The sequence below is a fragment of the Lagenorhynchus albirostris genome, chromosome 4 (assembly GCF_949774975.1).
Source record: "Lagenorhynchus albirostris chromosome 4, mLagAlb1.1, whole genome shotgun sequence".
Classification (NCBI taxonomy): Eukaryota; Metazoa; Chordata; class Mammalia; order Artiodactyla; family Delphinidae; genus Lagenorhynchus; species Lagenorhynchus albirostris.
The window spans coordinates 88,323,643-88,395,731 of NC_083098.1; the positions used below are offsets into that span (position 1 = coordinate 88,323,643).

A 72,089-nucleotide genomic window follows, 5' to 3' on the forward strand; every position below is an offset into this window, starting at 1 on the left:
TCTCTGTCTCTCAATTTTTCTTTCTCTTTTCAGTTACTGGGCCAGTTCTGCTTGAGAGTGTCTTAGTCTTCCCTAATGTCCTTTTCTATGTACAAATGAGCATTATTATCTTAAACTAGGGTTTCTCTAATGTCTTTATGAAGGTATGCAGTTAGAAATATGTTTCATGCTACAAAATGCACTACAAAATGCACTACAATTTTCCCTTAACTAGATAATTATTGAATTTAATTTTTAAATAAAATTAATTCATTGTGGCTTTAGGTGGTAAATCTAGTAATGGTATATAAATTTAAAGTTGTATGAGAAACATCCTATTTATATTCAATAGTCTGTGACTACATATGTAAAACTCATTTATATATAACTTGATAAGTCTAAATTTGAGATCTTTATTGGATGTGCAGTATGGGTTGAATGATTCAACTGGCCCCAAGCTCTGATTGGCCCTGAGTTAAACTGATAATGTGGTAGCTCATCTCTTGTCCCTATAATCAGGGGTGACACCATCACCACCTTCAGGATAAACTTACATCTTGTGTGGGACAGTTCTTCCAAAGATAAAAGTGGTTAACACTTGTTCTCCGAAATGAGTCATCTGTGTTTGAAGTGTCACAGATTTTACTTTAATTCCATTTGGAATTTACTTGTTTCTTGGTCTAAATTAAGTGACATAACCATTTAGGTTAAATATGTTTGAGGCAGAGTAATAAGGTAAACAATGGGTATTTTGAGAAATGGGTTTTCTCCAACACCACACAGCTAGAAGTAGTGTTACTTCTGCGGGCATGTGAGCAAAGCAATTCTGAGGAACAAGAACAAAGCCTGGAGGCATAGCACTTCCAGACTTTAGATAATACTATAAAGCGACAGTAATCAAAACAGCATGGTATTGGCACAAAAAACTGATATATAGATCAATGAAACAGAATATAGAGGCCAGAAATAAAACCACACTTATGGTCAATTCATCTACAACAAAGGAGGGAAGAATATACAATGACGAAAAGACAGTCTCTTTAGCAAGTGGTGTTGGGAATGCTGAACAGCTACAATGTAAATCAATGAAATTAGAATACTCCCTCATACCATGTACAAAAATAAACTCAAAATTATTTAAAGACCTAAATATGAGACATGACACTATATAACTCCTAGAGAGAACATACAAAACATTCTCAGACATAAATTATAACAATATTTTCTTATATCAGTCTCCCAATGCAAAAGAAACAAAAGCAAAATTAAACAAATGGAACCTATCAAACTTAAAAGCTTTTGCACAGAAAAGTAAACCATCAACAAAACAAAAAGACAATCTAGGGGATAGGAGAAAATATTTGCAAACAATGTGATTGACAATGGGTTAATATCCAAAATACAGAAACCGCTAATACAACTCAATAACAAAAAACCAAACAACCCAATCAAAAAATAGGCAGAAGACCTAAATAGAAACATCTATAAAGAAGACATACAGAAGGCCAACAGGCACATGAAAAGATGCTCAACATCATTAATTATTAGAGAAACACAAATGAAAAACACAATGAGGTATCACCTCACAACGATCAGAATGGCTATCATACAAAAGTCTACAAACAATAAATGCTATAGAGGGTGCGGAGAAAAGGGAGCCCTCCTACATGTTGGTAAGAATGTAAACTGGTGCAGCCGCTATGCAAAACAGTATGGAGATTCCTTAAAAAAAAAAAAAAACCTAAAAATAGAGCTACCATGATCCAGCAATCCCACTCTAGGGCATATATCCAGAAAAGATGAAAACTGTAATTTGAAAAGATACATGCACCATGATATTCATAGCAATACTATTTACAATAGTCAAGACATGTAAACAACCCAAGTGCCTGTCAAAAGATGATAGGTTTAAGAAGATGTGGAATACACACACACACACACACACACACACACACACACACACACAATTGGAATACCACTCAGCCATAAAAAAGAATGAAAATATTGTCATCTACAGCAACATGGATGGACCTAGAGATTATAATACTGAGTGAAGTAAGTCAGACAGAGAAAGACAAATATTATATAACTTATATGTGGAATCTGAAAAGTAATGCAAATTTATCTGTATACAAAACAGAAAGAGACTTACACACATAGAAAACAAACTTATGGTTACTAAAGGGGAAAGGCAGTGGGGGGAAGGATAAATTAGGAGGTTGGGATTAACAGATAAAAACTACTATACATGAAACAGATAAGCAACAAGGATTTATTGTATAGTACAGGGAACTATATTCAATATCTTGTAATAATCCATAATGGAAAGTGATCTGAAAAAAAAAATAGGACTGAATCACTTTGCTGTATACCTGAAACTAACACATTATTGTAAATAAACTACACTTCAATAAAAAAAGGAAAGAGTAGCTTCTGTCTCTATACTATACATAGTTTGTTTCTAGTTCTCTACCTACATACCAGTACTACCTACATGCCAGTGCTGATTGTCAAGGGACGTATTTTTATTGTCATACAACTTCTGGCCATGAACCTTCATGTAATAACGTGGTAGTATCAGTAGAATTGGTCAGGAGTATCCCTGGAAGTCATTCCTACATCAGACATCTGGTAGTGATGTAAATGTTGACAAAGGCAACTATAAGTCATACAAATATATCCAGGAAAAGCAAATGAATTGAAATCCCAACTCAACTTCCTGTTAACTGGTTCCCCCAAAATGTTCTCAGCAATTCTAATGTAACTAGCACAAGGGTAAATAAGAAAAAATAATAAAGATTAAGTTGGAGTGTTGTTTTAACCAACTGCAATAAAAAACAATCTTGATTTTGCCTATTTTATACAAAAGTATGACCATATGGACACTTTGCTAAGGTCCCTGCAAGGTGCCTGGAAGACATCCAAAAAGTGAGGAGCTCTGATCTGATATTTAAGTTTATTTAGCTTCACGGTGAATTTGCCTCTGGCTCTGAGTATAGACCTGTATTAAGTATTTGTTGTTTTTCTCACACACAGCAGAATTCTACCTTGCAAATAGACCCACCAGGGTATCTTTTTCGACCTTACTTTCAATAGATTTTTAAAAACTAATTTATTTAGGAACTGATGAAAATTGTGTGTGTGTGCGTATGTTTCTGATTTATAGAGTTCCTGAAATGCCACAGCCTTTAATTAGCGACTTTATCGACTGACCTGTCTATTTCCTTAGTATTCTCTTAAGAGTGTGGTCTTGCCTTTGTTTTATCAGTAATTATTGGGACACTGAAACTCTGATTTAAAATGCACCCTTTTATCCTAGGAATTTAGGACCTATCTGTCATTCTGCCTGTAATTCCATATTCTACCTGGCTGTACCCAACACTGACACTCCCAAGTTCAGTCCCCAGAAACAGTATAGTTTTGAATATTTGATCAAATTGTGTCTAAAAACTACCAACTAGTATTCCTATATGTATTACCCCCCCAGAAGAACTTCTAAGAATTTTCCTAAAGCTAGAATAACTCCTGAAATTTCTAGTCCATACTTACTGGTAAGTCAACTTTCAGTTTCACTTTTTCAGTACTGTTGGCCTTATTTGAATCTAAGAGAGTTGTGTTAATGCTGGAAAATTAGAAGACAGGATAGAAAATGGCAATATAGTAGCTTATGTTTGTGAATGCCAACCACCTCCTCATCCTTCTTCTGGTAACAGATTCAATGCACCTGACTACATACGTGGACATGTGACTTACGATGAGCCAATCATAATGCTACATCTCTGTGTCTAAGCTGATAAGATCAAATATTAAGGGAACATTAACTGGAAAAATTCATTTGTTCACCAAAAGTCTAGGTTTGGGAAGGATACAAGTAAATGAAGATTGATAGAACATATTAGGGAGTTTTCATCTAAAAAATGAGTTCTGAGACACTTTCCATAGAAAGAAATGATGTTAGTGAAGTAGACAGAATAATGCTCTCCCAAAGATGACCATTTCCTAATCTCCAGCAGTTATCAATATGGTACCTTATATGGCAAAAAGGACTTTACAGATGTCATTAAATTAAGAATTTTGAGATGGGGAGATTATCTTGGATAATCTGGGTATGCCCAATATAACTGCAAAAGTTGCCAAAAAAAGTGGCAGAAGAATCAAATTCATAGGAGACAATGGGATGACAGAAGCAGAGGGTCAGAGTCAGAGAGAGAGATTTGAGGATGCTACACTGTAGGCTTTGAAGATGGAGAAGGGGCCATGAACCCAGGAAGCCGGGCTATGTCTAGAAACTGGAAAAGCCAACAAAATGGATCCTTCCCAAGCCTCCAGCAGGAACATCTTAATATTAACCCCATGAGATTGATATGGATCTCTGCCCTGCAGAATTGTAAGGTAATATATCTATGTTGTTTTAAACCACTATGTTTGTGGTAATGTTAAGTAGCAACAGGAAACAAATACATTTATCTAAGATCTAAGAAAATTGGAATCAATTTTTCAAATAATAAGGAAAAGTCTATGCAGAGGGAGAAGATCCTTTAGCAAGTGTGTCCACTTAAGAAGAACAGAAAAAGAAAAGTCACTGGGAAGATAAGGGATGCATTCTGAAAGAAGAAATTGGAGTGGGAAGGGGTAGCCATTTACCAAAGGGCAGTTCAGGCCCAGGTCAGGATTCTGGGAGACCATGGATGCATTTTAATATAAGACTATGTGAATAGTCTTATATTAAAGACATGATTAGACATGATTAGACTTTCAACTTGAAAATATTTCTCTAACTTCATTCTGGAGAATGGTTATGTGTCCTGGGGGGAAATCTTGGGAAGCTACTTCAAGTCTGGAGAATTATTTAGCAGTGTGTGATGGGGGGAGGGGCATGCAGGAGGTTGAACATTTAGAAACTACTGCAGAAATCCAGGCAAGGGACGACATCAGCTGGCCTAAGTGGACATGCTAGAAGTACACAGAGATTGACATGTTCAGGAGTTGATTGGAAGATAAAATTCACATGTGGGATGTGTGAGGCTGTGGATATGTAAAGTACATTCTCCCCAGACATTTTATATGGTACACATCAAAGCTGAGAGAAAGGTTTTGAAAGGATCCTATGGATGTGGTGAAATTTTACTAACATTTGGAGAAAACTAAATAGCACCAACCAGAAATAGGGGGAAGTAGGAAGGGAAAAATTGGAGAAAAAGGGAGATAGACAGATTGACAGAGAAACAGAGATTGGTCATTTTAGATGTGAATCCACAGGTTCCTGAAACAAGTTCTGCCTAGGCACTTCCCATGTTTTGACCAGATGAACCAAAAATTTCCCTTTCACTTTTTAGTTAGGGCTCCACAACCAGCTCTTGACAAATACTAATGCAGTATCACTTCAAAATAAAATTTCCAAATATAAATGATTTTATAGTTAACAAGTCAATAGACAGAAACCAACTTCTAGTGGCTACTGGAATCTGTACCTAGGCTCCTGGCGAAACCGTACTACTGTAAAGAGAAGGTTTTGACCCATCTTAGCAATTGCATGTGTGGGGTAAGGGGGAGATAGTACGGGCCCTCTGGAGGGGCTGATGAGCCTGCACAGCCTCCAGTGATGAAGTAGCATCATGCTGGCTCCTGCCACTAGACATGCTTTTCAGGCTCAGCTGATTCACAATAATTGATGTAATTCCATCAGAACTTTTTGAATAGAAGTATTTTCAGGTGTTACCTCTATTAGTATAGTCAAGACTACTGAAGGCCAATTACCTAGGATTTTCCTGTCAGCAGTTAGATACTTTTGTGGCAGAAACAGCCTTCTCTTAGGCTCTCATGGTCAAGTATAGGAACAGATGGTAAGAACTAGAAGGAACATGCAATGGACTTATATTTTTTATTCTAGCCAAAACTCTGTAAAAGTCATACATCTTGACAATGATAAAATAATGCTTAATAATATGGCTACATCTAAAAATATACAGTATTAATTTTATTATAAAAATCATCTACGAGTCTTAATCACAACACTGACCACAGATAATGTCTGCTGTACATACTACTGATTTATCATAATGCATATTACATTATTTTTACTAAAGAGGGTTCACACATGCATATTAGTATATAATCTGCCTTTCACCTAAGTAAATATCTCAAATATTTTCTACTTCATTAAAATTATACTACTGATTATATCTTATGCTTTTTGTAATAATTTTCAGATAATACATGATATGTGTTGAAAAATAGAAAATATTACTATCTTTTTAGCACAGCAGGCAGCATGTCAGTCTCACAATTTGAAAAAAATACAAAATTTTGATTATCAAAATTCCACTACATAGAGCTAACTGCTGTCAACATTTGATTTATTTTTTCTAGACATGTTAATGCATGTGAATCCATATTATATTATACACATGTATTGCAAATCTGGATCATATTACATATAATGTTTTGTACTTTTTTCATTCACACAGTATTATAGCCTAAATATATTTCTATACCAATGGATATACATTAACAACTTCATTTTAATGGTTAATATTCTATTTTCAGATGAACTATAATTTATTCAATCAGTTGACTGTTATTGATCCTTTAAGTTACTGTAAACGTTTTGGTACTATAAAGTGCTATAGGGGTATGGTGGTGACTCTGCCTTGGTGCTTACATTCATGTGAGTGTAACTTCTGGATAAAATTTTTGTGAAAAAATATTTTTGGCTTTAATCTCAATTTTTATTGAGAAAACAATAATGGTCTCTTCTCTCCTAATATTCTTCATTGAGTATTTAGAGGATTTTATAGAGCTTTACTTAATTGTCTTTTTCTCATTATAATACCCAAATGACTCTTAAAAGTTATATCTTCATCTGAAGCTATGTCAACATTGAAAGTGACATTGAAACAGTGTTAGACTCTGGAGTGTCATTTAAATGTCGCTAATTTTTCCCTTTTAAGGTTGGCTTTAAAGGATTAATGGTGCTTTAAAAAAATTTTTCTTAGTGTTACTTTTGCCCCAAGTGCATTCATAAAAATACATTTCTAATATAATCAATTGAAGCATCAGTCTTCTAATTCAATAACTTCAACAACAGAACAATGCTTATTTTCTACTTTGGGTGATATATAATATATATATTTTTCACATGCTCCTAGTATAATATCATACTAAAATATATATAGATACATCTGCCAACATCACCACTGTTGATAGCAGGTGGTGAACACAGACTGCAAAATGTTCCTCAATGACCCTCTTTCATATTAATAGCACACTTACCTGTACCTATGGCCACTCAGAACAAAGACTGTATTTTCAGTCTCTTCTTTAGGACACAATCATAAGTTTAAATTGTGACAAGAAGAATGGCAGTAGAAACTGTGAGTGCTAACTTTAAGAACTCTCTTAGCAAGCATGTGCCTTCCTTCTATTTTATCTTCTTGTCAACATCAAGAGGAATTTTAGTAACTGGAACTGGAAAAGCCATTTTGAATCACATGGGGATGGAGGCTGCACACAAAGGCAAAATGACATTGAAAGAGCGTGAGTCCCTGACAGTGTAGAGCAAACACCAGCTCTGGACTATTTATCTCAACTTTTACGTTGGACAGAAGTAAATATCTATCTTGGGGTTCTGTCATAGCTTAAATTAAAACCTATCTATACACAAGGAAAATATAAAACATTGCTTTTTAATATCTAAAGTAACCAAGGATTATCTTTTTTGAAAATATTGTGAGAAATACAAATATATACATACACACATGTATACTTACTGTGTTTGTATACATAAATGCATATATATCTCTTATTGAAATAAAAAATAGGGATAAGTAACTGCAAAATTCCCAAATACTTTTTTTAATTATATTTTTAATCTATACAGTTGTCATTTAGCATTATAAACTGGTATATAAATGTGACTATTTGCCATGAATGGCATGATTTTCTGTAGGCATTAGGTTTTCAAAAAATTTTTAGACAATTAAAATACTCAGTTGTCATTATATTCTTTATGCAAAGGTAATATTCAAAGGATTTTAAAATCTATCTATATCTATAGATTTAAACCCTCTACACTTTAAAATTCTCCTTGAGTTTTTTTTTTTTTTTTTGCGGTATGTGGGCCTCTCACTGCCGTGGCCTCTCCCGCCGTGGAGCACAAGCTCCGGACGCGCGGGCCCAGCGGCCTTGGCCCACGGACCCAGCCGCTCCGCGGCATGCGGGATCCTCCCGAACCGGGGCACGAACCCATGCCCCCTGCGTCGGCAGGCGGACTCCCAACCACCGCGCCACCAAGGAAGCACTCTCCTTGAGTTTTTGAAGAGGGCTTTTAAGAACTGACTTGTGAGATGCTGTAGAAACCTTTTGAAACATAAACATTCAGTTTAGTTCTATTATCTGAAGCAGGAATCTTGCTATAAAAGAATTTCAAATTTACCCCACTGGACATGTTAGTGAAAGTAGAATAAAGCCTTTTCCTACCTGCCACTGTTTACTTTGTTACTGCCTATTAAAAATCATTCACTGCTATAATTCCCATGAATTAGACACTATTTTTATGTTAGTAGAAAACTTTCAAGGGCAACTCAATATAGTTAAAATGGAACTTTGCTAAGGTTTTGGCTTTCTGCGAAGTTAAACCTTCAAATTGACTCATTAACTTGAAGGAGGGCAATAATGAGCCTGCTGGAAATTAGAATTCTATAAATTTGCAGAAGAAATGGAGTTCTACCCTTGATGATTAAGTCATCGCTTATTTCTAAAGTGGTATGTATCCACAACATTGCTATTCATGCCTGTATTTTGATTAGTGCCTGAGTACACCTGTTGTCAGACTCCTTCCCTAGCACCCTCAACTCAAATAAGATGAATACACTTGCCAACATTTGCACCTTCACACCTAGAGGTTAACCAGGTTCAGTGGTAGTTCAGGGTCAAAGTTTTAAGTGTCATTTTTATGGTTACTCTGACCCTTGGATACCAAAATTCTGTCTTAGGTTCTAGGCCTTTTGTTTGTTAGCATTCTTTTCTTAGTCGTTTCCATCTTTGCTTAGTTTCCTCAAATAAACCCTTGCTTACTTACATATGTTTGTTTGCTTGTTTTTCCTGACCACCTCTTCTTTCCTTAGGTGGATTCTCTGGTCTTTCATTCTGACTTGCCCGAATTACTGTGACCTTCAGTTCTTTGACAGCCATTCCCCAGTTCTGACCAGTTTTTTTCCTTACTGGGCATTTAGTACTCAGGCTTTGAGATTGAACACAAGAATACTTTAGCTATTCTTCTTATTTTTCTTTTTAAGTGGGGAATATTTTAGAAATATCAATTCTGACTCTTACTTCTAATAGCCTCTACATTTTCTTAGAAATGTTTTAGCATATTCTTAAAAATAACTCAGAAATGGTCTTTAATCTATGAACTACAAGAATGAATTAACCCATATGACCAGAACTCTTAAACTTGATGAAAGTCAAAAACGTGTAGATAATTCCAGTAAAAAGATTAGTGCTTATAAATTTTGGAGATTAATCCTTTGTCAGTTGCTTCATTTGCAAATATTTTCTCCCATTCTGAGGAGTGTCTTTTCGTCTTGTTTATGTTTTCCTTTGCTGTGCAAAAGCTTTTAAGTCTCATTAGGTTCCATTTGTTTATTTTTGTTTTTATTTCCATTTCTCTAGGAGGTGGGTCAAAAAGGATCTTGCTGTGATTTATGTCATAGAGTGTTCTGCCTATGTTTTCCTCTAAGAGTTTGATAGTACCTTGGTTTACATTTAGGTCTTTAATCCATTTTGAGTTTATTTTTGTGTGTGTGGAAGCAACCTAAGTTTCCATTGACAGATGAATGGATAAAGAAGATGTGGCACATATATACAATGGAATATTACTCAGTCATAAAAAGAAACGAAATTGAGTTATTTGTAGTGAGGTGGATGGATGTAGAGTCTGTCATACAGAGTAAAGTAAGTCAGAAAGAGAAAAATAAATACCATATGCTAACACATATATATGGAATCTAAAAAAAAAAAATGGTCCTGAAGAACCTAGGGGCAGGACAGGAATAAAGATGCAGATGTAGAGAATGGACTTGAGGACATGGGGAGGGGAAAGGGTAAGCTGGGATGAAGTGAGAGAGTGGCATGGACATATATACACTACCAAATATAAAACAGATAGCTAATGGGAAGCAGCTGCATAGCACAGGGAGATCAGCTTGGGGCTTTGTTACCACCTAGAGGGGTGGGGTAGGGAGGGTGGGAAGGAGATGCAAGAGGGAGGAAGATATGGGGATATATGTATGTGTGTGGCTGATTCACTTTGTTATACAGCAGAAACTATCACACTATTGTAAAGCAATTACTCCAATAAAGAAGTTAAAAATAAATAAATAAATAAAAGTCATCTTATCCAAAAAAATATTAGTGCTTATAAAACATATCACTACACAGATGATAAAATGGTTAAATGTTTAAAGGATTGATCACACTACATTTTACTAATGATGTGGAACAATTAGAACTTTCATACAATTATTTTGGGAGTGTCAGTTGACAACATAGATTTAGAGAATTTGGCACAGTGGATACTAAAGTTGGCACTAGGCATAGCATATGTCCCAGAAAATCCACTCCTGGTATGTACCCAATAAGTACGTGCAGATATGTTCACCACAATACTTGTTCAAGAATGTTCACAGCAGAAATACTGGTAATGTCCAAAAAATAAGAAACATCCAAATATCAAACAATAGCATAATTAAAATGACTTCTGGTATATTTAAACAATGGGATAGTATACACAGGGATAGAAAATGAATGAAATGCAGCTACAACACAATGCCATAATGGATCTCATGAACATGATATTGAGAGAAAGCAGCCGGACACAAAAGATTGAATTTATATAAAGTTCAAAGAAGCAAACAAGAAGCTAGTGGCTGGGAAAGTGGCAAAAAGCAAAAGACAACCCTCAGAATGTGAGAAAATATTTGCAAATGAAGCAACTGACAAAGGATTAATCTCCAAAATTTACAAGCAGCTCATGCAGCTCAATAACAAAAAAAAACAAACAACCCAATCCAAAAATGGGCAGAAGACCTAAATAGACATTTCTCCAAAGAAGATATACAGACTGCCAACAAACACATGAAAGAATGCTCAACATCATTAATCATTGGAGAAATGCAAATCAAAACTACAATGAGATATCATCTCACACCAGTCAGAATGGCCATCATCAAAAAATCTAGAAACAATAAATGCTGGAGAGGGTGTGGAGAAAAGGGAACACTCTTGCACTGCTGGTGGCAATGTGAATTGGTACAGCCACTATGGAGAACAGTATGGAGGTTCCTTAAAAAACTACAAATAGAACTACCATATGACCCAGCAATCCCACTACTGGGCACATACCCTGAGAAAACCATAATTCAAAAAGAGTCATGTACCAAAATGTTCATTGCAGCTCTATTTACAATAGCCAGGACATGGAAGCAATCTAAGTGTCCATCATTGGATGAATGGATAAAGAAGATGTGGCACATATATACAATGGAATATTACTCAGCCATAAAAAGAAACAAAATTGAGCTTTTTGTAATGAGGTGGATGGACCTAGAGTCTGTCATCCAGAGTGAAGTAAGTCAGAAAGAGAAAGACAAATGCCATATGCTAACTCATATATATGGAATTTAAGAAAAAAAAAATGTCATGAAGAACCTAGGGGTAAGACAGGAATAAAGACACAGACCTACTAGAGAAAGGACTTGAGGATATGGGGAGGGGGAAGGGTAAGCTGTGACAAAGCGATAGAGTGGCATGGACATATATACACTACCGAACATAAAATAGATAGCTAGTGGGAAGCAGCTGCATAGCAAGGGAGATCAACTCGGTGCTTTGTGACCACCTAGAGGGGTGGGGTAGGGAGGGTGTGAGGGAGGGAGATGCAAGAGGGAAGAGAGATGGGAACATATGTATATGTATAACTGATTCACTTTGTTATAAAGCAGAAACTAGCACACCATTGTAAAGCAATTATACTCCAATAAAGATGTAAAAACTTTTAAAAAAGCAGCTTATAGGGTAATGGTAATGCTTGATTTCCAGATCTAGGTGATGGTTCACGGTTGTGCTCACTTTGTAGTAATTCATCAACATGTACACTTATGACTATGAATTTCTCTGTCTTATATTTTTACTTCCAAACAGTTTATGAAAGAAAATTAAACCAGTATTGGATGATTTACTCTTATTTCCCTGTGTTCTAATATATAAAATATTTGCCACAAATCTTCAGATATAATTATCATTAACCATTGCATAAGGCATGAGATTATTTCAGAAACATTTTCTTCATAAGTTTTAATACTCAGATTACTGTATGTTTGCTAAGCCAAAGAAGTTGTGTAGGAACCAGGGAGATAATGTAAATGAAATTTTGGATGAGTGGATTAAAAAATACACATTGCTGGGCACTCTAAGGACACAAGAATCTAAAGTGGGCAGTCACTCTTGCTTTACAGTGTTCCTGAGAAGGACTGTGAGCCCTATGATGATGATTGGACGTATTTTCAAGACAAATCATAAATCTGTATTTAACATGCAGTATTCTGATTAAAAAGTAGGCTAATAATTAAAAGGAGTCATAATAAGAACCATAAATCCAAACCCATTATGACTCAAACAAAATGCACCTATGAAAAATGTCATTATATCAGAATTAATGTAAACTTCTGAAATAACTCTATATATTTCTTTAAAAAAATCTTAAAGAAAATAACAAAATAATTAGGCAGTGAACATTTTCTAAGATGGTCAGTTGTAGGATTCAAACTTGAATATAAAACCTACAATTTAGATAGAGTAGAATTTTCAACTAATATTCATAGGAATTTTGGACGTCTTTTGGACATAGCTTTTGGTGAAGAAAAGTCCAACTGGCACAATTTAGGGACCTTAGTTGGAGTTTAGTATAATGGTTGAATGAAAGAGAGTAAATCAAACTAAAGAGTCTTCTATCCTAGAAGTACTATGACAATGAAGCAGATGAAGAGTATAAGAACATGGTTCAGAACAGAATGGCACACAAAGGAGACCAGCTAAGAAGAGAGAGCCTAACGTAAGAAAATAATTAGTAAAAAGGAAAAGAAGGTGACAAATACGATTTACAATTTCTTGCTTGCACAAACCTCTGTCTTTCTTTCTCCCTCATAACTTGTTATTCTAATGTTATTAAATACCCTTCTTACTGTAACAGCAGCAAACCCTCAGTTCAGCATTTTCCACTCTGCTTAAAGTACTGCAAATATATTATTATTATTTTAAAATCAGGTGTTCTCTGACCTTTGTGATCTGCCAGTATATGTACACAGGTCATGCCAGTCAGGGTCTAAGGTGAAAGAAGCAACACACTACAGTGTGATAAGTAATGTCAGAGCACTGACACTACATAGAAAGCAGGTCAGAGGAGAGTCCAAAAAGACAATGGGAAGCCAGATATCTGTTTTCAGTGAACATGAGAGTTGGAGATGCTGAGTGGCCGAAGGGTCAAAAATCTATCAGCACGTTGACAAAGGTCCAAGAAGGGGTAATCCAGTGTCAGAGGTAACCACTGGAGATGAAAGAACAGGTATTGCTTCTCAGGAGGGAAGCAGTGTCATTCAATCTGGCTGCATCAAAGAAATTCTGTGTTTTTCTATTTGGAAATAAATATGATTTTTGGAAATTTGTTCATTTTTTTCTGTTTTCTGGACACTTTCTTTTAACAAATGAGCAATTTTTCTATTCAAATTTCTGATCAATTCTATATTGAGCCTATAAAGAAGTTATTTAAAGCTGACAGATATTACGTATTGAATTAGTTTCCTCAAAAAATGAGGCTGGAAGATGAGGATCATTTCAAATATGCACACAACTAGGTAAAACAAATATATTTTTTACCCTAATGAACCACACTAATAAATACTCAGCTTTAAAACAATAAAGAAATCAATGGAAAAAATCTGCCAGATATTTATGGTGGAAATGACCTTACAAGACATGAGGGAAAACCTACACCTTCACTGAGGCATGCATGGGTTTCCTTCCCTTTATTGTTTTAAGTCTATCTGCTGCTGATATTTCTCCTTTAAAAACCTGGTCTCTGTGGACTCCTCTAGAGTGTTTTTTCTTTCCTTTTTGTCATTAATTCTCTCTGTATCATTTCAATTTATTCCTTTCACTTCCTCCTTTTTTCGACCCATAAACATGATACCTTGTCCTTTAAAAACAATTAACAAAAGCAAAAAAAAATCCCTGGACCTTGTATCATCCCTACTTAGTATCAAATTTCTTTTCCCACAGCAAAGTAATCTTCCAGAAAGAATAGTCTATACTAGGGGTCAGCACACGTTTTTAAGTAAAGAGCCAGAGAGTAAGTATTTAGGCATTAGAGTCTATACAGTCTCTACCACAACTACGCAAGTCTTCCCTTATTATGTGAAAGCAGCAAAAGACAATATGTAAATGTACAGACTTGGCTTTGTTCCAATAATATTTTATTTATAAAACTAGGTGGAGGGCTGGTTTGACACACAGGATGTAGTTTGGCAAGCCCTGGTCTATGTACTTACTGAACTCACTTCCTTCTATCAGCGTAAAGTATTTTATTCCTCATACTTTATGTCACCTTCCCAGCATTTAAACTATGTCCACTATGTAAACCAAATGAAGTATACATAGTCCTTTTAAAACGAGACTCTCTACTTGTTCACTGGATTCCTTCCTCTGGCTTTCTCAGAGACATTCATCCAATAATTCTCTGTCACATGGCATTTTTTCAATTATTATTTCTCTTAGATCATTGATGTCAACAGACAAAATGCTGCTATTTCTCTCATGTTTAAAACCACATAAAAATATTATCGACTCCACCTCCCCGATGATTACTATCTCATGACTCTGACATTTTTCTAAATTTGCTGTCTCTAGTTCCTTTTGTACCATTCTCTCTTAAATTCACTCCAGGAAAGATTTTGCCCCCATCACCCCACTGAAACTTCTCCCATCAAGATCATCAGTGACTTCTGTGCAGCAGAATCTAAAGCTCAACTTTTGGTCCTCATCCTCCTAGACTTACAAGCAGCATTTGACAAAGTGTTATCTCCTCCTCCTAGATATACTTTCTTTTGGCTTTCTGTTGCTATTTTTATTATTTCCCTCACCTCAATAGTTGCTTGGTTTCAGTTAACTGTCAATGGTCTCTTAGGTGTTGGGGATACCCTAGGTTCCACCCCAAGTTTTCTTCTCTTTTCTAGCCAAACATTCTCCCTAGAAGATCTCATCCTGCTCCATCCATTTAAGTGGCATCTCTTTGTTTACCATAACCAAATTTATATTTCTAGCCTACATCTTTTTCAAGCTCAAGTCTCATATATAAAAGATCATGTTTAATAGATATCTTAAGGCTAACATGTTTAAACCTGAATTCTAATTCTTCATCCCTTGTTTCACTTAATGGCGACTACATTCTTCTAATTGCTCAGGTCTAAAAGCTTGGAATTATTTTTAATTCTTCTCTTTCTCAAATCCTCTATATCAGAAAATTTTGTTGAACCTGTCTTCAAAATGTATGAAGACTATGATCACTTCTCACCATCTCCTCTACTATTGTTCTAGTATAAGTTATTAACCATTTTTTACCTAGCTTCCTAAAAGGTCTTCTCCCTTCTACCCTTTCCCTCTACAGCCTATCCCCAAAATAGCAGCCAAGATGCTCTTCCTCACTGTAAATCAGATTATTCCACTTTGCTCAAAACCTGCAAAGACTTCTCATTTCCTCAAAGTAAAATCCAAGGTCCTTATAATGATTTATAAAGCACTGACTTATTTCCCACTCCTCCTTGAATCACTGCCTCTTTGACCTTATCTCCTCACTATCTATGCTCTAGCTGTATTCACCTCCATGGGGTTCTTCCAACATATGCTTTGATAGCTTTAGTTGAAAATAGTCCCCTTGTCTAGAAATTCTTCCTCCAAGAATCCTTAACATACCAGATCACATTTACCAAGTTTCACTTTTCTTCTCTTTTCACTGTTCTTTAAATTGAATTGAATTCTCATGTAACATTAATTTTTCAACCCACTGCAATCTGAGTATTACCCTAAGTTTCCTTGAAAATATAATCCCTAGGGTCACCTTTAAGCTGCCATCTTTCAGATCTCAATTTAAATGTCACTTACTCAGAGAAGCCTGTCTTAACTTTCAAATATAAATTAGGGAACTCCTTATTCTCTGTTCCCACTCTTCTTTTTCTAATAAGTACTCATCATGATTTAGGGTAACAATTTTTCTTTTATGATTTTCTTCCCCACTAGACTGTAATCTCCATGATGAAAAAGGGTGTGTCTATTTTTTTCACCTCTGTGTTGGTAATGCATAGCACACAGTAGATCTTCAGTGTGTATCTACCAAAGAAGTGAATGTCAAATACCAAGGATATTTTTAGGCCTTAATTTTCTGCTTCATTTGACATCTTTGCTCACTATTCCTTTCTGAGACCCTCTACTTCCCTTGCTTATAACATATTGTAAATTTTTTTCTAACTAACTCTTCTTTGCTGCATGTACTACATTTTGGCCCACCATCTATATTTTTGTTTTATAGAATGCCATCCAAAGTCAAATGATTTTTCATTCTACCAGCTCCCTAGGTGATCTCAACTAAGTCTATGCCAAAATCTAATAACTAAGTGCTAATAATTCTTAAATTTATATCTCCCTCCTAGATGACCTCCATGATTATGGAAACATCTCACTGACTCCGGAATCCCAAATTTAAACTATGAAAATCCAAGTTTTCCCCATAGGCTTTTGTTTTTGTTTCATACTTTATATATTGTCAGCACTACCATCCACTCAGTTTCACATCTAATAAGGACTGATAATGTTAACCCCTGTGACACCTTCCTGCTGCCTCACCAACAGCCAGTCAGAGAATTGTGCACAAGCTGATCACGTACCCTGAGACCCACACCCCTCACTCCGGCCTTTAAAAATGCTTTGCTGAAACCGTTCGGGGAGCTTGAGGCCTTTCAGGGCATGAGTCTCCTTGCATGGCCTTGCAATAAACCTTCCTCTGCTCCAAATGCTTATGTTTCAGTTTGTTTGGCTTCAGTGTGCATTGGGCACACAAACTTGCATTAACAATAATCTGGAGACATTTACTGGCTTAGATTTTGGTTTGCTTACATAAGGCTACTGGACTTTAAAGCCACTTCAGTCTAATGGCCTCCTTGATTAATTGATTTAACAGAGCTTATATTATTTTCATGTCTTAATTGTTTGCAAGTATGTTATAAGTTGGCTAGAGGTTTTGACTTTGTTTTGTGAAAAACAGCACAGGGGAAAAATGATTGACATTGACAATGTAAAACTGTTAGCCTGAGTTCTATGCTCCTGGAATCAGCCAAGGTTAAGGAATCCCCTCCTTTTCTGTTCAGGAAACAGCTTACTGCAAAGAACCATTCTTTCTCCATGAGTCTCCATAAGACTCATGAATATCCCCCTCATTTACATATGACAAGGCCAGACTCGGATTGTCCAAATAACCATTATTTGCCTCATAAAAGATTAGCTGAACAGCTGGCGGCCACTGCTCGAAAAAAAATGTGCTTGTTAACTAATTTGACTAAACTTTAGTTAAGCTTTTTTCCTTTTTCCAGGTCCTGAATTTTGACCGACCCTTAGTATGTAATCACTCCTTAATGTCCTCTCCTGAGAACCTGCTGAACACAAGGAAAAACAGTCCATGATGAACTGTCCTCTAGTCATGCCACCCACACCCTATGCCTATTCTTTCTAGACTTACTTCCTTTCCCTATAATATACAATCTTCTGCATGCCCATGAGATTGTTTTCTATATCCATATTGCAATAGTCTCTTTTCCCTTATTGCAATAGTCCTTTTAAAAAAGTCTCTCTTTCCTAAGTTCACATGTGATTTAACAACATCTAAATTTTTAATCATTGAATTATATTAACCTATATATTTTGCTTGAGAGAAACGAGATGCTTCTCTGCATCTATAACATAAAGTACATAATTATCTGAGGTCTAAGAAGGAACACTGCTTTTAAACACAAATTGATACAGTTACATTTGCTTTCTCTTTCTTTAAATTGCCTTTAAAACACTTTTGTTAAACTTTTAAAAAAATCTTAAAAAAAAAACAAACTTGAATTTCCTAAAGACCACTTAAGCACAAATCAATGCATTTTTCTGTAAGGCTAAATTTCCATACCTTGAAAATACCTATTAATTATGCTATAAATATTATATTACATGTATGAGTACAGAATCTAGAAGGATGAATGCCCTAGAGAATAATTTTCCACTTTCAACAATCATTTTCTTCCAAATCAAGTTTAAAATTGTCCTTTCCTTCAAGGCCACCCCATTGTTCCACAAGAGGTTACATTACTTGAGAGTTCCTCCTGCTCTCTTTCTCCTACACTTGATACCATTAATTTCTACATGTTATATAAATGGCTGTGTGGCAGAGCAGAAAGGGCTGTTGATGTGGAATCCTGTAGCATGGGTTCAACTGCAGGCTCTACCATACATTTTCAGTTTGAACTCACGCAGATAATATAGCCTGTCTATTCATAAAGTGGGGAATATAAATTTACCTTGCAAGAAAGATCAGTTAGAAGATTAACTAAGATAAAGATGCAGCACTTTGCAAAAAGCTATTCATACTTAATAAACAATGATCTCTGTTTCTTCTCTCGTATGACCTGCCAACAACTTTATAGAATCACTCAGGAAGTGCTTGGTTCAAGAATTCTGGATAGAAAGTCATAGATGTTGTTAAAATGTAGAATAATGAATAAAATTGTTACTGTGCTCTGTGGAAGAGAGCATTTAGTTAATTCCCCATTTTCCTCTAAGAGCGGACATAGAATTATTAATATAAATTAGGAAATTATTCCAAATCATTTTCTATATAATCCTTCCTACCATCGTTATTTCATCCCTGTGCATTCTTTAAAAATATGGGATGTAAGGAATTCATTTAATTTTCCACTGTCTACATCATGCACATTTCTACTATTTATTAAAATAAGTGAATTTAACACTACTTTGAAAAAGTAAAAAAATAAAAGCAATGGGCATTACAAGTTATCTGCTGTACGATTCCCCTCTTCTCTTTCATTTAGGGCTCTTCTTATTTTGTTTTATTTCTGTTCTTTCAGATTATGTGTGTCTATAGGAATTAAAAGTACATGGCCATTAAATTATATGGGATAGTAACAGATATCATGCATTAGGCATTTATAACAAACCATGAAATGTGAAGTGACTTTCATTCATTCATTCAACATCTGTCTTCTAAACAGTATTTCTTCTTTTTTTCCTTTTTTTAACTAAAATTTACAAACGAAAATTATCTTTTAGGTGTACAACATGATGAATATATATTTCACCATACATATAGTGAAACAATTACTACAAACTAATCAACATATCTATCTCCTCACATAGCTACCATTTTTGTATGTGAAGTGAGAGCACCTGAAATTTACCCTTTCAGCAAATTTCCAGTATTCAATATAGTATTATTAACTGTAGTCATCATGCTTTATGTTAGATTTATAGAATTATTCATCCTACGTAATGGTAATTTTGTGCACTTTGATCAATCTCTCTGCTCCTGGTAACCTCCATTCTACTGTCTGATTCTATGTATTTTACTTTTTTAGATTCTGTATGTAAGTAGGATCATGCAGTATTTTTCTTTCTGACTTATCGTACTCAGCATAATGTCCTCCAGGTTCATCAGCTTGTTGCAAATGGTAGAATCTCCTTTTTTAAGGCTGAATAACATTCTATTTGTGTGTATGTATGAGTGTATATGTACATATATATACACATATATATATGTGTATGTACATATATGTGTGTGTGTATCTCACAATCTCTTTATCCATTCATCCACCAATGGTCACAGGTTTTTTCTGTATCTTGACTATTTTGAATAATGCTACAATGAACATGTAGTTCATGCAGAGTGTAGATAGATATCTCTTTGAGGTACAGTTTCATTTCATTTGGGTATATACTCAGTAGTAAAATTGCTGGTCCATATGGTAGCTCTATTTTTAATTTTTTGAGGGACTTTCATACCATTTTCCATAATGGCTATACCAATTTACATTCCCATTAAAAGTGCACAAGAGTTCCTTTTGTCCACATCCCCACCAATATTCTAACCCAACTCAGGTTTAGCTGCTCACTGCTTGAAAGCCAATACTGGAGAGACAAATGTTGGTAGGAAAGGAAAAGTTGCTTTATTCAGGAGGCTGGCAACCTAGGGGGAAGGTGGACTCATGTCCAAAAACCAATTCCCAACTGCTGACCAGGGCACAAAAAGCATAATGCCTATGCTCTCTTGTAGGAGTTTCATGGTTTTAGGTCTTACATTCAAGTCTTTAATCCATTTTTAGTTTATTTTCCTGTATTGTGTGAGAGAATGATCTATTTTCCTTTCCTTTTTTTTTTTTTCAGGTGGCTGTTCCAGCACCATTTATTGAAGAGACTATTTTTTTCTATTGTATGTTCAAATTTACATATATATATATATATAGGACCTGGAATTTATTTGTATATGGTGTGAAATAACTGTCAGATACCATTTTTTTCTATATGTAATTTATTGAAATTTATTAGGTTTCCTCAGCACTCTACTATATTATTGTTGTCAAAAATCAATTGTCCACCCATGTGTTGATCTGTTTCTAAACATTACTCTTTGCCATTGATCTATTTTTCTATCTTACTACCCATAAAATGGATGGAGAGATGTACCATGTTCTTACATTGAAAAAATCAATATTTTGAAAATGACTATACTACCCAAAGCAATCTACAGACTAAGTGCAATCGCTATCAAATTACCAATGGCATTTTTCACAGAACTAGAATTAAAAAATTTACAATTTTTATGGAAACACAAAAGACCCCGCATAGCCAAAGCAATCTAGAGAAAGAAAAACAGAGCTGGAGGAATCAGACTCCCTGACTTCAGTAATCAAGACAGTATGATACTGGCACAAAAACAGAAATATAACTCAGTGGAACAGGACAGAAAGCCCAGAGATAAACCCATGCACCTACAGACACCTAATTCATGACAAAGGAGGCAAGAATATTCAATGGAGAAAAGACAGCCTCCTCAATAAGTGGTGCTGGGAAAACTGGACAGCTACATGTAAAAGAATGAAATGAGAATACTCCCTAACACCATACACAAAAATAAAATGGATTAAAAACCTAAATGTAAGGCCAGACACTATAAAACTCTTAGAGGAAAACATAGGAAGAACACTCTTTGACATAAGCCACAGAAAGATCCTTCTTGACCCACCGCCGAGAGTAATGGAAATAAAAACAAAACTAAGGAGACCTAATGAAGCTTAAAAGCTTTTGCACAGCAAAGGAAACCATAAACAAGATGAAAAGACAATCCTCAGAATGCGAGAAAATATTTGCAAATGAAGCAAAAGGCAAAGGATTAATCTCCAAAATATACAAACAGCTCATGGAGCTCAATATCAAAAAAACAAAAACCCAATCAAAAAATGGGCAGAAGACCTAAATAGACATTGCTCCAAAGAAGACATTCAGATGGCCAACAAACATGAAAAGATGCTCAACAACACTAATTATTAGAGAAATGCAAATCAAAACTACAATGAGGTATTACCTCACACGGGTCAGAATGGCCATCATCAAAAAAGCTACAAATAATAAATGCTGGAGAGGGTGTGGAGAAAAGGGAACCCTCTTGCACTACTGGTGGGAATGTAAATTGATACAGCCACTATGGAGAACAGTATGGAGGTTCCTTGGAAAACTAAAAATAGAACTACCATATGCCCCAGCAATCCCATTACTGGGCATATATGCAGAGAAAAACCGTAATTCAAAAATACACATGCACCCAAATGTTCATTGCAGCACTATTTACAATAGCCAGGATATGGAAGCAACCTAAATGTCCATTAATAGAGGAATGGATAAAGAAGATGTGGTACATATATACAATGAAATATTACTCAGCCATAGAAAGGAACAAAATTGGGTCATTTATAGAGACATGGATGGACCTAGAAACTGTCATACAGAGTTAAGTAAGTCAGAAAGAGAAAAACAAATATCGTATATTAACACATATATGAGGAATCTAGAAAAATGGTATAGATGACCTTATTTGCAAAGCAGAAGCAGAGACACAGACATAGAGAACAAATGTATAGATACCAAGGGGGAAGGGGGTGGTGGTGGGAGGAATTGGAAGATTTGGATTGACATATAAACACTATTGATACTATGTATAAAATAGATAACTAATGAGAACGTACTGTAAAGCACAGGGAACTCTACTCGATGCTCTGTGGTGACCTAAATGGGAAGGAAATCCAAAAAAGAGGGAATATATGATGCACTTTACTGTACAGTAGAAACTTATGCAACATTGTAAAGCAACTATACTCCAATGAAAATTTTTTTAAAAGCCCAGTATTTTAATTAATATGACTTTATACTAAATACTTATATTTAAGAGAGTAAAACAGTGCCACCCTCTTGTTATTTGCCTTCAAGATTGTCTTTGCTATTCTTTGCTCTTTGAATCACCATACAAATTTCAAAATGAGTTTGTCAGTATCCTAACAGAAATTAAAAAAAAAACCTTAGATTGCATTAAACAATTTAATTTATTTGAGGATGATGCTATCTTTATACCGTTAAACTTATCAATAGATAAATATGGTATAGCTTTACATTTATTTAGGTTTTTATATCGCTTAATGGCACTGTATGTTTTTCTGGGTAGATTTATTCCTATGTATCTGATGCTTTTCGATGTTACTTTAAATGGTTTTATTTTCCTATTTTATTTTCTAATTGTTTATTTAGCATGTGTAACATGCAAATTTTTGTTCTTTAACCTTGTATCCAGCCATTCTCATAAATTCACTAACTTATAAACATTCTAGGGGCTTCCCTGGTGGTTCAGTGGTTAAGAATCTGCCTGCCAATGCAGGGGACACGGGTTTGAGCTGTGGACTGGGAAGATCCCACATGCCATGGAGCAACTAAGCCCGTGCGCCACAACTACTGAGCCTGCACTCTAGAGCCCACGTGCCACAACTACTAAGCCTGAGTGCCACAACTACTGAAACCCATGCGCCTAGAGCCTGTGCTCCACAACAAGAGAATCCACTGCAATGAGAAGCCCATGCACCACAACGAAGAGTAGCCCCTGCTCACTGCAACTAGAGAGAGCCTGTGCACATTAACAAAGACTCAACACAGCCAAAAATAAATAAATAAAATAAATAAATTTAAAAAATAAATGTTCTAATAATTTATTTGTAGATTTTTTAAAGATTTCCTGCTTTTATAATCATGTCACTTGAGGATGTAGTTTTATTTCTTCAATTTCTCTTATTTTCTTTTTCCTTTACCTGAGGCTAGAACTTCCAGTAAACTGTTGAATAGAAGCATTTATAAATAAGCATTATTATCTAATTTCCAATATCAAAGAGTAAGGTCTAGCATATCACCTTTAAATATGTTGTTTTATGATATTTTTTTCTTTTCTGAAGATAACCTTTATTAAATATGGCAAATTCCTGTCTATTCCTAATTTGATAAATACTTCTATCAAAAACAGGGACTAAATTTTATTGTTTCATAGTATTTTTTTGCACCTTCTTCATTTTTAGAAAGTGGTTAGATATTGTAGAGTATTAAAATGTAATTATTTTAACAATACCTCTTTAGAATCCTAGTTTAATGCTGGCAAATGCCTACATCTATAATCCACAGGGGAAAATATTAGGATTTTTTTTGTGAATGACATTGTCAATTAAAAAAAAATTAGTCTATGAATTAGCTATTTTTTTAGTATTTTTATAATACATTTCTCAAGAAAACTTTTGGTATTGTGGTGGAATAAAGTGGTAATATGAACTCTCCTGTACATATGAGTTATAAAAATTGCCTATAATATTTTTCATGGTCCTTCTGACTATATCCAACAGGCATCCACTTTGTTCTTACATCTGACTCTGTCCTCAGCAAATCTGATACTCTTTCTATATTTCTCTCCTTTATATTTCTCTTTAGCAATGATCACTTTCTACCTATTATATTGTTTCTTAATTATTTTGTTCATTTTCTTCTCTTTTCCCCACTAAAATAAAAGTTTCATTCAGAAAAAAATGTTTACTATAATGAAAAGAAAAATTCTAGGATGGCCTCAAGATTTCCTGCATAGGTAGCAAAGGATTACTAGGATAACTATACTTTTTATTACAGGATATAAGTCACATTTGTGACTTGTTTTTGTTAGTGTAACAGTGAGATAATTTGGAAGTATTTAAGTTGAGAATTGATCATATGGTGTTTTAGACTGATTCTGTTATTCAATAATTTTATTATTATAATGAAATCATTTTTATAATCATTAGCTTATCTAATCATAATTAATCATTAGTAATTAAACAGTAACTTTGTAATCTACTTTGTTACTAATCTGTTAGATAGTATTATAATTCTATTTGAATATGAGGAAAATAATGTTTAGAGAGATTAAGAAACTTTCACAAGTTACATAGTGGATGAACCAGGATTCAAATCCATATTATTATTATTAAAATAACAAATTTAATTATAATTCTATATCATTGTAGTTTGTAAACACAGCTGATATTTTAACCTCAATGATGAGCCTTTTAAAATACAGTTTCCTGGGATCTACATCAAATAATTCTGATTTTAAAGGTCTGGAATAGGGTCCAAGTATCTGTATTTTTCAGAAAGTTGTCCAAGTGATTTAAATGAATAGCTTGATTTGGAAAGCAGAGATATGCTTGATGTTTTTTTTCCCAAAACTAGGCTTAGCTAATTAGAAAGAAAATTATTTTCATAGTGCAACTCAATTAAAACAGAAAATGGTGAAAGGGTAGTTATGATAGAATAAGAAGCTGTATGTGACAGAACTTAGAATATGATGCTTACTTGTGTTAGTCAGAGTTCAGTTAGCGAAGCCTGAGCACTGTGGGTATAAAGAAATAAGAAATTCCTCTTTACACAATTTTGGAGGAGCAAGGAAATTAAAGATCTAAAAAGGGGGCTAGAAAGATCAAAGATAGGTCAGTAACCCATCCCTGTGTAGGTGATATAGTTGGGGTTTCCAGGAAATTCTAGAGGCTAGGTTCATCCAGCTTCTAGAGAAGGAGCATGATAGAGACATGGTGTACAAGCCTATGGCAGGATGTTGTCTCTTTGTGGCAACTGCCATCCTCAGTTTAATGAGATCCAGCCCCTTGCTTCACATAAATTCTCTGTCTAAATGTGCTTACAAATAAAATTAAAAAAATAAAAAAAAGAAGTACTAGAAAGGCAGTCAAAATAATGACAAAAAAGAGAGAGACAAATTTACTCCTTGTGAAATAAGTCAATACTACAATCTGTTTTCAAAAATTTCCCCTCAAGATAATAGTTTACAGATTCTCCTGCCTGTTCTGTATGAAAAATTCATTCATGCCTGTAACTTCACCCCTTGTTAACATAGTAGGTTTCTGTTACCTTTCTAAAGATGGTTATTATTGTTTAGTGCACTCTATTCTTTTAATTATCTCTGTTTTAATTTTATTGATCCTGGCTTTGTGTTCTTTTTATGGCGACTGGCTTCCTGAGTTTGGGGGGAGAAAAAGTCTACTTTTGAGCCAAGAGTGACTGTTATATCAGCAGGGCAAGCAATCAGAAAGCAGAGCTCTTAGCGATGCAAGAAAGAGCAAGAACTGCACCCTACTAGCACATCTGTTTCAGCCTCTCATTTCCTTTCATCAACAGCAACCTTCAGAGAAAAATGGCTGCTGCTTTATTTTTATCTCCTAAATATTGCATATTTTCAATTTTGTCTAACTCTTTTCTGGAATGGGAACCTGGGAAACATAAATCCAAATAACCTTATTGATATAAAAATAGTCCAGCACACATAGTAAGAAAAAAGTCAGTTTGGATGATGATGATCATAGGGTAATGAGGCAAAATTTTAAGGACTAAGAATACTGGATTAAATGAAATAGATCACAATGGGGTATGCGTTGATAGTAATCTAAAGCATTTTTCTTTCTAATTCTCTATTTTCAATCTCACATCCCGGTTAATATTTAGTAAGAATAGAAATAATTACAAAGTTAGAAAACAATAAATACATTTCATCTTTCTGTTATCTATATTGTCTTATATTATATTGCGATGACAAAATTTCCTTTCATGACCTGTTGGTGTTACATAACTAAAAAATGCTTTTCTATTACTTTCCTATCTCTTATATACTACTTCTCTCCTGATACACAATTGACCAGTTCTGTGACTTTTAGCATGAGACATGACCTAATTTCCACTTTTTGTGATATACTCATTTATTTTCTTCACTCTATTACTCTGACTATAGTCAATTTTGCATCTCCCTATTGCATCTGTGCTTTTACCATTTATAAAAAAAGTTTTCTTTAACATCAGTGATTTTTAATTTAAAGAGTATAAATTGTCCTTCACACTTCTTTCTCATTGAGCTAAGCTTTTGGATACCTATTTTACTCATATAAATTTTAATTACAGTATTAATTATATTTTCCAGAAATTGACTGCTTTTACAATATAATATTTCCAAGTATGTTTCCATTCATTCTTACTTATTCAACTATTTGTTCTGACTTGCCTCGAGGACATTTTTTCCTGTTTTAATAATTTTTCCTAAGATTATATAATCTAACGAAGGCATGACAGTTCAAATGCAGGAACAGATATAGAAATAAGTCAAAGAAAATTGGGATTGAAAACAGATATAAGTTCAAAAAGAAATATTTAAAATCAGGTATTTGGCCAAAACTAGGAATTAAAGTCAACCTATATATCTCGAATATATTTAAAATATATAGGTCATAGGAATTAGGATAAAACTACTCAGAAACACTGGCCTTTTATTCAATTTATTCCCTAGTAATAGAAAATGTAAGTAATGATCAGAATTAATTTGTAGGACCAAGTTTGAAAATAAACATGTGATTATCTAAGAATCCACATGCTGTCCTGTGTTATCATCTGTGTTTGCTTTTCTCATTAGGATAAAAGCTCTTTTGCATGGGGAGCTTCTTTCATTTATTTTGTCAAATCTATCACCTCTGCCAAGAAGCTATCACAAGGATTAAAAAAAATCATTGTTCAATAACTCACAGTCTAATTAATTAGTTAATTAATTAATTGTTATAGTACATGAAATACCACAAAAAGAACAAAGCCAACTTTAGAACTAACTATACCCATAGCGAATAAATGAGCAATAGATTCCAAAATGATGCCTTTCAGTGTCAAAGCAGTTACGAATGCTTCAAAATTTCTCTTAATTTTCATCAAGCTTTCAGTATGTTCCCATACACTTCTTTGGTTTTATGTCAATAAATATATTTTCTCTCATGCTTTATGCTTCTAAGTTAAGATGAATAATCAATTCCTTCTGAATTGAAAATACTGAATGCAGCTGAAATGGGATTCTCACATTAAGCTTGCAAACCTCAGTGTAATTCTAAGAGATGATCAAATTTAAAGTATACGGGCTTTATAGAAAATTAAGAGGAGTCATACTAATACTGAGTTGTTGGTATGATGTTTTGTTTTTAGTACATTGTCAGAAATTCTGTCCAATAGCCTTCCAATGAGTATCTGTGTTAATGAAACTTGCTGCCATTCTTTAAGACATAGATATGTCCTAATACTATTAAAGGTTAACATGGGTGGCAGTGTCTAAAAGTGATAGAGAGGTTCAGAGAAGAAAGAGATGAGGGTTATTTGGACAAGTCTTTATCAAAGCGATAAACGAGCTAGGTTCAGGAATAACTGAATACAAAATTTCCACTGCAGTATCTTAATTGTGGCTAATATAGCTCTTTTACTCATTTACATTTTGTCATAAATATCATGATTTTTAAAGATTTTCCTTCTGAAAAAAGTATAAACTTATTTCTTAAAATATTCTTGAAAAGGTTTTATAAATACAATTTTTGTTTGGTTTTATTTGTAATATATTTACAACAGTCTACGGGAAAAAGTAAAATTATCTAGGAATATCTATGTGTGAATTTTATTTTTATTTTTTATTAAAATTTTTTTTAAATTGGAGTATAATTGCTTTACAATGTTGTGTTAGTTTCTGCTGTACAATGAAGTGAGTCATCTATATGTATACATATATCCCCTCCCTCTTGGACCTTCCTCCCACCCCCCACCCTGATCCCACCCACCTATGTCATCACAGAGCACCGAGCTGAGCTTCCTGTGCTTTATAGCATGTTCCCACTAGCTATCTATTTTACGCATGGTAGTTTATACATGTCATTCCTAATCTCTCAATTCGTCCCACCGTCTCCTTCACCAACTCGTGTCTACGTGTCTGTTCTCTACGTCTGCGTCTCTATTCCTGCCCTGCAAATAGGTTCATCTGTACCATTTTTCTAGATTCCACATATATGCATTAATATACAATATTTGTTTTTCTTTTTCTGGTTTACTTCACCCTGTATGACAGACTCTAGGTCCATCCACTATGTGTGAATTTTAAAACTTCCCATTTCATTAATTTTAACATTCTTGTAACTACTAGCTTTTGACCCTCTGTTGTGTGTCAGGCACTCTCCTAGCAACTGAGGATACAAGAGATACTTTTCCTAAAGATCCTAGAGTCTATGAAAAGATAGAGGATATGTAAAATATAGAGCAGAGTTTCTCAACTTTCACATTTTTAATATTTTGGGCCAGAGAACTGTTTGTTGTCTGGGGGCCTTTCCTGTGTACTACAGGATTTTTAGCAGCATCCCTAGCTTTACCCACTAGATGCCATGATCTTCCACAGTTATGAAAACCAAAAATGTTGCCACATATTACCAAATGTGCCCTAGGGGACAAAATTTCTCCTACCGAAAATCGTATAGAGCTATAAGGAGTATAGTTTAATACACTGCTTCTTGAAATTAAGATAATGGGCTTCAGATTATCCTCTCTGTAATTAAGACCGGAGTTCTACTAAAATATTAATATTGTTCACAACAGAGGAATGGCATAAAAATAAACAAATAAAATATATTTAAATATGTAAATGTATTTATGAAACTTAAAATATAGAAAGGAACTTATTAATTCCTAGAGACTATATTAAAAATTAAAGCTCTTGCATTTATTGTCTCTTCTTTTTTACCATCTCTAAAATATATAATATTTTTGTTATCACTGTGCAAACATTTAAATAATTATTCCTTTCACACTACATTTCAATCACCTGAATATGAAGTATCTAATGAAATACTGACTGATAATAGTCATGATACCAGGAATTGAAATGGCCAAGTTACCAAGTAATACAGCAAGGTAGGTAGTAAATTGGTTATTTTCTAATAGATTTTCCTCACTCTGCTTTTCAAAATATGTCAGAGTTTTACGTTTTATTCAGTGCTGCTAAGGCGTTTGGGTCTGTTTTTAATGAGCAATGCATAATAGTTTCCATCTAGGTACAATCTCAAAACTACCCACCTTCAAAAGTATAATTTAAGAAACGACATATGAGAGAAAGCCTATTCCACTCAATTCTCCAAAATTAACACTGCAATCCACATTAGCAGGAAATGTATATGTGGACCTTTTAATATTCTATTTTTGCTCTGTCACCACAATCCCTGCAACACACACAAAATGAGTCAATGTTATTATATTAAGTCTGTAAAGTAACTGGCCTTTTGATATCATAGGCATTAGCTACTTTGCAATTAACCTGAATTCTTTTCACTGATGGGATTCGTGGAATAATAAAAACAAAATTGGTGCCCTAACCATCTCATGTAATAGGTTTGCATTGTACTGTATTACCCTTATTGCTAATGACGTGATATGGCCCTACCTTACTATTACTTATCTTTGTTATTTCAACAATGTTATATTATATCCTATGGTCTCTATATTCACCCTATATGTCACTCTATATGTCTTTCTGAACCGAGAATACATACAAATAAACTGTCTGTTCTAGAAACCTAAGATATAAATATGTGTTAATTTGTATAAATGAGAAAATATGTTTTGCTCCACACATAAGGTTTAATTAAATATTCATCTGTCATTTCAAATTTAAACTTCACTTAAGAATCTTTGACCCAAATAACATAAAGAATAACTGTAAAAACAACAATAAAACCATTTCTTGAATTTCTACAGCATCCTACGTCTCAACTTAGCAACTCACTAGTAGGTCAATAGAACTCAGAACCTTATCAAAGCCACATCCTTGTCACATTCATCTTCAGTTTGTTCCAGCATCCAGTTCAATTTTTGCCTTATTAGATTCCACCCTGCATACTGCTGCCTGATACTTCCTTTTAAAATGACTTTTAAAAAAATTATTATAAAAGCAAAGAATATTTGAAACAGAAAATCTAAAAAGTATAGACAAATTTCTTACATGTGCATTAGTATCTCCAAACTCTCTTTTATGAAACTTTGTGCTATGACTAGATAGGAACACATTTTTCATAGAAATTATAGAAGCAATAAAGGCAATCCTTTGTAATTCCCCCCCACATTCCCCATTCTTTTTTACATTAAACACCCTCCCTCATTTCTTTTTAATGACTACAAATTAGTCTACCTAATGCACTTACCATAATATGTTTAATAACTCTCTCATTATTAGGTGATTTAAATTATTCAGCAATATAAGCAATGCTTTGACTATATCTAACAATTTAAATTTGAACAGATGATGTCCAAAGTTTAAGTTCTTGAAGTGAAATTGTTGAGGCAAAAAACAAAACAAATACCAAAATTCTGACAGAAGATGTCAAATTGCTTTAAAAGCCGAAATCATTTTTTATTACTTTTGCACCATATTATTCTTGTTACTCTAACATATTTATCATATTGCCACCGGCTTAAGAATCACTACTGATTATATGATACCAAGTCTAGACTCCTTAACTTGCCATTAGAAAATGTTTTGTGCAGACTTATGTGTACAGATTCATCATTTTATCCTAAATGATGTTTAAAACAAGAAAGCTAGCTTTTATAAACATGTTTTACCTTTTATTTTGTTTTCTGCCTGTACTCATTCACATTGTCACTTCGATTGTGCCTCCATACACTGTCAAATAAAATTCTGTATTTATATTAATCTTCATCGTGACTATAACCCCAAAGCAATTTAAAATGGAAAACAACTCAAATCTTATAAAGGGAAAGGGCATGACCTCCAATTTTATACACTCTATGATAATTATGATATAAACCTAGAAAAGCTATATTATTAAAGATGATAGTAAGAATTATAATAGACATTTTATTTAGTGGGTGCTTATATGGTAGGTACTATGCAAAGTGCCTAAGGTCAACTCAAAACTTCTCTGTGAAAGGCATCCATTGATTGACTGATTCACAGATTGCTATTTACTCAACAATGTGTATTCAATTTCTTATATGCAAGGCTACGTTCTAGGTCTGGGCTGCAGTACTGAATAAAACAAAGTACTTCACACATAGATTTTACATTCGAGAGAAAATTTAGTTTATTATCTACACATTACAGGCAAAGAAATGAAGGCTTAGAGTGTTTTGATAACTAGAACATTTCACACTGAAGCTATACTGCACTCTTCATTCTAAATGTTAACCCGATCACATGTCTATTGTCAGGAGTTTGAACATCTGAATATCAGCTTCATTCACATATCCACCTCAAGATTACTATTACAAAAAATATTCTTAGTTCGTTCTCCTTTTGGAGAATAATCACTTATCAAAATGATATGAAGGGGATTCCACGTGGGAGGTGAGGGCGGTATGGCCGCTCGCGCAATCCGCGCGGCCTGCAGAGAAGCGTCTGGCTGTCGAGTTGTGGGAGTGCTGCGGGGGAGGCGCTGGGCCAACGGGGCCCGGAAGCCTGGCGGGCGGCCGGGGGAGGGCGCGCATCTTGGCGGAGGTGCGAGCACGGGCCGCACGTGTGTCCGCTCGCCGCGGCAGCCGCTGCGTTCGCCGGTTCTGGCCACGGTCACCTGAGACCAGGCGGCCCCTAGCGCTAAGCCGGCCGCGGCTCCGAGAGGCCCTCCTCTCGCCTGCCTGAGCTCCGGCCTTGGCCGACCTGGGAGCCTCGCAGTTGGCCGCACCGGCCTTTTCCGCGCCGGTGACTGGCCTTATTCGAAGGAGGATTTCGGTGGACGTTAGGGGACCGAGAGGGGCTCCTGTGAGAGACCGAACTTTCCGTCCCCACAGGCCTGTCCTCGCTGAAAAGAGATTGCGTCAGAGCCCCCGCACCCCAGAAACGAGTCAGGCCTTCAGGCGTCTCGGGCAGCCGAAATCTCTGCCGAGGGGCGACAGACACATCCTACCGGAGAGCTCCTACTGCTCTAACTAGAGCGTTAGGGCAAAAATCGCAAAGCCTGGGGAAACGGGCACATCTTAGAGCTGCTGGGGCCAGTGGGAGTTTCTTACCCTCATGGGTTTGCGGGGGAGGCTTGGCCTGTTTGGTCCCAAGCCTAGTGGAGAGATGCGAGGGAGGTGCAGCTTGGAAAGACAGGAAAGGCACCCCAGGAGAGGGTGTGTGAAGGTAGCAGGAGCTGATTAACTTTTTTCCTACAGTCTTGCTGGACTGTTTAGTCTATGTCCTGCAAGGTGGACTTGATTTTCATGGTTTTTTCGCTTTCTCTAACTCTACTTTAACAGGAATCTATCCTTCTTGAGAGGACGAAATGACCAAGTTCCAGGAATGGTCAACTACTTAGTTTAGAAGAAGAAAGGACATATGATTTATATGACTAGGGAAAAAATTGAGATCAGAAGTGTACTTTGGCTGAGAGGAAAAAAGAGGAAGGATCAAAGGATGGTGATCTTGATAAAGCAGATGTCATGGAGGAGGAAGAGGAGAAAAAATAGGAAGATGTTTTTAAGGTGTGAATTTTGAGATATTAATATTTCAAAAGAACAGTGGTCCAAATAGTGAAATGGCCCTAATTATGGTTGTTGAGGCAGAGATCATTGGCATTAAAGAGATTAAGAGGGACTTCCCTGGTGGCGCCGTGGTTAAGAATCCGCCTACCGATGCAGGGCACATGGGTTCGAGCCCTGGTCCGGGAAGATCCCACATGCCACGGAGCAGCTGGGCCCGTGAGCCATGGCCACTGAGCCTGCGCTCTAGAGCCTGTGAGCCACAACTACTGAAGCCTGCATGCCTAGAGCCCATGCTCTGCAACAAGAGAAGCCACCACAATGAGAAGCCTGCACATTGCAATGAAGAGAAGCCCCCGCTCGTTGCAACTAGAGAAAGCCTGCCTGCAGCAACGAAGACCCAACGCAGCCAAAAAAACAAAAGAGAGAGAGATTAAGAAATGTGAGGAACCAGTAACCTTCAAGGATTCTCTGGATTTCACCGAGGACGAGTAGGGTTGCTGGACCCTGCTCAGAGGAAGCTGCACACAGCTGTGATGCTGGAAAACTACAGTCACTTGGTCTCAGTGGGAGACTTGAATGAAAATTCTGTGGAGAATCAACAGAAAGGACTTAGGTTATCTCTTACCTGAATAGCTTTCCTCCTGGCAAATATTGGAAGAGATGTCCAGTACAATAACTGGGAGTCAGGATTAAATTGTGAATCTTCAGTGTACAGGAACCCTGAACTAGATGTTCCCCCTTGTCAAAAGTGGGGAGAAGCATCTTCTCATATTTCCAAAAACAAAAGCAGTTTGGTGACTCTTCAGAGTGATGATTTAAAAAACATGGAAAGTGAAGAATATTTGTCTTTGAAAGTCCCAAGCCAAATGGCCACACAGGACTCAGTGACGTTTTGTAAGAATGAGCCCCAAGATCCTCAGGAAAGCAAAATTCTGTTTGTAACTGAAGAAAGCACTGAGAGGAAAATCTCAGAGAGCAAAAGTCCTCCCATCGACCATTGTTCAGAGAACCTTCAAAATAAACTTGTGTCTGATGTAAAAGAAGTGGTCTCACCCTCATTCAGAGGTGAGACAATATGCCAGATTGGCCAGTCGAAAGAATCCTTGGATCCCTTTGACTGTAAACACAAGGACATTTGTGGTTGGAAGTCATGGGTGATCAGTTGTAGTCATCAGAGAGCTCATGCAGAGGAGAAGCCCTGCACCCATTATGACTGTGGGAAAATACGTACCACCAGCCCAGGTGGTCACCCAGGTGAGAAAATCCACACTGCTGAGAAACTATACAGATGTAGTCAGTGTGGTAGGGACTTCAGTGAGTGCTCAGAGCTAGTCCTTCATCAGAGGGACCACACAGAAGAAAAGCCCTACAGATGTGATCAGTGCGGGAAGGGCTTCACGAGAAGCTCAAGTCTCCTTATCCACCGCGAAGTCCATGCAGATGAGAAGCCTTATAAATGCGACAAGTGTGGGAAGGGCTTCACGAGGAGTTCAAGTCTGCTCATTCATCACTCAGTCCACACAGGCGAGAAGCCTTACAAATGTGACAAGTGCGGGAAGGGCTTTACTCAGAGCTCCAAACTGCACATCCACCAGCGAGTGCACACTGGAGAGAAGCCCTATGAGTGCGGGGAGTGTGGTATGAGCTTCAGTCAGCGCTCCAACCTGCACATCCACCAGCGCATCCATACGGGGGAGAGGCCCTACAAGTGTGGAGAGTGTGGGAAGGGCTTCAGTCAGAGTTCAAACCTTCACATCCACCGATGCTCACACACGGGGGAGAAGCCTTACCAGTGCTATGAGTGTGGGAAGGGCTTCAGCCAGAGCTCAGACCTCCGCATCCACCTCAGAGTCCACACTGGGGAGAAGCCCTATCACTGCGGCAAGTGCGGGAAGGGATTCAGCCAGAGCTCCAAACTCCTCATCCACCAGAGAGTCCACACTGGAGAGAAGCCCTACGAGTGCAGCAAGTGTGGGAAGGGCTTCAGCCAGAGCTCCAACCTCCACATCCACCAGCGGGTCCACAGGAAAGATCCCCATTAAATGAGGTCTTCAATCGCATGCTTGTACTCTGAAGACTTAAATATTTTTAACATCACTCCTAGTTTTATATTCTCAGGATATAGTAAGAGTTATTCAGATAACTTCCCTCACTGGAAAATCATTTAAAGTATTTAACTACCAAGCACTTTGTTATGCTACACAGTGAACTGATTGCCCTTGTTCCTCAGATGGGTAGAGTGAAAATGTCTATACTGTGCTGTTCAATCAGTGTTACTAGAACTACATACCCTACCCAGCATTTTTAAGTGCAAGAACCTTATATTTCTCCAAGCAGAACATGTTTCCTTTGTTCACATTCTCTGAGAAATTGGAACTTTGGCTTCTCTTCAAATCACGTGCCTTGTGTTTTCCTATTTCCTTCCAGCCCTGAGTAGCCCTCTCCAAATTCTGGTTATACAATATGTTAGTTTTAGGTTGAGGGGGTGGTTGGAGGTATAGTGGGCATGGAAATCTGTTATTGCACACACGTACTACAGCCTGTGGCCTCACAAGAACGTGGAGAAGAGCTACTCGTGCAGTACACCCCACACACTACAGGATGTGGGACCCCTCCTCCTCCTCCCCACAAGGCAACTGCTCAAGAACATAAGTAGTTCTTTTTCCTGGGTGCAGCTAGTCTGTTGGGGTGCTTCCAGGTCTTGCCATCTCAGATGACACCCCCACCAAATTAAAGCCAAGTAGGGTACCTACACCATGTTGAAACATGTTAAATGAAGTTGAAATATATTTAAATGTATTTAATTTGTCTCTCAACACTGAACCTCTCTTATTTCCTTAAATTTCTTCACCATCCATGTTCTGAACCAAACAAAGTAGTCAGGAGAGGGAGTTCTGATATTTTTCTCTTCAGACTCAACTTGTTTTAATATTTCATATACCCCCAAAAAGTCATTTGTATTTGCAGCATCATTATTGAACCAGACTTGGGTCTGCTTGCCCATGCACAATAAAGCCAATCTACTTACACTGGGTTGTGAAGGAAGTGCACCATTTATTGCAGGGCACCAAACAAGGGGTCCAAGCAGCTAGTGCTCAAAAGGTCTAAACTCCCTGATGGCTTTCAGGGAAAGAGTTTAAAAGGGTGAGGAAGGGGGGACTGGGGTGCATGATCAGCTCGTGGACATTCTTCTGATTGGTTGGTGGTGAGTTAATCGAGAGTCAACATTGTCAACCTTCTGTTTCCATCCTTTCTGGGGTCTAATTGCTTGTGGGCAGCATACAGTTAACTTCTTCCACCTGGTGGCAGATTCAGTATCTGCAAAACAGCTCAAAGGACGTTGCTCAGAATATTATCTATAGCCCTTCAGGAGGAACTATAGGTCCTTGACTTTATTTAATGGCTAAACTATTGTTATTTTGTCTTGCTTGACTGTTTTCCTTTCTTTCTGCATTTTCTCACTTCTCTGATTAAATTTACTCTTTGGAACTCTGAAAAAAAAATGATATGAAGATAGCTAGCTAGTTACCTATCTATCTAACTCTATCTACCCATTTATAAATATACATATATAGCCCTATTGTGTGTATAATACAGATATGAACCATTTAATTTAGTCATTAATATATAATATATGCACATTTGCTGATTTTTATCTCAGCATTACTGTAAACCACCCAACATGTAATCATCACATAGTAAAGATGAAAAAGCTCAAATAAAATTTTTGAGTTTATTTTTGAGAAATAATTGATAAGTTGGTTTTAAAATACCGTCTCTCATTTCAGTTTTTTCTATTAATAATTTCAAATGACAGACTTAAAGTTTTGAAATCCATTTCTAGGAAGAGAAGAAAACATTTTGTTTTAAATTCTTTTTCAGTATATTTAAAAACAGGCAGCATCCACTAGACTAGTAGCACCACTAGAATCGCAAGGCAGGAACCATGTCTATATATTCTTTTCTGACTCCACAGTTTCTAGCAGAGTATCTGACTAGAAGAAGCATTTTAAGGCTACTTTCTGGGAAATCAAATCTTATTTATATTTTGCTCTGTGTCACTTGTCTGCTCATCTGATACAAGAAGTGGAAACCCGAAGAAGTAGTGATGATAGGTTCAAAATAAATATTTAAGTTTCAGTTTACCAGGCCAAAAACAAACATTTGGGCAGTGATTTTTAAACTGATTAGCTCCAAACAATGAAAGGAAAGACCAAAGAAACTTTCTCATTAACACTAATAGGAAAAAAAAAAAAAAAGATACAAATGTTACCTGGGCAATTGCTTTAAACTCAACAGGAGACCTTGTTGAACTAAGATTCTAGAGAAAAATACTATATTTAGAGAGGGCATCTGTATGTGGTATTATCATTCAATGCAACTCATTTCAATGCAGAATTATTTCCTCAGCACAAAATCTATTTAAATTAATTCAGAAATGTTAGAAATAGATTTATTTTCAAAAATACTACAAAAAGTGAAAATATGCTCTGTGCTGTTAAGAGAATTTATTAAACCTAGAGGGTAAAGAGACACTAAATAATTTAGACTGGCACATATTTTTGTCATAGCCCCCAGCATAATAAAAATACATTTATTAGTCCTACAAACATGTTACTTTTATCTGTAAAGGAGTTTTGTAACTCTATTCATAGTCACACAATAGTTAAAAGTATCTAATTTGCAAACATCTACCAAGTGTTATATTTTAATACTGTTATCAAAGTGTCATTATGTAAAATATATATATAAGAAGAAAATATTGTATTGAGAGGGAGGTAGATTAATGATTCAATTTGAATGTGCTACTGTATTCGATCATCTTTGTTATCCACCATTTTAGCAAAGAACTATTCTTTAAATTAATCTATTGATTTGTACAAAAGAAAAATCAAGTGATTCAATTATACATATACACGTATCTATTCTTTTTCAAATTATTTTCCCAATTAGGTTGTTATGGAATATTAAGCAGAGTTCCATGTGCTATACAGTAGGTCCTTTTTGTTTATTCATTTTGTATATAGCAGTGTGTATATGTCAATCCCAAACTCTCTAACTATCCCTTCCTCCCACCATTCCCCCGGTAATATGTTCTCTAAGTCTGTGAGTCTGTTTCTATTTTGTAAATAAGTTCATTTGTATCATTTTTTGTTGTTGCTGTACACCTGAAACTAACACAGCATTTAATCAACTGTACTCCAATATAAAATAAAAAGTTAAAAAAAAAGGGAAAATCAAGAGAGGTTTATAATACCATTTAAACAGTTTCTTATATGTAAAATACACATATAGATTACATTAGAGATATAATTTGAAGATATATTAAAATACATAGAGAGCAAATTATGTTACTATGATTATTATTTAGTGTAAAAACAGTTTCAAATACCCATTGATGCCATTTGAGATAATTAACTTATATGTTGTTTGTAAAATGGATCACTGTTTATTATTAAAAAATGCTATTATAAACTATAGTGAAGCATAAACTAATAAGTTAATATTACTCATAATCACTTTACCCAGAAATTTATTTTTTAACATGCAAAGAAATTTTGATTTTTCTACTTTTGTTTCTATAATATAGGTAAGTTAAATTTTATTATATGTAATACATGCAAACATCATCTATATCGTTAAAGTATTAAAATTTCCGTGTTTCCCAATATATATATTTTTTAAAGAAATAATATTCATACAAAAGAGTCCTCTTTGTTCTGGTCATTATCCCATTTCTTCTCTTTCCAACCTAACGTTTAGCAGCATTTTAAATTTAACATATATGCCTTCCTAACATTGTTGTTATGTATTTACTATCCATGTACAGTGTAAAAATATACTGTATTGTCTTCTTAAAATTTCCCTTAGTGTTATCATCTGAATATATATTTTGTACTTTGCCTTTTGTATTCATTTTTTAAAAATATCAACCCAGGTTCATATAGATTTAGTCATTACTTTTTACTGTTATATAAAACACACACACACCACCCCACTAAACCTATTTCCATTGTTCTGGTGGTATAAATACAAGATGCTTCCAATCCTCCATTACAACCTCGCCAAAAAGAAATTTTGCATGTTTTCTTGTGTAAGTGTGAAAAATTTTCTTTGGATTTCATGCCTAACACAGAATTCCCAAGTCTTAGGATATGTATGTCTTTAATTTTGTTAATTATTGCTGAAGACCTTCCCAAAGTGCTCTAACAATTTGCATCTCATCAGCAAAAATGCAAGTAGCCTATTTTGCATCTCCTCTTATTTTGCCCATAGCATATGCTAAGAAAATGTTTAAAAACATCTTGTATAATTTTGTTAAATTTGAAAAGGTATTTTATTATTCTTTTAGTTTATATACTCTAGATTATTGGTAGAAGGAAACATCATCTCACATATTTATTAGCCATTCAAATCACACATTTTGTGAACTGACTGCATGTAAGTTTTTCGCTTTTTTCTATTGAATTGTCTTTTTTAATGAATTTTAGACATTCTTTATACATTATTGATACTAAAATCTTTCAGTTTCTTTCATTTTACTTTTTTAACTTTATGTATCTTTTGTCAAAATGAAATGTTAACATTAGCAATTTTATTAATTCCCTTTTTAATTTTTTGAATTGAGTGTCTTATTGAAGAAATTCATTTTTACTTAACATATACATTTCTCTCTATATTTTTAACAATGTTAAAGTTTTATTTTATTTTTCTGTCTTTAGTATTTGAGAAATATATTATGTACAGTGTGAGGTCAAGAACTAAGAAAAATATTTATGTACAGTGAGAGGTGAAGAGCTAATTTCATACTTTTCCTTCTGCATGTGATGAATTAATTGCTCCCAAAGGAAGTTATTATATAATAAAGGTTTTTGGACTAATTTATAAAGCTAATTCTGTCACAAATATTCACACATATGTGGTTCTTTTCTGTCAATTTTTTTATATCTATGTCGATATCATACTGTTTTAATTAATATTGCAGTATTACCCAGGATTTGATCAAGCCAACAGAAACCATGCCAAATGGGAATTATTTGTAAAGGTGGCAGAACTGAAAGGGAATGGAGAGGCAACCCAGAGTTTGGCAACAGCAGAAAGGCATTACAACCCCCAAGAATGGAAGGAGCCATGGAAGAGCTGGTATTTGCAAGGTCCTGTGGTTAAGATGGTAGGAACAATTTGGCCTGGGTGTAGCTAGAACCTTGGGGAAGATGCAGTCACTGCAAGAGATGCTGCCTGGAAGTAGAGAGAAAGGAGCAGAAATAATCCATCTTCTACCTGACTCCACTCTTTAGTCTTCTGTAGTACCATCCATCCTGAAGCGAGCCTGAAGCCAGTAGGTAAGGTGGCCTGGGAAATAGGGTTTAATTTATCAGTGCAAATAAATGGTGGGCAAAATAAATTCCAATATAAAATAAATCCTCATATAAGATAATGTTAAACCATCACCCTTTCTTAGTCTTTCTTATACAAATTGCCTTTGCTTTTAAATTTAGCTCGATTCCTTTATGTGAAATTTAGAAGTCAATTGTCAAGTTCACTAAGTACATTTTAAAAAAGCAAAGAATAATTTTGTATTATAATTTAATTAATACATAAGTGAATTTGGAAAAATCTTGCCATATTTATAAGGGGGTGGTATGGCATACTACTAAGATCAAGAATACTAGCAAACGTTTATGCAAATTCTACCACTTACTAGCTGTGTAAATGACATATCTCTGCATCAGTTTTCTCACTTTTAAAACAAGTATAATGGTAGTATATAATGTAAGCTTTTTTTTTTTTTTAATAAAAATGTGTAAAGCACTTAGAACAAGGCCTGGTATACGGTAAGCATTCAATAATACTGTCATTGTTGCTGTTGTGTTATTACTATTATCATTAAGGATTTTTTTTTTTTTTGGTTTTCTGGTTCATTATGATGACATCACTATTTAATCCTTTAAAATTAAACAATATTTGTATAGAAGACTTGTATATCTTAAAAATTATTTTTATCCTAACTCTATTTTGAATTCTTGGTAAATTTCATATTATTCACTCCCAATTTACTAATTTTTGAACACTATCCAGCCTATACGTTTTGTATATGCCAATTTTTACAAATTTCAGTATCTATGGTTTTCCATTCCATGTTTAATAGATTGCTCTTTTCCTTATTATATGTATTTTAAGGTTTATTTTGGTTTCTTACCTATGGTTCCTTTTTTAGAGATTAGATATGAACATGTGAATATTCATGTAATCAAACTATTATTGTTATTTATATTTTACTGGGAGTAAACTTGTGGTGCAATGCATATGAGTGTGAGTGTGAGTGTGTGTGTGTGTGTGTGTGTGTGTGTGTTTGTGTGGGTGGGCTGTCTTCTTTAGTATCAGTATTCCTTTTCTTTTTATTTTGTAGGTTCATTTTGAGTGGGAGTTTGTGTGTTGTTTCTTCTTTAACTGTACTTTGTTGTTTTCAAGTTACTTCCTCCAAGCCCCTCCACATCATGACTTTTATTGGCAGTAGTGCCTCCCATTCTGTAGAAATACAGAGACATCAAAGATCCGGCCACTGAGCCAGTAGGCTCATTCATGGCACAGATTATGATTAGTTTACTGCATCTGTTTCTTTCTGCTTCTCTTAATAATCAGACTGAGGAAAAAAAAGAGCACAGGCATAACTCAGACATTTTTCCCCCTTAGCCTCATTTTATGGTTGAGGAAACTCTAACCCACACCTTAATCATATAATAGGATGAAATCCAGACACTTGTTTCACATAAATTCCTTGTTTAGACGTTCTGACAAAATTAAAAAAAAAATAAAATGATAAAGAAATACTATACTAAGAAAGGCAGGCAACATAATGGGAAAAAAAGTGATAAATTTACTCCTGGTGAAATAAATTAATACTGCAATCTGTTGGAGCATTACTAGTCATAACTTTCCCTCATGATAAAAGCTTCTAGATTCCCCTGCCTGCTTTTGTGTGAGGAGTTCAATATACTTGTGACTTCACTTCTAATTAACATTTTAGCTTTCTGTTATGTATCTAGAGATAGTTATAATTTTTAGTGTACTTTCAATTATCTCTATTCTAATTTTATTGATCATAATTTTGTGTTTAGAATGGAGAGGTTTCCTTAAATATGAAATTATAAGGCCATTTGGTCACAAAGCCCATGTGTCCATTGCATACACAGTTTCTAATGCTCACAGCAACACTGCAAGTGTTGGGCTGCACCCCGCAGGCCTACAAAGGCCTGCACTTGCCCAACTTTTAGACCGAAGAAAGAGCCCAGAGTCAGTAACAGAGACATCACTGGTTTAGTGGATGGGGGAGCTTACATGTCTGAGGCAAGGTCATGGAGCAACGCTCCACCACGTATGGTGGACGGTGGGCAGGACATGTTGGCAGGCTTCGCTCCTGAGGGGAAAGGGAGCTTGCCAGTTATAGGGGGAATTACATCAGTTCGGCTCATTAGTTATCAGGGAAATCAGCCGGGGGCATACCCCTCACCACCCCTTAGAACAGCTATCACTAGCTAGGGCCTGGGGCAGGTACGTAGGAAGGTCAGTCGAGTGAGTAGGGTATAGGTGAAGCAGGCACTGGTCGGGCGGGGGATGGACAGAGAGCAAGAGAACTGCCATTTTGAGTGGCCTGACCATATAGCATAGCAAGGTAGGTGTGAAATCATGAAGCAGGTGCCTAATATAGGGTTTGAAGGTTGTTTTGTTTGATTCCAAAACTCATGCTCCTTCCATTTTATCTCCGATTGTAGGGACAAGGAGATTTATTTTCATCTCCTCTTTGTATTTTGTGCAGTTGGTAAAGCACAGTGAACGTGGGACATGGAGGGGAAGGAATCAGATAAATCTGAGCTCAAATACAAAGGATACGAGTAGAAACTGTGTGGAACCTAAGTGATGGCTTATTGTCAGAAAGAAACTCTCACCACTATCAGTGCTTTTGATTGGGGTGATGAACATAGATGAATAGGATCGTGGATATGCAGTGTGAGAATCACTTTCTACTACAGGTTGAAAGCATCTCAAAGCCTGTCCCTGAGGCAAACCACATATTCTAGTGCCTGAAGGGCCTGTTTAATGTATGGTAGAGATAACTGCAGTTTCTTTGAACATTAGTGCCATCAATATGGATAGCACATGTTCACTGACATGGGAGTACAGAAGCTTGATTTCTCTAGCAAATAAATAAATAATACAGAACTTGAACTTGAGGCTCCAGAAACAATTCTAAATAACTTATATTATAAATAAGAGCAACATTATTAAAGTAATTACATAGCCTCTTGATGTAACCATTCAAATAGCGGATACTAATTTAACAGTGTAAATTCTATCACGTTTGTTGAAAAGTTAGTTTTTAGACATAATTGTATATGTTCACATTTTGTGAACAAAATTTTGAATAGCATTTTTTTTCAGAATGAGGCTAGGACTGTGAGAGACAAGAGCCAAGTGCTACAAATGTGATCGAGCTCCATCTACAATGACCAATTTTCCCAAGAGAAAAGCCACCATTAAAAATTTATAGTTTCTGTGGTTTGCAATTTTTCATTTTGACTACAAACTGTCATTCTCAGTTTTTCTTTTAGTTTACCAAGGCACATTGCACCAAATTTGAGACTGTATCTTAAAGCCAGAAAACATAGTTTTGCTGGTGTGAGGAAAGAATAACCAATTGCTTACAAAACATACTATGGAGCTATATGAATCTCCTATTATTCTTCTATAACACCACGTTACCCTGGAAAAGGTTGAAATATGTCAACTATTAATTCAGGAATATGTATACACTACAGTCTCACTACAGATCATCTTTCCTATTCAAATTTCCCTGCTCTCTTCAAGATTAATATTGTACCAAATTGGCATACTGCTCTTTTCATTATTACTGTGACATTCAGTTTTGCCAATGAGTTCTTAGATGGATGGAGTAAGTTATCTATGCTAATTAATGATAATAAAATGCTCTTAAATGTTAAATCATGTTCTTGGTGTATTTAATACAAAAGCCTTTCCGAGGTGCTCTTGGAGAGTTTTTTTCTCCCCCAGTGATCACCTCCGCTCCCCTAAATTAATGCATCTGGCATTTATAATCCTTCTTCTCTTCCTCTTTTTTCTCCACATTTTTGTCTTCAGTCAATTAACTTATTTTTCAGAAATATGCTAAGAGATACATCAGTTATCTGTCCCTGTGTAACAAACCAGAAAACTGTGATGGCTAAAAGATCAACCATTTATGTATCTCATAGTTCTGCAGGTTGGCACTGGTCTGGACTCAGCTGTGTGCTTCTCCTAATCTGGGCCTGACTCAGCTTGGGTAACTCATGTTCCTGCAGTCAGTTGACAGTCCGGCTGCAGGTTGTCCGGTCCCAGGTGACCTCACTCATGTGTCTGGCTGCTTTCTGGCTGTCAGCATGGAAGACGGAAATTATTGGGTCACCTCTTTCTCACCATTCACCATGCCTAGCCCAGGCTGGTTCAATGATGGCTTCAGGATTCACAGAGTAGCAAGAGAGGCCAAGTTCCAATGTGCAAGCTCTTTAAAAGTCTCTTCTTGTATCTTGTCTTATCATTTCTCAATAGCGTTTCATTAAAAGTCATTGCCGCAAAATCTTCCACAAGAACCTATTTTGCTAGGTATCTCTGTTGTTACTGGATACACAATTTATATGATAATAGTGGGCAGAACAGAGTCTAACACGTTAGGCAGACTGAGTAACTTTAGAGAAAAGGTGAATTACCAGTTTTAAAACTGCTATATCTGTGGACTTTGCATGCCTTATCTTATGTAAAATCACAAAACTCCTGTGAGGTAGGACATGTTACCTTGCTCACTATGCCAATGAAGAAACTAAAATTCAGATTCTCTTGCTCATTAATATAGACAGTGTGAGTAACAGAGCCAGGATCTGGACAGAAGGATGTCTTGTGCTAAATGCTGTTGTGTTTTCCATTTGTAGCATGCTGCTGTTAAGTAGTAAGAACTTTTAAATGACACAGAATATTCAAACTTCATTGAAGCTATAGAGGGACTATCCCCATCCAACAAACCAAGTGCCAACTCTGCCTAAAGGAAACAGTTGAACTCTAGCATGTTTCTCAATGAATCAGCAGCTGTCTTTAGCTCTCATTAACTGCCTCAGGGACAAGCTAAATTAAACAAAGTAAAAATTAAAAATAAAATCATTGCTGAAAACTTTATAAGTAGTTAGACTGAAGACTGTACTTAGTACTATTCTTAGATCACTGAAATCATATATTTTTTTTTTTACCCTGAAAGTCCTGGTTGGATATCCAAGTCCAGAAGCCACCTGGTAAGGTGAGTGTTCTTTTGCTCCTACTTGTACGATGTCTGCATCTGTCTGCTGATACTTCTCAAATCTTGCTGCTTATTTGACTAATGTTTTTGTTTTAGGCTAAGAACAGTCTTGGTCCTTGAAAATCACTGCTTCATCTACTTCTTTGCAGAGGCCACGGCCCAAAGTGAATCCTTCCAACTTCCTCACCTCTTTCCTGACCATCTGCAGCTGTAGTAAGCATTCCGAACCAGGAGTAAAGGAACTCTAAAAGATTTAGCAGCTTGTTTTTGATTTCTGGTCCATATAATTTCCAAATACTCATGCTGCTTTCATGGAGATCCAAATAATATCATTATGAAAAAAATAAATAAATAAACTTTCTTTACTAGGATAAAAAGACTGTATTAAAAAAAACTATGAAAAAAGAAAATAATAAATCTATCTTCTTATTAGCCTTAATCTTTGGGAGATATTTGTGGTAGCCATTGACTACCTCTCAATATGTGCTATGTAATATGTTAATAATAGTAATAAATACAAGTAAAAAAATTTCTGCCAACAAAGAATTAATATTTCAGTGGTAACAGATGTAAAATAAGTGCAATAGTATATGAAAAGCAAAACATTAAAAATGTGTACAAGGATGAGTTGGCATAAATAAGAAAGCAATTCACTTTTTAGAGTTTATTTGGGAGAATTACTTGAAGAATGGTGATTTCTGAACTTACTCAAACAAGAATACAGTTCCATTGGAAAAATGGGAATGAGAAAGTATGTTCTAGTATAAATGAAATCATAGAAAAGAATGAGCACGATTTCAAGATATTAGAAGCAATTCAGGTCTAAACAGTAAAGAATTCGCTCATTTTATACCATTAGGCATGATATAAAGACTAAAGTTAAATAACTCTTCAAAGTTCTACACTTATTCTTTCCTCCTGTATGTGCATGCAGTTTTAACAACTGAGTTGATGAGTATTTTAAAAACTCACTAAATTTCTATTTTGTTTGGAGGCTATTATGCATTTTATATATATATATATATATGCACATATACATACATGCATATTTGTGTGTATCGTATGTATACACACACACATATATACATATAAGTATATACAATATATGCATGTATATATGTGTATATATATAAATATACATGCATACATATTTAAATTCAGTGATTACAATCTGACTTTACTATTTTAAAAAATTTTGTTTCTCAAATTATTGATGAAAACTTTAATAGTCTTAATAATAGAAAAATAAATCCTATTAAAACCGTTTTAGTTTCTTTAACCTATTTCAACTCATTTCAAGTGAGAAGCAGACTAAAATGAAACCTTCTGTGGACTGAATTCTAAACAGACTCATGCCTGTATTTAAAAGTTGAGGTGGTGATTTCAAATTCTGTACTCTTTCCATAATAAATGGACACATAGGAGTATCAGTTAAGTTGATCTTGGGTCACTCTAGTTCCCAGGAAAAATAGCGTCATTTTTTTTTTCCTGACAGCATCCTAACACATTAAAATACAATTAAAGAAAAGAAGAGGTAAAATCATTTCTTTCATACAAATATAAAATGAATATATTATAAAGATATTATTTATATAATTAACTAACGACAGCTCCAGTAAGATATTAAAGTTTGTTTAAAAGACAATTCAATATGGCAGGAACCATTTACATTACCTCAATAAGAAAACATGGGCCACCAATTTCTCCATAAGTTAAATTCTATCTTTACATAGTTCCAAAATAGACTAAATCTATGAAATGAAAAGACCCCTACAGAATAAGACACCCCTTAAGGGTCTACTAGACACTGTACTCGTTTCACAGAAACAATTCCAAGTAATCTTTTTGCCTATTTTATTCTTTTATAATATTTAAAAAAATATGCTTTCATATTTTTGGGACAATAATATTTAAATCTTATTTAAATGACATCTCCCAACAGGACAAAATAGCTTCTATTACTTTCCCAGAGGGTTCTTTTTACACACAAGGCAAAGGGAAATCTCACTGTTGTGGCCTCTGCCGTTGTGGAGCACAGGCTCCGGATGTGCAGGCTCAGCAGCCATGGCTCACGGGCCCAGCCGCTCCACGGCATGTGGGATCCTCCTGGACTGGGGCACGAACCCGTGTCCCCTACATCGGCAGGCGGACCCTTAACCACTGCGCCACCAGGGAAGGCCCATACTATACTTTTTAATACTTCAGTTAGTTATTTAAAGCAACTTCCTCCTAAATCTCAAAGCAACACCTCTACCTACATCTTTGTAATAAAAAGTTATTCACATGGGCATACCTGTCCACGCGAGAACATTGGAAAAAATATTCTTTAATTACAGTGACAATATAAATTGAGCCCCATTATCCAAAAGGAAGCATATACAATAATTTCTACTGAAGAGCATATTCTCACTCTCAAGATGTCTTTTTTTTCCATAGCATTCTGGTATTATCATTAATATACTAACTTATTTAACACTCTGAGGATTCTAAAAAGGATTCTGAATTTTATTTTTCTAGAATTGTCATTCCCTATAATTTATTTTATACTTTCATTGTTTTGGTCTCAGTTTTTCATTGAAAATGTTCTTTAAATATCAAGTGAACCTATGCTGTTCACTTATAGTTAAGTGTAGGACACACACAAAAAAGCTAACTAGAAACTATGTATAAGAAGGAAGAAACTTGTTAACTGATGAATCTCAATATAATGACTCATTTACTCTAAGAGTTTAGGGGGGAAATTACAACTCTCAGAAATACTAGATTTCTGTGCTTCTAAATTTCTCTAGAAAGAATAATCAGATTTCCAACCTAAAAGACATAAATATTCATCTCAGATTTCAATAGGGAAAGGAGGGTTCACCATGTAGGTATTACTTAAATTCATTATTTTGATTTGAGTAGTCCAGACTTCCTTTAGGTTATATAGCTTTAGTCTTCAGAATCCCTCGGGTGCTTCCTTTCTAGTTAATTCTAACTACTTCCAGTTTTCATTTGCTTATGAGAAGTGCCTTCTCCCTGACTGTCTGGCGTGGTAAAGAGGACGGTAGGAACAAATTTCCAATTGACACATTTTAATGAGGAATGTCACCTGAGCATGAACATATTTTACCTCACTGACAGTAGTGTAGAGAATAGTTAGGATGGAGATAACCTGGAGAAAGGGAGTGTTTAGCATGTGATTGTCATGGTCCAGTTGGCAAGTGATAAAGGCCTGCAATTAAGGTAGAGGCAGTGAGAATGAAGATAATTTCCTTCCATTCTTTTTCATGTGGATGTTGAATTAATTGGGTCCATGTAAAAGCCGATTGTTATTAGGTTTCTAATACATAAAGTAAAATATTCCATTGTGAGGAGTGTAAGGACAACGTATAACTAAACTCTAAATTCCTATTACCTAAAACTTTCCACTGTGTTTGTTCTATACAACAGCTGTTCGCCCTCTGGATTTATCTGTTTAAATAAACAATTTGATACCATGCACACTGTGTTTTTGATTATGTAGTTAGTACAAGAGCATTCAATTCCAAAAGAGCCCAGAGTACTTAGAAAAAAAAATTCTCAGATTTATCCTGTACTTTATTTTATACATATTCATTAGGACAGATGACATTTTAGCAAAGCTTCAGCTAGGGATTTCAAACTGGATTCTAATGAATACAAATTGAAACAAACATGGCATCTTACAGTTAATTTTCTTTAGTAAAAAAGTAAAACTATAGAGCAATAAAGTGAGATTTCTAAAAATTAGGTTTTTTTAATCATTTAATGTAACAACAAACCATAACTCTTTCTAGTTCAGCAAGATGAATAAAAAAAGTACTAAACACTGTAGGTATTATCTAGCAGAAAACTGCTAATTTCATGGGCAATTATAACACATGTAGGTAATGCTCTCTAATCTCACTGTAATTATATTTCATGCTTCACAGAAAAATGTAATCACTACAGATGTAGAAGAAAGACTATCACCACAGAAAGCAGGTGGGCGCAACCTAGGTATCACAGTAGATGTGTTTATCTTTGTGCAAGACCTTTGAAGGTCAAAAATTTCAAGGCTGTGGTGAAAGAATCACTTATTTAATACATTATTGTGAGCAGAAGATATTGTCAGCTTAAATTGCTAGTAAATATAGTGTTTCACCAAAATTAATTAAGTTTAAAAGTATTGTCATTGCCTGTAAATGTCTTTTTTTTTTTTTTTTTTTAATTTGTTGGTTTTCTCCCAACAGTGATTAGGTAGAATTCTTGATACGCCTATTCACTAAAAAATGTAGATTTGCCTAAGGAGAGACAGATGTTTCCTCATTTTATTTTAATGTTTATATTATTAAGATAACAGACAAATAAAAAAGAATATTAAATATAGTATTTTGTACAAAACTATTATTGTATGATATTAGTTTTAACTTTTGAGGTGAGAGACAACTTAGTAACTGAAACATGTGTAGGATCTTAAGTCATATTGTCCTGATTTCTGATTTTCCAAATTTTACAGTTTATTAAAGAAGTGCATGGTAAAATGTTATGATAACCTCTACTGACAATGGGTAAAATGAAAAGCTCAAGGACTTTGAAGGCAAGCAAATATATTCTGAGTAACTGTGAATTTTAGATAAATCCACTCTAAGACTTGTATTTGATAATGGTTTCCAGGAGACAGTGCTAGTATTCCCTTTGTTGTGGGGAATTAAATAATGAAATAGATTATTAAGTAATTTTAATAATCTATTTTATTTCAACTTATTAAAATTATAATGTACAATGTATAATAAATATAAAATATATTAAAATAAAATACTAATTTATTAAAATAGATTAACATTTATTTAATAACTCAGTATCTGTTATACAATAAGTCAGTGTTTAACTCCTATCACCTTTTCTCCCTGATCTTATATAATCATTTGACTTACAGTTTTTAGTCTGTTTTAGTTTTCACTCACTAGTTAGGTAGGCTTTTTTTTTTAATTGCACAATATACCAGGCATATTTAATAACAATCAATGTAAAAGCTTATTGATTATTGATCATGAAATCATTGTAACTTCACTTCCTGTAACATTAAACAAGAAAAAAAATACAGTAACAGAAGGGTAAAATGGAAGGGCAAGAAGAACTGTGTAACATATTATTTATTAATTGTCTCCTAGGCAGTTGCAAAGAAAATGATCTGACAGAGTGCCATACCATCTACTGTATTCTATATACCTAACTACTTCAGACTCTGCAAAGAGCACTGGATAAAGAGAAGTTTAGAAAGAGTGAACAAGACAATCTGAAGACTATGACACTAACATGACAGAGAAAAAAAGCCATAGTAAGGTGAAAAAGATAGGGATCTAAATGCACATACCTCAGTGCTGACCTTTCTTTAAAATATGGGAAAATGTGACTTAATTTTGTTTCTCTGGAAGGTTTACCAGTAATTATATTTTTAAGAATATAAATGATTAAAAAGTATTCAAGAAATAGAAAAGTCAATCCTCAAATTCAGAAGGAATTTCGAAGGACCTCAAATCATCAAAATGATCTTGAAAAAGCAGAGCAAAATCAGATGAGTCACACTTCCTGTTTTCAAAACTAACTACAAAACTATAGTTATCAAAACAGAATGATACTGGCATAAAGATAGATACGCAGGCCACTGGAATTGAACTAAGATCCACAAATAAATTTAGACATGTATGGCCAGTTAATTGTACACAGGAGAGAAAAGTCCATTCAAGAAAAGTCTCTGCAACAAATAGTGCTGGGACAACTGGATTCTCAAAGGCAAAAGAATGAAGTTAAACCTCTAATTCATACCATATATGAAAATTAACTCAAAATAGATCAAAGAGCTAATTATAAGAGCTAAAATAATAAACTTTTAGAAGAACACATAGGTGTAAGTTCATGATCTTAGAACTTTTAAACATTAAAAACTTGTGAATCAAAGAAAATTATTAGGAGAGTGAAAAGTGAATCTACAGAATGAAGAAAGTATTTACAAAACATATATTTGACAAGGGTTTAATATATCAAATATGTAAAGAATTCCTACAACTCAACAACAACAAAATCCAATTTAAAAAGTGGGCAAAGGACTTGAGTTGATATTTCTCCAAAGGAGATACACAAATGGCTAATGAGCACATGAAAAGATGCATAACATCATCAATCAGTAGGGAACAGAAATCAATACCACAATCATACTCATTAGGATGGCTATAATAAATAATATTTTAACTAGAAAAAAAACACAAATAACAAAAATGTGGGAAACATGGAATCCTTATGCATCACTGATGTAATGTAAAATTGTGCACCCCCGTGGAACACAGTTGGATGGTTCCTCAAAAAGTTAAACATAGAATTACCACATGACCAACAATTCCACTTCTAAGTACAGTTGACCCTTGAATAACTCAGGATTTAGGGGCACTGACCCCTCACACAGTCAAAAATCCAGGTATAACTTTATAATCCTTCGAACCCACAGCTGGATTCAACCAGCAAGATTGTGTAGTACTATAGTAAGTACTTATTGAAAAAAATCCACATATAAGTGGACCTGCACATTTCAAACCTATATTGTTCAAGAGTCAACTGTACATACCCAAAAGAAATAAAAAGACGGACTCAGATATTTTTATAACAGCATTTATTGTAGTATTATTTACAATAGTCAAAAGGTGGAAACGATCCAAGTGTCCATACAGAGGTATATGAATAAATGAAATGTGTAGTATATATTGGGTTGGCTACAAGGTTCGTTCGTTTTTTTTTTCCTGTAAGATGGCTCCAGCAGCACTTAGTTGTCTTTAACTTCATTCGAAACAATTTCGTTAGATTGTATTGACAGCTGTCACATCAGCGTGCATTTAAAAAAAGACATCAAAACTGGTGAATTTTGTGTAGCTATTTTAATATTGAAGATGGAAGAAAAAAACTCAACATTTTCGGCATATTATACTTTATTTCAAGAAAGATAAAAATGCAACTGAAACGCAAAAAAAAGATTTGTGCAGTGTATGGAGAAGGTGCTGTGACTGATCGAACATGTCAAAAGTGGTTTGCAAAGTTTCGTGCTGGAGATTTCTCGCTGGACGATGCTCCACGGTTGGGTAGACCAGTTGAAGTTGACAGCGATCAAATTGAAACAATGACTGAGAACATCAATGTTATACCACGCAGGAGATAGCTGACATACTCAAAATATCCAAATCAAGCGCTGAAAGTCATTTGCACCAGCTTAGTTATGTTCATCACTTTGATGTTTGGGTTCCATGCAAGTTAAGTGAAAAAAACCTTCTTGACTGTATTTCCGCATGTGATTCTCTACTGAAACGTAATGAAAACGTTCCGTTTTTAAAACAAATTGTGACAGTAAATGAAAAGTGGGTACTGTACAATAATGTGGAACAGAAGAGATTGTGGGGCAAGCTAAATGAAACACCACCAACCACACCAAAGCCCTGTCTTCATCCAAAGCAGGTGATGTTGTGTATATGGTGGGATTGGAAGGGAGTCCTCTATTATGAGCTCCTTCTGGAAAACCAAACGATTAATTCCAACAAGTACTGCTCCCAATTAGACCAACTGAAAGCAGCACTCCATAAAAAGTGTCCGGAATTAGTCAACAGAAAATGCATAATCTTCAATCAGGATAACACAAGACCACATGTTTCTTTGATGAGCAGGCAAAAATGGTTACAGCTTCACTGGGAAGTTCTGATTCATCCGCCATATTCACCATACATTGCACCTTCGGATTTCCATCTATTTTGGTCTTTATAAAATTCTCTTAATGGAAAAAATTTCAATTCCCTGGAACACTGTAAAAAGCACCTGGAACAGTTCTTTGCTCAAAAAGATAAAAAGTTTTGGGAAGATGGAATTATGAAGCTGCCTGATAAATGGCAGAAGGTAGTGAACGGAAGGGTGAATATGCTGTTTAATAAAGTCCTTGGTGAAAGTGAAAAATGTTTTTTATTTTTACTTAAAAAACCGAAGGCACTGTTTGGCCCACCCAATACATACAATGGAATAATATTCAGCTTCAGAAAGGAATGTATGATACTTCCTACAAAGGGGATAACCCTTGAAAATATTATGCTAAGTGGAATAATATATGAAAAATCTAGAATCGGCAAATTCATAGAGAAAGGCAGTTGTTTCAGGATTGCCATGGGCTGGGGTGAAGGGGTATGGGGATTTATTGCATAAGCGTTACAGAGCTTCTGTTTGGGGTGATAGAAATATTTTACATAGTAGTGATGGTTGCATGACATTGTGAATGTATTTAACACCACTGAATTGTACACATTAAAATGGCAAATTTTATGTTATATATATTTATCATAATAAAAATTAAAAAAATAAAAAGTTCAATTAAATATATGAGAAAGCTCTTTAGGGGTAAAACAAATCACATAAATTCATTGTTTCCGAAATGCTCTATAAAATAGGAGGAAAAAAATGCTCTTGAAAAAGGAACAGTACATATTCTCAGTAGCAAAAAATACAGTGGTTTATTATTTAGTTAACCATGGTCAATGGGCCCATATCCTTATACAGGTATTTCAAAAACAATTCCACTCAATTTTTTTCCTGGAAGTTTCCTTTAAAGAATAATATATTCCTAATAATCTGATTGTATATCTCTATACTTTCAAGTGATGTTTTGACAACTTGGAACTTATTAATGAGTTTTGAGGAGTAGTACAAGCTACTGGGAAATCACTAAAAATAAAAAAAATCACATTCTTTAGAATATAATTATTTCTAAAATCCTGATAGTATTAACTGATCCATCATATATCTTCTAATATAATAGAATACTATTCTACCTAGTTACTGAAATATTTATTTTAGTTCATGCCATAGTCAGTGGTCAATAAATGTTTGTTGATAAAGTAATTTAAAGATAAAATGGCCCCTATAACAGGATATAGTTTTGTTGTCCAAAAAGCATGTCACAGAGCAATGTGAATGCTGTGGAAAGTTTTTTATGGTGCATAATTAATGACAAAATTCTAGCCAATAGATTATTTGTTGAGACTTTACACTGAAACATAAACTACAAATATGTGTAAATCATGCCAAATGCATTAAATTGATGGAATGCATTAGATATGCCATGTCAACAGCGATGGACAGAACTCTTTTAAGGCAGTAAAGAAAATGATGTTCATTAATACTTAACAGGAAAAAATGCCATTTCCAATACTCCCTCTCTTATCTTTAAAGTTATGTTTTTCCATTAATAAATGCATACATATATACATAAATCAAAGACAGATGAGATAGATAGATAGATAGGTATTTAGATATAGTTATAGATAGACAGAAATACCTTTATGTCATCTTCTGCTCTGATGACAAAGAAGCTCTCAGGGTGAGATGGATAAGCCATACGTATAAAACAGGCTAGGCAGCTGAGCCATACCTTGAAGGACAGATGCTCTGAAAGGGCTCCTAGGTCTGCAGTGATGTAGTGACTGTTGACTGAGTGTATAGATACACACTCACAAACCTACATGTGAATGTGAGAGTGGATGTGAATTAACTCATAGACTAATTTGGGACTGTTTTATCCTATAGCACAATCTAGCTTAAACTGAATGACATACATACAAAGAAATATTTTTTCTATTTCTGATTTTTTTAAAATGATTCACACATTTATCAAATTATGACTAAAATATCACTTATAGTCTCCTAGAGCCTGTTGTCTCATAGGTGCCAAATATGTGAATATTGGAAATGAAAGCAGGTATGGATGGTTTTTATCAAATCTACATATGTATTTAGTGGGTAATTTCAAACAACTCCCTAATATGTTTGGGTCACTTATATGATTTTCTTCAGTGCAAACAGATACTGAACAGATTCTCTTATCAGATTTTCTTGTAGAAGCTAATACGCAGACACAAGGCTTGGATTTTTTTTCTCTCATTTTCCTTTCTGGACATCACTCACAATCTGGGCATAAATTGTATTGCTCCTCTAAGCTTATAATTCCTCATTTTGAGATTCCAACCTCTTCTCAGATTTTATCTTAACCTTTTCTGTCCTTAATTTATTTCTAATTTCCCTATGCATATGCATGTAAAAAAGCATGTTTTATGTATATTTGTTAAAAGGTTTGGATTTTGTAAACCACCCTAAAGACCTTAAGGAGAAAAGCAAAATATAAAATATCATGTGTCAAAGCCAAAGGTATTGTTTGAACTTTTGCCTTCATGAAATGTCTATAAAACTTATGAAATTGATTAAGAAAAAACTTTGAATGTCTTTGGATAACTGTAAAAGAGATAGGAGAAATGTGGTTAAGAGCAGATGGAAGTAATCAGTCATTTGAAAACACAAGCATTTTAGTATTACATCTGCAAGCCATGTAAAAACTTCAAAATAAAGGATAATATAAAAAGTATTTTAAAGAGCAAACCATTTGTTTTTTATACACTTGATTACCAGAAAAAATTAATCTAGAGAAATCTAGCAAATATTTGGATGGTTTATATTTGTCAATATTGTGGAATATATTAAAAACTCTATTTTAAGAGTTACATTTTTTTAATTATTGGAGTTTGAATGTCTCTAAGACTGCATTTTTAAAAAATAAGCAATCAACTAAACTTTTAAGAAATTGGTATCTGTTTGGCCTCGTCCCAGGACACTCTGTACCATGGTTCTCAGTTAAGGGGCTGTTGACTGACATAGGGTCTGTTTACCAATTTCCTGGAATGCCACAGTATAAGATCTGGGATGTCATTCAATTTCCTGTAAGTTGTGCAGAGCAAAGAAAGCACAGTCTATCCCTGGGAGTAAAGGGAGAGTCATTTGCGCTTAGTGCAGACCCTGTGCCTAGAGGCACATGTGGTTCCTCCCAGCTGCAAGCCAATCACTGAAAATCACACCCAGTCTTCAGCACATTCATCAGGCAGTGGGTACCACTCTATAATGTTAATGAGTGTTAATGAGTCAATGCCAGTGGGGTCTGCCAGAGTGGGGAAAGCTTCTGCCATATTCAAGGCAGCCAGCAGCGCTTTCTAGGGAAGGTCTAGGAAGGAGACACCATTTCCTATGGATACCAGTGTTGTAGCAGCATATGTGTTCCTATGAAACTCTTTAATCTAAATGTTGCTGTGGATTTTATTTTATTCTTAATTAAGAGACACTGATGTAAAATATCCTGTAATTTACGTGTGTACAACATAGTGATTCACAGTTTTTGAAGGTTATACTCTATTTATAGTTATTATAAAATACTGGCTAGATTCCTTGTGTTGTTCAATATATCCCTGTATCTTATTCATTTTATACATAATAGTTTGCACCTCTTAATTCCCTACCCCTGTCTTGACTTTCCTCCCTTCCCTCTCCCCACTGGTGACCACTGGTTTGTTCTCCGTATTTGTGAGTCTGTTTCCTTTTTATTTATTCACTAGTTTGTTTTACTTTTTGGATTCCACCTATAAGTGATATCATAAAAAAAAGAATCAATCACAAAAAACTGATACTTTCTAATTTCATCAAATTAGTTACTGTTAGTTTCTAATTACAACTAACTTTCCTTGGGGAAGAGTAAAAACAATTATGGAACAAGAGAATCTTACTTTGGAAGCATGTCTTTGCATTGCTAAAAACATTCTTGGTTATTTAGCAATAAGTCTTATGAATGAATCACAGAAAAAAAGTGAATGAAAACAAAAAAGAAAATCTATATTTTTTTCGATTTAGTCTTAAGTTCAGATTGAAGTCAGTACCACAAGTATTTTCACAGACAAAGCTATGAATAGCACGATTATAGCCAGAAAACCAGAAGACTATGAAAAGCATCCACCAGTTAAAATTAGACACTCATCCCTCTAGCCTCCTCTGCACTCATTCAGGAATATGGGCTCCCTGAAAAGGTTACAGGATGGATAACTCAATAGATACACCACTTGTTGCTGGTCAATGCATCCACCTCTGGTTGGATTTCCTACTAATGTCCACTCATCTAGTCTCATTTAATATGTCCTCTACATATGCTCTGCACATGCTCTGGAATAAGATGTATCTCTTTTTTTGCCTATATTTTTCAGATTATCTTACATTATAGGTTATTATAAGATATTTAATATAGTTCCTTGTGCTGTACAGTAAATTCTTGTTGCTCCTCTACTTTATGTACAATAGTTTGTATCTGTTAATACTATACTCCTAATTTATCCCTTCCTCCTTTCTTTCACCTTTGGTAACCATAAATTTGTTTTCTATGTCTGTGAGTCTGTTTCTTCTTTGTATATAGATTCATTTGTATTATTTTTTAGATACCATTTAAAATTGTGTCAAAAAAACCCCAAAATTAAAAGTAAACTTAACCAAGGAAGTGAAAGACCTATATGCTGGAAACTAGAAAACACTAATAAAGGAAACTGAAGATGATTCAAAGAAATGAAAAGATACCCCATGCTCCTGGATTGGAGGAACTAATGTTTTTAAAATGGCCATACTACCCAAATCAACCTCAGATTTAATGCAATCCCTATCAAAACACCTGTGACATTTTTCACTGAACTAAAACAAATAATGCTGAAATTTATATGTAACCACAAAACTCAGAATTGCCAAAGCAATCCCGAGGAAAAAGAACGAAGGTGGAGGCATAACCCTTCCAGACTTCAGACAATACTATAAAACTATGGTAATCAAAACAGCATGGTATGGGCACAAAAACAGACAGACAGATTAATGGAACAGAATAGAGCAACCATAAATAAACCCACACACCTACGGTCAATTAATTTATGACAAAGGAGGCAAGACTATACAATGGAGAAAAGACAGTCTCTTTAGCAAGTGGTGTTGGGAAAGGTGGACAGCTACATGTCAATCAATGAAATTAGAATACTCCCTCATACCATGTACAAAAATAAACTCAAAATTGTTTAAAGACCTGAATATAAAACATGACACCATAAAAATCCTAGAAGAGAACATAGGCAAAACCTTCTCAGACATAAATCATAGCAATATTTTCTTTGATCAGTCTCCCAAGGCAAAACAGATAAAAGCAAAAATAAACAAATGGGACCTAATCAAACTTAAAGATGTATCTCTTTATTTGGTGTCCTCGTTGCACTGACTTTCACACTCATGAAGTTTCAGAGTTGGTCCTCATAAGTTTCTTTTCCATCTCTGGATCTTAATAAGTAAAGACCACAAACATTATATTTTCAGAAGGATCTGCTGACACTATATGTTCCAATCAACTGATAGTATGTGGGCCAAGGAAAAACTATATCCCCACTCATTGCTTTACTGAATATTTTTGTGGTCCTTATCTTTCTTTTCTTACATGGGGTGCTTTTCTTTCTTATTTTAGTTGTTTAAGGATCAGTGGTCTTGATATTTTAATTCCAAATGTGAAAGAACAAGCCCAAAATGTCAATATTAGTTTCCTCTTTCCCTTACAGATAATATAAATTATGAATTTCAACTTCAATATAAACCATATTTTTTCCAAATTTAGATCATATGATTCAATTTTCTTATGTAACAACGTAAGATTAATCAGATAGAACTGACCAATTAGGATGTTAACTTGCTAATTATTCAATCAGTTATAAATAAAAAGTAAATTATATATATACTTAATTGATTTTTTAAGTATATATATACTTAATAAACAATTTTTTATTAATTATATATATGGTGAAATATATATACTACACCTAATTCATTGGAATAATAGTATATGGAATATAGAAATTATTGAAACCTGGATTTCATTCTTTAATTCATTCTCCATTCCTAAGAACACTTGACCAATAATCAGATGAAATTTTAAAACGCACTATTTTTAAGTTAAATTTCTGGAGCTACAAAACACACCAGAGCTGTTGGGTATAGGTATGGCGTTTTGTTTGTGAGTTACAAGGAGTTTGAGAAGGGATTGACTGCTTCCACTGACCTAATTCACTAAACGATAAGTAATTAAATTTCACCCTACTGAATATGTAGACAAGCAAGTAATATTTGTTCAGGTATCAGATGAGTCTCTGACCTAATGAAATTACTTGGAGATTTTAATGGGTGATAGAACTATGTCTTAAAACAAACAAAAAAAAAAACAGACAAACAAAAATCAGGCTCCAAGCCCTCAAAAAAAGAAAAAAAAATTAAAAATGGAGTAAAAGAAAGGTAAATGAATGAACTATTGCTGTTGTTAAGGATGAGTAAAATGTAATCCCTGTTGCATATATTGACAACATCAGATACAGTAAAAGGCCAGACTACAAGGGAATTGAGTGTATTTACAAAGGTACTTGTAACAGAAACCTCTAATTATAGAGAAGGGCTTTAGTTTTCAAAGGACACTCTGAAAGCAAGGAAATCTGTCATTGCTTTGTAGAGTAGTTCAAACTGCTGAGGCAGCATTGTGAATTCAGTATAAAGCTAAGCAATACTTTACAGAATGAAACAGTACCAAATTGGTTGTTAACACAACCTGGCCTCAGAAACAACCTAATACTAAAATTCTAAAAACTGTGAGGACCACAGTAAATGGTAGGGGGAAAAACTTGCAAAATGTATTTATGTTCTCTTATAAATCAGTTTGAAAACTGGAAAATATCCATAAATACATTTTTCTAAATAGCATCCATCTAATTCGTTGGTTCTCACTTTTTGATGTGCATAGACGTCATCTAGGAAACCAGATAAAATTTAGACTTCAAGCCTCCTCACTCCAAGAAATGTGGATTAGCAGGTTTGGAATGGAACAAAATCCCTGCATTTTTACTGAGCACACCATGTGAATCTTAGATCTCACTTTGAAAACCTCTGCTAATCACTTCAGCATGTAACAGGGAAAGAGAAAACAGCATCAAAAATCAACAAAGTAGTTTTTTTCTTAAAATGCATAGATATCATTTGTTATAGGGCTTATATTAGGGGGAAAAGGGACTAATCACAAAAGTGGCATAAGTGGAATTAATGAAGTTTGTTCCTTGGATCAGATACCTATGTTACCTATACAACATTATAAAAACATCCTAATGTTAAAATATCAAGAGATAGTTCTAAGACTGCATTTCACCTAACAATGATACAAATCAAAGATAATCTAATAAAGGTAGCAAGGGGAATGACATACCATCTTGCCTATATACTTTAAGAGTAGACATATGCTGTTTTATTAGAGAGTTGCTTTTTTTTTTTTGAACTAGTTTTATTTGATTGTACTGTATTTAGTTTCTGAAAGATTTCTAGGATTTAACCAAGAATAAATAACAAGGAATGCTGCTTTTTTCTAAGTTGTCTTGAGGAAAACACATTTGCAATTGACATTTTTTGCATTCATATGGTGAAATCTCAGTTTCCCCAGTGTCCATTTTGCAACTGTAGTGATAAGAGTCACAAAACACATACCTTTCTTCCTATATTAGACATGGAAATAAGAAATTATTATGTTTTCGGGCTTCCCTGGTGGCACAGTGGTTAAGAATCCGCCTGCCAATTCAGGGGACACGGGTTCGAGCCCTGGTCCGGGAAGATCCCACAAGCCGTGGAGCAACTAAGCCTGTGTGCCACAACTACTGAGCCTGCGCTCTAGAGCCCGTGAGCCACAACTACTGAAGCCCACGTGCCTAGAGCCTGTGCTCTGCAACAAGAGAAGCCACCACAATGAGAAGCCCGTGCACCGCAATGAAGAGTAGTCTCTGCTCTCAGCAGCTAGAGAAAACCCACATGCAGCAGTGAAGACCCAATGCAGCCAAAAATTAAATTAATAAATTTTTAAAAAAAGAAATTATTATGTTTTCTAGCCTCACTTCTTTCTCATCTCAAACCATAATTCAGTCAAAAAGTAATAATGATAGCAACAATTCATAAGAATGGCTGAGCACTCACTACGGGGACAATCAGTGCTGCTTCAATCATCTTATTTAATCCTCATGACAGCCTTTCAAATAGGTACACTCATTATGAGTGCAATGCAGAGGAAGAAACTGAGTCTTAAATGGAACAAGCAATTTCCTCAAAGTCAAAGAGCTAGCTAACCATGTAGGAAGAGCAGTGGGTTGAATGTGAAGTAGAAAATGTGTCAAAATATGAGACCTGAGGCCTAACTTGTCTTCCTTCCTCAATTTGTTTTGAGTAAGGGGTACTTTTCTTTGGAAGGTCTAATATTTTAAGGCAGCATTTTTGATGGGAAAGGGCTGGAGGAAACAGATTAATAAGACATGGTCTCCTCCTTCAATGAATTCACTGTCTAGTCTGAGAAAAAGACATATAAACAAACAATTCTGAATTCTAAACATAAGTAAAAATAACACAATGCATGGTTTCTACAACAGAAATATCTTATGTTGTATTTGGAGGAACAGGACATATTTGACATAGTACTAGTATTTAATTTGGTTTTTGCATAACGGTAAGAGATTGTTAAAGAAAATGGTAGAAGTGTTTTGGGCTGAGGGAACAACAAAGGTAACCAAAAAATGACAGATGTCTTCTACCAATTACATAATGAGTATCAAACAGGAGTGCTAAGAGCCATGTATTATCTCATTTAATTCTATGAGTTTGGTCTTATTTTTCCAGGAAATTGAAATATAAAGAGATTAAAGGATTTGCCAAAGGCCATAACCAAATAAGTGATATCACTGGGAATTGAGCCTAAGGAAGTCTGACTTCACTGCTCAAGCTCTTAACAACAGAATAGTAGTTACTCCCCCCCTGAAAACTTGGTTGACACATTTGGGGACCAGCCGAAGAGTATAATTAGATTTCAGTGATTTTGAAGGACATAATGTGAAATGAGGCTGAAGCGTGAGATTAGGAACAGATTGTGGATGGCCTAGCATGCCTTGCTGCAGAGTTCAGAATTCACTCTATAAGCAATACTCAGTGACTGTTAAATATGAGGAGAAGAAGTTTAATAATCAGATGAATGTCTTAAAGAAGGTAACTGTAGAGGCAGTATGGAATCAGAATGGTAAAATATTTTAGGCAGGCTGAGAATTCTGGAAAATATTAAAATAGTTTACATGTGAGTTTAAAGAATGAAATCAAGTCAGTAGGGATACATTCCCAGAAGCAAGAACTGCTGCTTTAAGTGGCATTATAATGACAGAATTGACAAAATTTGCCAACCTATTTTATGTGCAGAAAGTGATCCAAGGATAGTTAATTACATTAACAAAAGCCTGTAAGAGTCTGTAGCAGGCCTTGTGTTACAAACTTTCAGCCATTTAATCATCTTAAAACCCTAAAAGGAATGTACCATTATTAACCATTACAGAAGTGAAGAAACTGAGGCAAAAAATAGCTAAGTACTTTGCCATAAATCCTTCAGCTAGTAAGAATTGGAGCAAAATTTGAACCCAACTAGTGTGTATCATTAGAAGGCTTTATTAGAAGCATTGCAACTGATATTTGCAAAACAAGACAAGTAATATGTTGTTATGTCTTGGAGAATACAGTTGAAAATAGAATATTCTGTATCATAATTATGAGAGGGTCATTATCAGGGGTAACTGGCAGGTTGCCCAAAGAGATCCTCACCAGATGGCTTTGATCTGTGTGACTTTGGCAAGTGTAGTTTTAACTCTCCGTCTTCAAGGCACAGAAACTTGATATTACCTGTGTCCCCAAAGTAATCAAATTTAAGAATTCTAATTCATAATAACCAAAGCTTATGAGAGAAGGGTACACATTGCCACGATGTCAATTCATTTTTTATAAGGAGAAATATAATTCTCAGAATTAGATCAGCTTTACCATCATTCTCTCATTTTGAACAGGCTTTAAGCGAAGCCAAATTACAATTGGAATTTTTCTCAGTGAGCATGGAAATGGTGCAAATTGATTTAGCTACATGACACATGAGCAATATCAGGCTTTGTTAGCCTAACATACAATTCTATGTGATTGGGATTTGCCTACCAGGAAGATAAGATATCCAAATTAACCCTAATAGATACCCTCTCCCAGGTGGAGTCTGGATAGTGGTGCCAACGTGTATAGGTGACTCTCCTATTCTTTGTTTGCTGAGCAACACCATCCACAATGACTCATACATGCATATAATTGTATAACTACATACTTAAATATCATTTCATATATTTCATACATAATGGTCTACATGTGCTATGTCATTCACATTACACACTGGTCTTCACCCATCTCTATTCTTCTCCGCTATATGATAATTCAGAGTGTAGAGTCAAGTTCTCAATCTTATTCCCTCATTTTCAAAAGCTTACTAGGTGAAGGTACTTTTTGCCCTAGGAAGTACCATTTATGATTATGTCCATTTTAGAGATGTTGATATTAAATTATTGAAGAGTTATCCATCCATAGGAGTCAAGTAAGAATTTTGGAATTTAAAAATGGACCCCAAGCAAAATGACAATAATTTTCAGTTATAATTAAAAAGTCAATAATATTATGATATTAGTTCTCACAAATTCCACATCAAATGCTTCTTAATATTAACAGGGCAGTGTCTCAGACTCAAGAGACATATATTATTTACATTGTTTAACAAAAGAAATATTCCTCTGCATGATGGCATTAAAAAGCGACTATGTGTTTGGCAAGGCTTAGAACTCTGGCTAATTCCCTATAGAGCATGGTAACATCTAATGCATCCTAATTTCAAGGGTTTACTTAGCATTGCTATTTTACTATGGCAAATGTATTATATGCCTCATAATAGAAATCAATTACCCTATTATGTGTGGTCTAAGATTAAACTCATCATTCCACTATACACATGGGTAGGCAGATATTTAGGCTGTTAGAAGGAAAAAATGAAGGCAAGGTGAAGTAATCACAGATAAATGTTTCTCTTTCAAGGAATGTCAGTTTTATAATTTTACATCATCAGCCTACTTCTCTCGCATTTATGAATCATAATGTAGTTAGTGTTGTGAGAAAAACAAACAGCTAACACTTGTGTTTTATAAAAGGGTAATGCACACATTCAGTGCTAAGCTTCCTGAACCAGAACCTTCTTAAAAAGATGAAAAATAGTTATAATTCAACCTTGTTGAAGGTTGGAATAATTTGATTTATTGAAAACTTTAATAGAAGTTACTACAATTTTATTTTGTATATTCTAATCAATTATGTACATGGTAAGTGATAAGACCAATTCACACTCAAGATTTGGTCTCTAGATCAGGTGGTTCTTTTAAGTTGGTTCATTGGCACACATTTCAACATGTGACTGTATCATGCCACCTATTTAGATGAGGTGAACAAACTAACTCAATTTCAATGCACACTTGAAAACATATACTCTGAGGTGTGCATGATAGTAAATGGCTCAAGCAATACTTGTATTCAAAAAGCATTTGCCATTATTTTGTTAATAGGCCCTATTGCTTTACATCTACAAGGAATTCAAATAACTGATAATTCTACACTCGTTGAGGAACTCTCCAGTGACTTACTTCAGTTAAATGTTCCAACAGGCATGTTTAGCACTGCTTTCGGGATTGGTCAAATTCCAAAAGTCTATAAATTAAAGTTCTGCAGAGTGCTATCAAATATGCATAATGAAGCCCAAGATGTAAATTAAGAAGATTTATATGGCTGCATTCTGCTTACGTTATTCAATAGCAAAGCCTCACAGGCTTTTATGCAGCAAATAAAGTGTTCTTTTTCTTGAATTCCATTTTAAATGGTCACTACGGATTCATTCTGACATTACTTGGTTCACCCATTATAGAATTAATTGTCATTTTAAATCTATAAATCATCCTAAAGGTTTATCACACAACACAGTCAAATTACATGGTACTCCATGCATAATGGTCTAAAGATATATGAACAGCTCAAGCAGATTCAGAAGTAAATGCACACCATTTATATTGATGGCCTTTCAAAATATCATCCAAGAATTATGATGTGACACTCCAACAATTTCCTTGTCGTTTTTGACTTAGAGATGCTCATCTCTGAAATTTGAAGAATGTTATTATAAGTTTGATAAGTAATGCTAAGATCTATTAAGAGGAATGTATGAATTTTATCTACATAGAGACAGTTCACCACCACGTATAATTGGGCTGATGAGATAGGCATGTATAAACATACTGGAAGTGTGAAGCCTGGGTTCTTGAAAACATGCATTATTTTATATAACAGTTAAGCAAAAAAATAGTATCTAAGTCTTCAGATCATATTTTGCAGTAAGACTAAACCATTTGAAAAGCAAAAAAGGGACAAATAGGAAAATATGGCATTCCATTTAAAGAAACTATTCTAAAAGCTTGTGACTAAAACGTACAGGGGAAGGATGCCAAGTGGAATTAAGAACTAATGTTAAAGATTACAAAAAAAAAGTCTAACAACTTTAGAGACATTCGAACATATCTTTGAATGTTTATGTCTGCATGCGTCGGGAAATAAATGCTATGTTCAACTTAAAAAGATTGGATAATTTTCTAACTGAATATTAACCTTTACTGGCACAAACTAGAAATCAGTTTTCTCTTAGTGTCTGTTTATTTCCAATTTATTTCAGGGCATTGAAAATATGTGATAATTTCATATTGAGTATTTTAAACAACAAGAAGTATAAAGCAGACTGAATAATTATAATAATCCATTAATATCAAAGTATTCACAAGCTTTAAACATTGAAATATACACTTTTCATTCAAATTTTTGCTCTTACACATAAAATACTGTCTCTTCGGTTCACTGTAAATGTTTTATTTGTCTGCTCCCATTTTGAAGAAAGATTTTCATCATTGTGGCAAGAAAGAACAGCTGGGGAAGCTTAACACCAATTTATTATTATGACCCTCTCTTCAATATACTCCATCTGAATGAGAATATTTCAGTAAGATCATTATTCATTAAACTTTAGTTTAACTTAAAAAATAGCTACCTTAACATTTTACATAAAATGGTTTATTTTAAATTAAAAGTTTCATGATTAATAAAATGGGAGTGATATAATTTAGGCTTTTCATTGGGTACCTCTGTTGTTCTAGCAAGAGATTACAATGTTTATACTTAGCGATCTGGTTCAGACCCAGTATCATCAGACTTTGCATCTTTATAGCCACAATGATTTGTAAAAGGTGTTGGACTAAGTAAGTCCAAAGATTTTGAGAATATGTTAAAACAACCAGAAAAGAAATTCACTCATTTTCTTAATATTCTTTAACTTGTAAGGAGAGACTGGCATTTCTGTGCTCATTGGGAGAGAGAGAAAGAGAGAGAGAGAGTGGTAAGACAGAGGTGCAGAAAGAGATTAAGAGAGAGAGAGAGAGAGAGAGATACGTAAAGAGATGAAGAAAAAAAAGATCATCACTTGTGATGGTTAATTTTATGTGTCAACTTGGCTAGGCTATGGTGCCCAGTTATTTGGTCAAGCATTATTCTGGAAGTTTCTGCGAAAGTGTATTTTGGTATCAACATTTACATCATCTGACTCTGAGTAAAGTAGATTACCTCCATTATGTGGGTGGGCCTCATCAAATCAGTTGATAGCCTTAATAGAACAAAGATTGACAACTCCTGCACAAGAAGGAATTCTGCTAGCAGACTGCCTTTGGACTTGAATTTCAACTCTTTCCTGAGTTTCCACACACCCTGCTGGTTCTATTTTTCTGGAGAACCTGGCTAATACATCATTATATTTCTGTTGTATCAATGTCTGAAGCCATATCTACTTCTGATCTTCTCAGTTGCTTGAGGCCACTAAATCTCCTTTTTGCTAAAATAATTTACCTTGATTTTCTCTCATTTATAGTTGAAGGAATCCTGATGCAGTTTATATAATTTGAAAGAAGCAGAGAAAGAAAAGAAGGAACAAGTTCTTAATAAATGCTAACATGTTTGTAAAATGTCAAAGTAAAATAATTTTACTCTGAGTCTTAGCTTCTTCATCTGCAAAATAAATATAATTATAAAGAATTATTTTGTGATATAAAATGAATATGTGCGGTAGTGTTTTGTAAACTATAAAATGTCATAAATACAATATATTATGTAACAATTTCAAGAAAACATTTGGGATTTTGCTGACTTTTAATTAAAAATATTTTAAATTATCATTTTATTTATATTATGCCTCTTTGTAATGTCCATAGTTTAAATAATAAATAGGAAAATATTTAGAAATATGGTAAGGAATCTCTGAAATAAATGGATGGTTGAACAAGACAATTGTTGTGGTATACAATTAAGGCATTCATTGGATTTTTAAGTAATGGTGAGAAAGTTAAGTCAAGCAGCCTACACACTTTATTCTCATAGGTAGTATAGTTTGTTTTTTTCCCTAAAGTATGTTCCCGTATTGCACACCTGCCTCCAGAGATTTTCTGCAAATAGATGAGGCCTGTATGGATGTATAAAGCATTTCAGTACACTTTATGAGATGGCTTTTCCGAAAGTCTTCCAATTTAAAAAATCTGCTTAAGTGTGTTAAATCCAATATGTTCCATATTTATATAACCACAGGTATTTTTATTCACATGATATATTGTACCATCCTCTTGAATCACATTACTGAGAACACAGTTGAAAATCACAACCTAGTAGTAGGTCTATTTTCATACTAGACACTTTTTAATTTAGTAGAAAATCTAGAACCATGGAATTCTGCACCATTACAGATTTCTATAGCACTCAACAAATTATATTCCACTCTTATGCATTCATTAAGTTCTGTGTTAAATCCAAGCTCAAGGAATAAAGGAAAAATTTGAAGGGATAGACACAGAAATTGTCAGTTCTTGATTGTTCTTTGTGTGTGTTTATATGAGACGGACAGAAACATAAAAGGAAGAATAAAGAATAGGTAAGTAAAATGAAAATTCAAGCCCTTTTCTCCAGAAACGTGAGACATGCCTGGAATTGTTCGTAGGGCTCAGATTTCTGGAAAAAAATAGACACTAATTTTTAAATATAGAACTTACAGAATCAGAAAATTGATTAGTAAATACTGTATCATTTCTTCCCAGTCTACTTAAAACAACATTAATAAAAACATAGGGGAATCCAATAGCAAAAAACAATGAAGTTTACATTGCATAGAAACCTCTTCTCAAATTTTTAAATTTTTTTTTAAGATTTATTATTTATTTATTTATATTTTATTTTTGGCTGCGTCAGGTCTTAGTTGCAGCATGTGGGATCTTTATTGAGGCATGTGGGATCTTTCGCTGCGGCATCTTTTGTTGCAGCACATGGGCTTCTCTCTAGTTATGCCGTGCAGGTTTTTTTCTCTTCTCTAGTTGTGGTGTGCAGGCTCCAGGGCATGTGGGCTCAATAGTTGTGGCGTGTGGGTTCCAGAGCACATGGGCTCTGTAGTTTGCAGCAGGCAGGCCCTCTAGTTGAGGCGTGCGAGCTCAGCGGTTGTGGCGCACAGGCCTAGTTGCCCCACAGCATGTGGGATCCTAGTTTCCCCTCCAGGGATTGAACTTGTGTCCCCTGCATTGTAAGGAGGATTCTTTACTGCTGAACCACCAGGGAAGTCCTGACATCTCAAATAATTTATCACCATTCAGGTTTATTATCAAAATTATTCTCAAATTTTAAGTGATATTTAATATTTTTACAGAAAACTATTTTTCCCCAAAATATGGATTTATAAGCTATTCAAGTTGTGTTTGTGTGTGTGTGTGTGTATATATACTTGCATGAGACATATAATTTTTTTGTTAAATCATGCTTAGAGATTTTCTTTTTTATATTTTATAAATCAAGTAATTAAAATGAGTTGAATTCTCTCTTTTGGTAATGATACATCTCCCAGTAAGTCAACATGATTGCTGTATTAGTCACATATATTCAATAAAATGATTCCACATACCTAGCCAGTAGCATGAATATTACAAAACCCCATAGTTTAATTTAAAATTTCTTTTCTGTTAGGTGTTGTTTTTGGATGTTGACTACAAATACTGCTTAAATTTAAAATGATATGCCATAACTCTTTCAGTAGCACGTGCACGCACGCGCACACACACACACACACCTGTAAAACCCTGAGTTATTTAGAAGGAAGGCAAATGTGAAAATAACGTGACTATAAGTTTTTCTAGGCAAAGAAGTTTCTTCTTAAGTTCTATACAACCATATTCTTATATTCTTATGACAGAATACATTTCTTCTTTAGCATTGCATTATATCTCTAAAAGCATGTTCGGCATATGACTTTAAGGGAGTTCTACTACTCATATTGTTTCATCTAAAGGACAGAACTCTAATCTACTTCTTGCTAAGAGTGACAATAATCTAACACTTTTATGAGGACAGATCATAATTGAACTAAATTAAAATTAAAATTTTAATTGGAAAGGGATTTTTAGATTGTCACATCAAGAATCCATTCAGGGCTTCCCTGGTGGCGCAGTGGTTGAGAGTCCGCCTGCCGATGCAGGGGACACAGGTTCGTGCCCCAGTCCGGGAAGATCCCACATGCCGTGGACTGTCTGGGCCCATGAGCCATGGTCGCTGAGCCTGCGCGTCTGGAGCCTGTGCTCCGCAATGGGAGAGGCCACAACAGTGAGAGGCCCGCGTACCGCAAAAACAAAAAAACAACAACAACAAAAAACAAGAATCCATTCAGTTTACGCTAGTGCTGGATTTGTAATTTTCCTCATTTGTTTTGAGGATGTGCCTTTTTCTTAAGAATAATTCTCAACTTCATGATAATAATAATGTAATATTTTAATCTCATTGACACTGGTAAATGTTGTGATTAGCTAGATATATTTTTAGTTCTGCAGTTATAGTGTACATTTACCGAACAACAAACCAATTTCATTTATTGGAATTAAACTTCAGTCATTATTATGCATCTATTTGGAGGAAGAGAGAATTGTTTAAGTGGACGTGCAGAGAAGATTTAAGTGAAAAATTCAACATTTGCTCTGACTCATTGACTCCTTTCCAATAAATTCAACTTAATTTTAAACATTCCTTTTCATGTGTCACGGAAAATTTGAAACGCAAAGAACTATTACAAAGCGTGTCTGGATTTTTAATATGCAGTTTATCTGTCATGGTAAAAGAATGCTACTTCAGTAAAAACAAAAATGATTGGTACGTTTGTCTTATATCTGGGAATACTTTCATTAATATAAATATAAGATGTTAGAATATATGCAATGGCCCTTTCTTGTATACTAAATGGCTGGCAAGAGTTTCACAATTTTAGCTGTAGAAGAAATGAAGTCCTGCCTAATAGACCTGTAGAACCAAATAAGAGAATGGAAGATAATAATATAAAAAACTGCATATAAAAGAGTCAGTTGCCTTATTTGTGCCCTTTTTGTCAAAGGATTAATTTAATAGCCAAAAAGATAAAAAGTAAAATATTTGCCCTGGCTTGACATGGATGGAAAATATTGTAAGAGAGTTCTTCTTCCTTCAGTGATAAAAAGAGAAGTGACCAAATGTGGTGTAAAATATTTCCAACATATATCACTCTCAAAAGGCTTCTATCCAGAATACATAAAGCACTCCTATAAATTAATAAGACAAAAAAACTGAATAGAAAAAAGGGCAAAAATCACACTTTAGCTTTAGAAGCTTTCTAAATGAACAATAAACATCGGTAAAGGAAAGAATATCAGTTATTTTATACATATGCACTTTTGTGATATGTCCAAAAATGTCTCCTTAATTATAATTTAGTCCTGTCCGTTTGTCATTTATTGCCTTTCTATCACCTCCACATTTATACAAGCTGAGATGCCTCAGCTATGCTAATTTCATCAAGACCAGGTATGCCTTTCAATTAGGGTATGTGATCCAGAGTACAATACTTTTCAAGGAGCACAGGACATGGACTGTTTAAGGCAATGGATTTCTAAGATTATTGATTCCAAGCTACAACCCCCCTAAAATTCACATGCTTGAGGACGTGTATGTAACTGAGGGACAGTGCACAATCTCCTTCCCTACACCTCACTGTTCACAACCACCTAACCTCACTATGTAGAAGAAAGATATATATATCTCAATTAAATGAATTTTACTGTACTGTGTTGCCCTATTGTCCTAAGTACCCAAACAAAGAAGCAAGTTTGAAAGTAAAATATTGACATGAGCAAGGACTCCTTTAATCAAGAAGTGCATACAATCTGAAGGACTTCTTTTTTTACCTTTTCCATTTCTAAAGACTAAGCCTCATACTAGAGTCAAGACATACTGGCCCATGGAAAAAAATTATTACCTAAGTGTCAAATTCATGGCCATATATTACTAGAGCTAGAATTCAGAAATAAAATGTATATCAAAAAGATGAATGTTAAAATATTTTTCAAAATTAATAATGAAATCAAATATTTTCTAATGGAAAATAAGGCAAATTTTTTGCTTGTTTGGTAAAAAAAATTGCCTTTTACAAGTGGCTTTTATGAACTAAACAAACTAATTACAACCACAATATTTAAAAATATAAATAATTCGTATGGAAACACAAAAGACTCCGAATAGCCAAAGCAATATTGAGAAAGAAAAATGGAGTTGAAGGAATCAGGCTCCCCAACCTCAAACTATACCACAATGCTACAGTAATCAAGACAGTATGGCACTGGCACAAAAACAGAAATATAGATCAATGGTACAAGACAGAACGCCCATAGATAAACCCACGTACATATGGTCACCTAATTTACGACAAAGGAGGCAAGAACATACAACAGAGAAAAGACAGCCTCTTCAATAAGTGGTGCTGGGAAAACTGGACAGCTGCATGTAAAAGAATGAAATTAGAACACTA

The 72,089-nt window shown here is 34.8% G+C and overlaps 1 protein-coding gene across 1 annotated transcript; it reads left to right on the plus strand.

Moving 5' to 3' along the window:
* Positions 1 to 33,592: 33,592 nt before the first annotated feature.
* LOC132519389 (zinc finger protein 239-like) lies at positions 33,593 to 35,069 on the plus strand. The gene is given in 2 exon segments (XM_060147324.1): positions 33,593 to 33,712; positions 33,715 to 35,069. Coding segments are annotated over 2 exon segments (1,380 nt in total). The 5' UTR covers positions 33,593 to 33,672; the 3' UTR covers positions 35,055 to 35,069.
* Positions 35,070 to 72,089: the final 37,020 nt, after the last annotated feature.